General features: G+C 33.8%; 1 long non-coding RNA gene across 1 annotated transcript; it reads left to right on the plus strand.

The window, feature by feature from the left end:
* The first annotated feature begins 35,991 nt into the window (after positions 1-35,991).
* LOC149570282 (uncharacterized) lies at positions 35,992-39,237 on the plus strand. Its single transcript, XR_016362910.1, has 2 exons — positions 35,992-36,412; positions 38,771-39,237. It is a non-coding gene; the product is annotated as an uncharacterized LOC149570282 (long non-coding RNA).
* The last annotated feature ends 32,852 nt before the right edge of the window (positions 39,238-72,089 follow it).

The following is a 72,089-nucleotide window of genomic DNA, read 5'->3' on the forward strand; positions in this document are numbered from 1 at the left end:
CTCATAAGATGGGAATGGTTCCTTGAAAGCCTTGTGATCCAAGTTGTTATTATGTCCATCCACAAAAACTTCACCATTGCCAATCAAGTCTTGAACTTTGTGATGCAGATTGCTGCAATTGCTAGTTTTTTAACCTTTGTTTTGATGGTATTCGCAAAATGCAATTTCATTCCACCATGAAGGTTGTGGTTGTGGATCATGATGAAAAAAGTTATCCAATGGAGAAATGAGATTTTTTTGTAGCAAGATCTTATAGACCACATCTAGAGGTTCACCAAGAGGTGTATATTCTCATTTTTGTCATGTAACCCAAGATGAGTTCTTCATTTTGTTTCCAAATGTCTTGTTGTTAGGAGGAGGTTTGTCAATGTTCTTAGATGATTTAAGATTGTTTGTAAGATTGAAAGCTTCTTTAGCCGATTTAGGAGTAATGTTATCACCGACTCCATCATGTACTACCTCTTGGTTCTTGTTCACATAATTGGACTTATCCTTACTATAGGTTGATCCTTGTTTAGTGTCCTTTTGAAGGGTTATTTCAACCTTTTTGACCATTAATTCCTCTATTTGGATAGTTTGTGTGACCATTTCTTCAAAGGTGTGTGGACCTTGAAGTTGAACTTTATACCCAAAGTTTGGTAAAAGATTATCCATGAAGATGTCAAGTTTTTTTTTTCCAGGAATCTTTCATGAATATTTGGTGTAAAGTTATTGCCACCTTTGGAGGAATGTGAGGAAAGGTTCCCCAACTTTCTATTTAAGTTTACACAAGTCACGTATGTTAATTAGATGTTGTATGTTGTGAGTACTATTGAACAAATAGGTTAGCAATCTCATCACACATTTTGATACTAGCAGGCAACTGTGAAAACCATTCCATGGCCTGAACACCTACACTCCATGGAAAAAGATGCATGAGATATGTCTAATTATGCATAAATTCTAAAGAAAAAGCATCAAATTCCCACAAATGATCTTCAGGATCGGAAGTTTCAAAGTATTTATTGTACATAGGAAACTCAACTCCTCTTGGAAAAGGAGGCATGTCTATACTCTTATCAAAATGAAATGAACAAAGAGTGTCTAAAGTGTATTTTTTGTAGGTTTTTATTTATCACGCATCATTTGGGCTAACTATTCTTGCATGATCTTTAGTTATTTTTGTAACTTAGACATTTTAGTTTCCTCTTCAGGTGTGATGATTGTTTCAAAATTAAAGTGATGAGGTAGCTTGGCTCCCTCTTGAGTGAGTTTGAGAAAGTATTTCTCTTTCTCTTTGTTAAGAAGTATCTCCATGACTTTATGGAAGTGTTTATCCTTATGACATTTTTTGATGTCTTCAAGAAGTATCTCTTCATTTCCCTCATTCTCATTCTTTCATTCCTTTGGTGATCTTGTTCTCTACTATGTTCTCTATTAAGTTTCAACGTATGTTGGTTGAAAAGGTCTCCTGAATGAGAATTCAACTATATTGTTTGGAGACCTATGTGCTTTTCTAATTTTAGGATCCTCTTGATACAAGGGATTCCTAGTTTGCTATAAGTTTATGGAAAACATTCTTTATACGTGGTGGTCTAACATGTGAGAAAGATAGTAAAGATTCCTCAATAGATGTAGACTATATCTAAACTAAAAAGCAATCTCTACCATGATTACAACCCCTAACTCTACCTCATCTAAGTCTATGGGGATGAAACATGTTTTCACTCCTTGTTGCAATAGTCATAGACAATGACAAAAAAAAAAGCCTAGACAATAACCACACTAGAATTTAGCCCCAAAAGTGAGATAAGAGTGTTGTATATGTAGGTACAATTCATCTAAGTAATGTCTAGAAAAACCAATAGTTATGACTATAAAGACACAAAGTATGACAAACACAAAAGGATAGAATAAGATAACTAAGTGAGGAGACTAGTTCATGTGTAGATTGCAAGTTGTCAACTAAGCAAGAAGTCAGAGTTGGAAAATGTTGTAGATATAGGAATGATCAAGTATTCCAGACATGGATCAAACTTGGATTAGATTTTAAAGAGGGAGCTTAAAATAGCTTGTTATTTTTGACATATTTTGACAGACTCGCTCGAGGAAATGACTCCAAGGTGAGGAAGTACAGACAACTAGGCAAGCAGATAACTCACAGAGTAGTTTTGATAGTTTCAAGATAAGATCCTACATGAAGATTCTTAGAGAACTGTGTAAGAATGTACAATGAACTAGGTGAAGTTTCAAAAATACAAATTTAGACTAGTTTTCTTATGCGAGGACTTGCCCAAAGTTGCACAAGGATTTCATAGTTTGACTTAAAGAGATAGAATTTTGGCATAAAAAGACAACATTAGGAAAGATCTCACATGGAGATTCACAAACAATCACACAAGGAACTACAAAGAACCCTATGATGAAGTGCAAATAAAGGGTTTTTCACATGTGAAATTTTACAAAACTGGATGTGAGAAAAGGGACAAACTAATAGTTTTTTACTAAATTCAAAGAGATTTTCAATGGTTTCAACAATTTGGAATAGAGGACTGACTATGTTTACAATTTTTAGGTAGTTGTTAGCATAGTTTTCAAGTTTTGGACATCACTTTGGTTTATTAGTAGATAGTTGTTTTCAGACATGGGAAGCAAGCAGTAGTCAAAAACAATCCAACTGCGGACAAAGCAACTCAAAGGGACTGTTAGAGTAAATAATTAATTATTAATTATTTATTCTATTGCTTAAGCTTACTTAGGTCATGCATTTATTTAATATTTTATATTTAATGCATGTTGTGGTTAGTTGGTGACAACACGGGAGTTTGTTCCCTTCTAGTTGTCACACTTATCTTCTACCACCTTCCAGCTTGTTCTACAAGCTTCCATGAGCTCTTTATATTCGGGCTCTCTCTCATTGTACATGAACAATAATAATCACATCATTTTTTATTGTAAATACATTTCTTCTTGTGTTTGTATTCATGGTGTCTCTCATGTCCATTTAGGGTTTTCCCGTGCTCCATGCTCCTCCCCTTCTATGGCTTCTCTTTGACAGGTTTCACATGCAGGTGATCTTGGCATCTTCGGAGTTGGCTTTCCTCAATACCAACATGGTATCAGAACCTTCCTGCTGCAGCTTCATTGAAGAAATTTTGAAGCCGTGATTTGGAGTCACAAACCCTAGTTTGTTTGTGCAATTTTTCTTCAAATTAGGGGATCAGCATTTTTTCAGAGCACTTTCAGCCCAAACGGACATCACCATTGGATCCGAAAGGCTGTTTGCAGTCAAGATTCATATAAAACTTGTCGTTTTTGGAGACAGGGCAATTTTGGCAATTTTTTGAGGCCTCCAGGGTCGCTGCCGTACGGATCGTACGGACGCACGGCTTGTGAAAAACAAAAAAAAAAATCTTTTTGGGGCGCACCACCGCGGGGCCGCCACCGCGCCACCTGCGCCCAGCCCGCAGCGGCCGCAGCAGGCAGCGCCGCCTGCGCTCCGCTGCGGCCCGGCCTCCTCCCAGCCGCCGCCCGTCCGCCGCCCTCCGCCGGCGGCTCCTCCGTGTTTCGCCGCCCTGCGGCCACCTCCTCCTGGTTCCACCACCCCTGCGGCCGCCTCCGCCCGCCAGCTGTGCAGACCACTCTGCAGCCGCGTCAGCACTTTTTCTGCCACTGCGGGGGTGACACGTGGCATGGGCGCCACATGGCACTTTACCACGTGGACTCGCCACGTCACCCCTGCCACGTCAGTTTTTCCATGTGGCGTGCCATGTGGCACTCTTTTTTGTAGCGACGGGTGATGGGCCATCAAATTTTTTCCCGTTAAATGCTGACGTCAGCATGCATCATCCATCCTTGCATGCACCTCTCCTGATTCACTTTTGGACCTACTTGTGGTTTTTTGGTCATAACTCTTGCATACGGAGGTATTTTTCCGATCCGAAAGAAGCGCCGAAAAGCTGGTTCTGAGACGGAGATTTTGGTGTAGGTATTTTTTGGTTTTGATGTTTTTTTATTGCTCATTTTTTTTGTGAAGTCTGAAGTCCTGTTTTTGACTCCAGCATGCATATCTTTTGCATCCCATGTTAGTTTTTTGAAAACTTTATATTTCTAGAAAGCTGGTTCTGTGTACTTTTCAGAAAAGTAGTCTTTTTTCTTTGTTTTTGGCCTCTGCTCTTTCTATCATAGTTTTGGCATTTTTTCTCTATGGTGGATATTTTGAGTGTTTTAGGCTCGAGGATCGTTTTCCTAGCATGGTTTGCTTTCTTTTCGGCTGTACTTTCTTTTAGTTCAGCTCTTTTTCAATTCTGATCATTGTAGCTATCTTTTTGAAGCACCTTTTATTCTCGCACTGAGATAAATTGTCACTTTTGCATTCCGGGAGTCATGAATGTTGTTTTGAGTCAGCTGTGCATGCACTATTTCATAAAGCACCATGGGGGGGATTATTTGTTTGCTGTTTTAGACATTCTCCCTTTGTCAAGTGAGTGTCCCTTCCATGACATTAGCCCCATGCAGAGTCAGTTAGACCGTGTCTTTATCTGTGTCTGTACTTCTCTTCCTCTCTCCTCGTTCTTGGTTCGTTTGCAAGAGATTTTGGCTCTCCTTCTCAGTTGCCTATCATCACACCCCGTCTGCATTAAGGGGGGGTTATGTTGTGTTCTAATGCATCCATGGTTCGATGGTTCGATAGTGTGAACTATGTATTCAGTGGTTGATCCTATGTACAAGGCGATTGCAGTGGCTGGCTACCTATGCATTTCGATGAGATGGATCATCTACCATATAGACATGCTCGGCTCGTGCCTTCTTCTTCCATGGAGGTTTCTTCAGATCAACAGTTTGGCAGATTTTTGGCTTCTTCATGCTTCAGTGATGCTGCTTCTTCATGATCATTCCTTGTTCCTGTTTTAGGGGACAATTTCCCTAGTTGGAGACTTCTTCAGCTCTTCACTGGGTTCTTACCTCTTTTTGGGGGAGGGTTTTTCCCATGTGGTTTTCTCTCTTTCCTCGCTTACAGAGGTTGCATTTTCTTGCATTGTACTTGGGTACCTAAAATGGCCTCGATGCCGGGACCCATTATGCATTCATCTTAGCTTTGTGAGCTTAAGGCATTTCCCTAAGTTGCACTTAAGGGGGGGTGTTAGAGTAAATAATTAATTATTAATTATTTATTCTATTGCTTAAGCTTACTTAGGTCATGCATTTATTTAATATTTTATATTTAATGCGTGTTGTGGTTAGTTGGTGACAACACGGGAGTTTGTTCCCTTCTAGTTGTCACACTTATCTTCTACCACCTTCCAGCTTGTTCTACAAGCTTCCATGAGCTCTTTATATTCGGGCTCTCTCTCATTGTACATGAACAATAATAATCACATCATTTCTTATTGTAAATACATTTCTTCTTGTGTTTGCATTCATGGTGTCTCTCATGTCCGTTTAGGGTTTTGCCCGTGCTCCATGCTCCTCCCCTTCTATGGCTTCTCTTTGACAGGTTTCGCATGCAGGTGATCTTGGCGTCTTCGGAGTTGGCTTTCCTCAACACCAACAGGGACAAAGGAGTCTTGACCTTTTTTTTTGTTTGATAGATTTGGACAAGTTTAAAGATTAAAAAAGACATGCTTTATCCCCATAACAAAAAATGGCAGAGGAAGCAAAACTTTTGTCTCACAACTTATGTGCATGTGTTCACCTCACATAGTGATGTCACCCCACTAGAGGGCACCCACATATTTGGTGTATTCCAAAGACTCAATAATATATACATTGAATGAGCACCCTTGTGGAAAGGGTAAAGTGCATATACCACCTTCCAAAATCCAAGTAAATGCCTATGGTGAGGATCTATAGGCGAGATTCTTCCCCCTCCTTGCATAAAGATTATGCCCCCTTTCAAGGGTGAACCATGTAGCAATTATCTAAAAAATTTTACTTGGCTTCCATTCAAATTAATCCCCAATGGATTTGTGAATGAAGTTAAGGCCAACAACCCACACTGGCATCTGAAAGTGCAGACACTTGACTAGTAATATTGGGGCCAAGATCAACCAGTGCAACAGACAGAGCCTCCTCTTGATATGCGATATCAAGAATCAAGCGAAATAAATTAATATTTCTTTGGATTTTTTCACTCTACAAATTTTCTTTATTATAGTGAGTTGGAATCACTGGCAAAAGGAATGTGCTCACTTGGGTCATTCTCAAAGGTTGGATCCCTCCGGCAAGCCCTCTAAAGGTTGACTCGAACTAGTGGTTCAAATCTATGGGTCTAATTTTCTGATTTCCTGCAAGGGGAAAGAGCATACTCCTCTATCTCATCACCTTATCCAAACATAGAGAACATGTTCATCACTGAGTTATCTTATCAATCCTAACTTGTACTTTTCCAAGACTTTTATCCCCTAAAAGGAAATCATCATCTCTTCATAAGAGGCTTTTCTTGGGAGAACCACTAACCTTCTTGCCTCCCTCAAGTACTATCTTCCAAAGGCATCTAATTTTTTGATTTACTCTTGGGCATCACTTCCAAGTAGCAGAGAGCATACTCTCCTATTCCTTTGTTTAGAGCCCTACAAAGTTCACAAGCCTTATTAAACTATGTGTGAGAAAGCAGTAAAAGAAGACACAATGTTTTAGTGGGTTTGAATTGATTCTTTGACATCTTATCTTTAACAAAACATCTTGCAATCAAACCATTAGTATTGTTTAAGGGTTTTTAATAAGTGTCTTCGACAAGTGTTTTGCAAACCACTATTAAGCTATTGAAAATTAGAAATCAAAAATTAAATACTTCAGAAACCACCATTAGTTAAATCATCATGATAAAAACAAAATCTTAAAACTGCATTTTGTATATATTAATGTCAAACTTTGTGCAAAATTCTTCATAGGCCCACATGAGAAACCACACAATTATACACTTTTTCATGTGAGGAAGTGTATAGCAGGGAGCAAAATCATAGATTCTTCACATGAGAATGAGATTTTTTGCACGAGAAACTAAGGGACTGTATGGATGAAAGCGACAGAACATTAAAAAAAATTGGATAATAAAGAACAAATGAGACCAAAAACTTGATTTCTCATCCCCATGGTGGGTGCTAGAAATGTGGGTGGGAAATGTGGGCCTTTGGGATTCACACACACTTTAACATGATCCTTATATGAAGAATCATCATAGAATGAACATGGGATTCTTCATCTGAAACAACTTGACAAGCCAATCTATTGCCTCCTAACTAGAATGATTATGCTATTTGCTCTTAGATCAAGAAGCTAGCAACCAAACATCTAGAATGAAGGATTTTTAAAGCTAAACGATGTGCAAGATTAAGCTATATGAGATGTAAGATTAATCTAAGAAAAGGAAAGAACAATTAATCTAAATGAATGCATATTAAACTAGATGAGGTTAACATGCAAGATTAACAAAGCTATGAATGTAAATGAAATGAGTAGTCAATTTAGCATATGTTCAATACCATTCAATTTGCAACCCTAAAATGAGGAATTGATGGATTCTTAAATAGAATCCAAGAACTTGACCAATGACTAAGATCAAATTGAATGAACAGTCAAGATCCAAAGAAGTTTCAATCAGAATAGAAAGTTTCCTTATGAAAAGGAAGTTAAATGATTGCTTTTGAGTTGAATAAGGAGTTAACCAATTTAATTCCTTTTCTGATTTTAATCAACTCAACGTTTCCAATTCTAAATTGAGCAGAGAATATTGGAGAAGATATTTGATTTAAGGAAATTAAATATGACCTCATACTTGAATATTCAAATTAATTGAATAATAAAATAAAATAATTAGAATAAGGATATTTAATTAAATCAAATATATTTAATTCTTTGTGTATATTAGCTAAAGGGGTGAACTTAAGTAAATTAAAGTACTAGGACTTATAATTAAATTAATTAAATTAATAGGTTAATTTATCCAATTTAATGAATATTTAGGAATTAATTGAAGTAAGTGATTAATACAGATTAATGATTTTCTACATTTGACTCTTAGGTCAAGTAGCAATTATCAAAATTAGGATTGCCTAGTAAAATAGGACTTAGAATTGATTAAATAGACCAGAATTGGTTTAGCATGACAATGTGCCAATTTTGGGGTATTACAATTGTCGTTGCCATTGAATGAACAAAAAAATACACTCTATTAATTATAAGAAATAGATCATCAAAATAAAACTGACATGTAGACATGCAATTGCTATGAGTTTCAAAACTTAAGAACCAAATCTCACTTATTCTAATTTTTCATTATTTCTTCAATACTAAAAGAAAAGACTACCACCAAAAATGATGTCAGCCATTGAGAAAAAAAAAAGTAAAAAAAAAAAAAAAAAAACTTAAATTCACTTTAATAGGAAATTTTAGAAGTTTAGGTTAAATGATTTGTGCACAATTTCCAATTTTTGATTTAATACATAAATGCAACTGAAAACTAAATTTCCATGCCATATGGCAAGGACTAATCAAGTATTATTGGTTAGATTAAAGACTCGTGATTAAGAAAAAGTGAAAAAGGTTATTAAGGACAATTATAGAATAAAGTACTATTGATTAGATTATAGATTTATTATCAAAAGAACAAGTAATACAAACTATTGAGGAAAGTTAGAGAATAAAGTATTGAACAAGTAATACAAACTATTGAGGAAAGTTAAAGAATAAAGTATTGTTGATTAGATTGGAAGATTACTCATTTGAGAACAAAAAATAATCTATTGACATCAAAGAACAAAATATTATTGATTGGATCAAAAAAAGTTAAGAACATGCAAGAAAAACTATTGATTAGATTAAAGATTCAACAGTAGAAACAAATAAGAGAAACTATTAAGAGTAGTAAAAAAATAAAGTGTTATTGATTGGATTATAGGCCAATAATTAAGAACAAGCAAGAGAGTTATTGTATTAATTCTAAAATTACATTAAAATACATATAATAATAAATTAAATTAAATCAAACAAATGATTTAAGAAGATAATATGGTAAAAAAGAATTTAATCATCAAAGCTTTGATTAGTAGTTATTCTTGCATTGAGATAAGATTTGCAATTTATAAGGAAAAGATGAAGTGACAACCTAGATGAATTACATTGCATTCAAGAATCATGTGTAGTTGCAAAAATTTTGTATCAAAACATTGAATAACTAACTTAAATTGTCAGAGAACTAGAAGGTATAACTATTTGAGGAAGTATTTTTTAACTTTAAATATTATTAGATATGTTAAAATAACTATATTAATAAACAAGTAGGAAATACTTAATAATATTCTACTTTATAACAATATTTTAAATATTTTGAAAAAAAAAATCCTAAATCATGTTCTAGATAATCTATCAACAAGGATGTTGATACGCTATTGTAAGCTTGTTGAATGTACATGATTCCTCATAATGATCTCTATAAACCTTGAAGAATTGTGGGGGTTTATGATTCTCAGCCAATACCAAGAAAAAAAGCCCAATGTAAAGGCTTTATCTATGTCTAGATATGATCATAACATATCTATAGGTAGGAATGGGGAGTCGTCTACAAATTTTACATAGAATCCATACAATTTAGGAGTAGATCCTTGAGTTCAAAATAATGATTGATCATTATAAAATAGGACACAAAATTTTGGAAAGTAAAAGTTTCATAAGCTTAGTATTTGCATCTTGTATCACTATATTTAGTTTTGTGTGTAGCCATCCTTCCAAATGATGGTGAGTTTTCTTCAAGACTTGATCTCGGCTCTGAAGAGAACTTGTTTAGGGTACCATGATATAAATCCTCTAGATATGTTATAATCTTTCACGACAATTCAATGGTCGAGAGAAACCACTCAAATAATATCATTAAATGGTACATATTGTAACTCTGAGAACACCTTAGTGAACTCTACCTATCATTCATGAACACATAAGTGAAATATTGGAACCTAATTGACACTAGCCTAAAGAAAAGGATAATGCAAAAGATAAACATTATTCTTGAATTAGTCAAATCAATCTCAAAAAAATAAAATTAAACTAAATCTCGTATCCTCTTAATATGAAACTTTTCACTTACAGTACATAGATAAACACTTATGATAATATGACTGATATTGTTCATAGAGTCTAGTATAGAGTTTCCACACATTATATAGATGAGTACTTATGATAAATATAAGCAATATCAAAATAGAGTACAATCTAAGTTACTTGCTCATGTTCAAGAAAATCACTCATGATAGAAATAAACAATATTAAGATAAAGTAAGATTTATGTAATCTTAACCTTTGACTAAGTCCATTGAATATAAAAATAAATGCAAGCATTATGAAAGTAAATAGACCTTAACAAATTCCAAAGAGCACAATTAAATGAAATAACTAAAATTATCATTTTCACAAGGTAATTAAAAAAGGGGCATACATAAAAGGTATTGTTCCACTGACCCTAAAACCAATTGTTAAACTTATGTAAAGCTAGACCAACCGAACCAAGCGAGTGAACCGACCAATTCACAGCACATGTAAATTGCATCACAATTTTTACCCCACAAAAAAAAAAAAACATGCGGCGAAAGCCGTCTCTATCTGTGGTATTCTCTATCACATTGAAATCTCCATTGATGACCAACGAGAATCTTAAAAATGCTCCACTAGTATTAAATAAACAATAGCGTTATAATCATATATTAACAATTCTAAGGAGTAACCATGCTCCAAAAGTATCAAATCAACCCAACTAATGCAGTTCAAATATGAATTGAAAATATTGGAAACGACATTCAGAGAAAACATCACCTACCGTTGTGAGCTCTGCGGCTTGATATATGATATGTTTACAATGGTTGTTGACCATTGCTATTCAAAAATAGTTAACAATCTAATTTCTTGATGATACAAGGCATTGATAGCTAGAAAACTATGATTGGCCTTGACAATATATTTTTTGTACAATATCAAGGAAACCTTGCACACAGTCTTATAATCGTATTGACGAAATAAACATAAATATCATCCCAAAGGAAGCTTGTATTCATTATGCTTTAAATACGTCTTTTGCATGCATTCCTCCGCCACTAGTGTCAAGGAATTTATATGAAAACAAATAACACTAACACTAAGTCATTCCTTACCTTTAGATATAAATAGCTATGGCGTAGATAAATACATTTCGAGAACGGATTTCGTAGAATTTGTTTTCCTAAGACATAGAATGCCATAAGAGCATGTTAACAAACTAACTGAAAGAGAAAGAACGGAAGACTCTTGTAGTGGATACACTTATTCAAACCCATTAATTTAGTAGAGAGCAAACAAGAATAGTAGGTTTCAGAAATCATGAACTTTTGCTGAAATGCGGCTTAATAATCAAGTTTTATCTCTCAATATTAAAAAAAACCTTATTTAACTAAGCCTTAAACTTCACTCCATGGAATGGTCATGTTATATGTACAAATTATTGGTCATACAAATAGATGGAAATCATTATTTAGAGCAGCCAGAACTTGACAACATGTAATGACAATATTAATTAGGCCCATAACTTGTAATATGTGTAAAAATGAAGTTCTCAACATCAGACACACAATGAGATATTGTAGAATGGATAGAAGAAACTTCAATAGGAATCCTAACTACAAAAAGGACATAGAAGGAATAATAATGGAAGTCATAACAGTCAAAAGGAAGCAGTCTTGGAACATGTTGATGAATTCAAATAAGCATTTGTTAAAGCTAAGGAACCAGAAAGCTCTCATACAGTTTTGGTGGAACAGTATTTTGATGCACTTGATGAGAAATTAAAGTCACAAATTGTTTGTGACTCATTCTACCTGAGTTAAGTAGTTTGAGAAGAGGCAGAGCATTGGTTGGTACTGATGTTAAAGAGTGAGTTGGAAGTTGCAAAGTTAACAAAATATAGTTGACATAGAGAGGAATCTATGGTCAAGTGCACAAGTTTAGATATGGTCTCAAGAAATTAGAAAACAAGTTTACTAGTGAATAGAGACTGTATTTGAATTTGTGGCAGATACACATTTATTGCACAGTGCACTTTGAAATGATTTAAGGATAATAAAAAGATTGTGTGTACCATTTGTTCATGCAAAGTGTCTTGAGATAATTGAAGAGCAATTTTTATGGTGAAGTAAAGTGTGAAAAGAATTTCTTGAAACACGAAGTTGCAGAAGGCCTAAAAATGTGAATTTAAGGTATTTTATAGAGCTAAAACTAAGTTTTTCAATGAATACAATTAAGTTTATGTGCCTAGCCAGATCTTTTATAATGTGAGTGACAGGCCACAATATGTATTCAAGAAACATTGATTTATCTCACTCATGGATGACCCATTGGGTACATTTTTGCAAATTTTGGAGAATGTGTTTCATGTCAAAGATGTCAGAAGCTATGTATATTGCAAGATTGAGAGCATAAGTGATGAAGATAAACACAAGGATTTGGGGACTATGTGTAATAATGATCTATCCTTACGTCTGAGTATGCACGCCTAGATGACTTGAATCTAGTGAAGTATATGTTTTATATAGAGTTTAACAACTGATTTAGGAGCATCCTAGGGGTGAAAGCAAAAACCTGTGTCACCTTTTATAAAGGAAAAGTGATACTAGAATTTGAACTCTTCAACTTTAACAACATAAAAATGGCATTTGTGTTTAGAATTTGAAGTTGATGTAAACTAATGAAATGTGTAAAATTGGATGAAGTTTATGTCTATAATTTTTTTTTTAAATGCTGAAAATATAGAATTTTTTTCCCATCAAACACATATATGCAAATGTTCATATTTTGGTTTGATTTTGGAATATGTTAGAGTTGACATGTATCTTTAGTGCACCAAAAAAGAAAATTTGAAATTTGGCTAATATTTTTCAAGTTATAACTAGTCAAAGTCAAAGTTATCAAAAATTGATTATTTTTTTTGCCGGTCAAACTTTTTCCATCAAATCTACATATTTTTTAAAACAAATTACATATTCTTGAAGAAGACTCTCTCCTCTAGTGTAGCATTAAAAAATAATAATTTTTGAACATGATTTATTATTTTTTTCTTATTTTTGAATGGACATCTTCCTGAATCTTAAAATACCTACTTGTAATATTTTTAAATTATAACATATTATTCATAATCAAAATAATAAAAAATTTATATGATCATAATTCTGACTCTGAGACCCACAAAAGTATATTTTTAGTTTTAAAAAAAACCTCAATTTAGTAGGTCAAATTGACCTTCAAAGTGAGATGTTTATAGAAGTTTTTATTCTTGCTTGTGTGGCTGCCACCTAGGATGCCACATAGGTGGCTACGGCGGAAACCATTTCGGCCGTAACCCTTTTGGCCAGACCAGTTCCGGCCAAAACTCCTGTCAGTCGATTAAACTGCTAGCGATTAATGTTGCCATCTGATGTAAAATAAAGTTTATTTTTCTTTTTTTTTAAAATAAATATGCAAAATAGCAAAAATTGGAAGAGGATTTTCGGAAGACAACTAATTTTGAAGCAATTTTCAACAACTATTCTGCAAATTTAATCAAGATTGCAAAGGATCAAATATTTTGAAAGTGTTTTTTTCCCGTCTACTTATTTTTATTTTTATGTATTCTATATTGAAGCATTAGCTGATATTTAGTGAAATCTAAATTTATTTATTTTTGTTTCTATAGATTAAAGTATTCAATGGGCAGTAAAAGGAAAAGATTAAGGAAATATGATAGAATAAGAGATGACAAAATGAAAGTTCATACAAAACATAATCAAAACCAACCTACTAAAATTCCTAAACAGGATGAGATTAATGAAGAAAATGAAAGTAATGAAGAGGAAGAAATTGGCAGTTCTATTGATAGAGACAAATTAGAAGGCATAAAAAATTTGATGGATTTGGATGAGGAACTACTTTTTAACCAAATTCCATCTAAATATTTGATAAATGATAACACTATCAAAAAGCATTGTCAGAAAATGTGGAATGAATATTTCAAGGATAAAAGTATATTTGGACAGGCAAAATTATTTGTCAAGTTATTTAGGAGAAAAAATATGAGACTTGTTTTGGAGTTGTTGGGTGTTAACAGGAAAAGCCATGTGCATTATATTAATTAAACAATAGTTGAAAACTTGCAAGATGCTTATAACAAAATTGACAACACAACTCAAGGAGGTGATTTGAGTAATGCACGCAGAGCATTGATGCCTACTATATCTAGTAGAAAATTGACACATAAAAAATAGGTATGTGTAATTTTTGATGTACTACATATATCTAGAAGAACTATCTAGAGATATATCAAGAGGAGAAATATGCTAGATGATAACATTGAGAATAACTAGGTGAATATTTGTAGAGTTCCTTGAAAAGACGAAATTTCTGAAGATGTAAAAAGACAAGTTATTGAATTTTGGACCACACATTCTCGTGTTTCTTCCAATAGGCATGATACTATACAAATTAAAGATCAAGAGACAAGGGCCAAAATTGAACATCCAAAACATTTCATAGATATAACTCAAAGTGAATTATTTTAAACATTCAAACAAGAATTTTCAAATGTCAAAATATGTCAGAAGATGTTTGAGAGTTTGTTTCCTTCCTGTTTACACATAAATAAGATGTGTGAAACTTGTTGTTGTCGAAATCATGTTGAATTTGATCCTAATTTGGTCATCCCTAGCAATACAACACAATTTGTGAGGTCCATATTATGTGATAAATTAGAAGATTCAGATGAATTCAAAGTGCAATGCATCAAAAATCAGTATGAAGATTGTGGAGATTTATGCAAATTTTCTAAAATTATGCAAGTTGAGAATATTAATGAATCCACACCAGTTTCATGGATGAGATATGAATATGAGACATACCAAAATAAGACAGGAGATGAATCTAGAAAAAATGTATTGAAGGAGAGTGAATTGCATTATGATGAGTTCATGACCAAGTTCTGTCCATTGATATATCCACATATCCAACATTGTCATGGTGCACAATGGTAAGCTAAATAGTTTCATGATTCCAAAAATTGTTTTTCACTTGGTTGTATAATTTTAGTTGTATATTTTTCTCAAAATTATACATTTGCACCTCAAACAGAGCTTCAAGGGAAATATTATCATTCTGAACAAGTTGCAATATTTGTGCAAGTGACCTATAGACATGCATAATTTGAGGTGGATCAGATAGAAAGGTTGGATGAAAATGAACACATCATCATCAAAGAGGTTCATTTCTATATTAGTGATGATAGAGTTCATGATAGGAGTTATGTGGCTCATTGTTTTGCAATGTTCTATGAAGATCTTAGAAATTGTGGAATAAATGTTTCAAAGCACTAGATTTGGTCTGATGGATGTGCAGGTTAGTATACATGACCTTACATAGTTATTTAACTTTATTTTAACTTATATCTATTTTGACATGTCTATTTCGATTTGATACATGTGCATAGATAATTGTAGATACTTATCATGTTTCATGTTCACAAGACAATTCAAATCTGCAAAAGCATTTAATTGGTTAGCAATGCAACATGCTAGAACCAATGTTAGGTTTTTATGGAATTTCTTTGAAACCAAACATGGAAAAGGGGAGCATGTATAAAACGTGCACTTTGACAACATGAACTTGCAGGCAAATATATGCATTTTTAATGTGCATGTTTAATACTAGAACAATATATTTTAAATTATATATATATATATATATATATATATATATATATATATATATATGCATATTATATGTACATATAGGAAATAGGATAGAGAGCGCAAATCAAATTGTTGAATGGTGCAAAGTTCATTTTTCTACTCAAGATACTAAATACAATAACTGTTACTTTTGGGAGGTGAAAGGTGAACTAAGTTATATTTATTTTTAATGTATTTTTCAAATCAAGTTGAGTTTTTAATTAAATATTTATTTTGAAATATGACAATTATTTTTTGTATTTGTAATAGATATAGATCGATCTAATCCTTACAATTGTCAAACGATTCTTGATATTAGAAGTTTACATCAAGTGATGACTATAGGAAACCATAAACCTCCAGTAATTAAAGTAAGAGAGAAAACATGTTTTTGTGGTTACTGCATTAAGGACAATCCAATAAGTGCATGTGAAAATATTATGAATGGATATGTTTCGCATTGGGATTTGAAGGAGATAGTTAGAAAGCCTTCTTTTGAAGATGTTGACATTGACATTGACATTCATGATCCTATATATTCAGCTGATTATGAGCACATTTTTTATTTAGTTATGGTAGGTTTGTGTGCATATATGTACATATATATAAATTAATATACATGTATATTCATTTTAAAATTAATTTATATTTATCTATATTTTTATATACATGCAGGAGATATTTTTGTAGTTCAAGCCTTACCAGATAATGTGAAAAATGTGGACTATTATCTTTTAAGATGCACAAAAGAAAAACACAAGTTGCTAGAAGGAACTATAGATGCTGATCAACACTCATATCCAATTGGATTAGCTATTATTGAAGGAACATATTATCAAAAAACAAGGGTAACTGATAGTGGTATCGAATTTATTGAATACAAGCCTGGAGGAAAGGTTTTACATTACAGTAACCATGTTATAGGAACCAAATTACAATTTGAAGCAATACAAAGAAGAGGATGTCATGGAAATCAAAAGTGGAAACTGCCTATTGAAGAACATGAAAAAATTCTAGAGATAATAAAAACTAGAGAGGATCCTAACAATACATTGTTTGTGGAGCTCTAGTTTACCTATGTACTTATTGTGGAGCTCTAGTTCAGCTATGTCTATATAGCTCTTATACTTTCATATTTAATGTTGATAGGATATTTTTTTTATAAATTTGTATACATTGGATCATTTATCTCAAGGATATGTGAAATTAGACATGTTTTGTTATTTTTATTTAAATTTGACATGGATATCTCATTTAAGACCACCTCTTCGGACCTCCCCTTAAGACAATCTCTTAGGACCTCCCCTTAAGACCGACCACCTATTAGCACATTCCCTTAGTACCACCTTTTACCTAACCTATCCTTAAGACAAACCCTTTAGTATTTGTATATATTTATATCTACATTGTTTATGTTTTATTAATGTTGTTATGTATTTATGTACATATAATCTTTATATGTTCTTATATGATACATTATTTATGTTTGTATATAATCATTATGTTCTTATATGTATTAAATTTTTATTAATTAAATGTTGTAACATGCATTCTTTAGGTCATACTCTTTATATGTTCTTACATGTATATGTTATATTCTATGTTACATATTACATGTTATACTTTATTAATTAAATGTTGTTAATTATAGTTAATTAAGACATGTCATTAGATATAGTTAATTATACTTAGATTAAGGAATTAGAAATAGTAACATATACATAAACATGAATATTGAAAACATATACATGTATTAACTTTTATTAATTAAATGTTGTAACATGCATTCTTTAGGTGATAGTCTTTATATGTTCTTATGTACATGTATATGTTATATTCTTACTTATGCATTAATCTAAAAATTCTTATAACATATTCATTTTAGGATCTTCCCTTAAGACATGTCGTTAAATATATAGTTAATTATATACTTAAATTTTAAGGAATTAAAAACAATAACATATACATTTAAACATGATTATTGAAAACATACATGTCTACATTTAACATGAACATATTTACATACATCTATGAAATAAAATATAAATTAATCTACATTCTTATGTATAATTTAGGATCTCCCCCTAAGACATGTCATTAAATATAGTTAATTACACTTAGATTAAGGCATTAATATGAATAACATATACAAAAACATCAATAACACATACATAAACATAAAAGATTAAGACATTAAAATATCAATAAGATATATGTGTACATTAAAAGATCAATAACATACATGTACATATATCTGGAGAATAATGTACCCATATCAAATGTATAAAAATATCATGTATCAAATGTCTAGAAATAACATATATCAAACATCAAAATAGATCCATATAAACATGTATCTGGAAATAACATATAAAACATCAAAGTGTCCATATAAACATGTATCTAAAAATAACATATAAAACATCAAAGTGTCCATATAAACATGTATATGAAAATAACATATAAAACATCAAAGTGTCCATATAAACATGCATCTAGATGGAAATAACATGTGTATAATAAAATAAAAGGCCATGATGATAATCAGCTACATCCCCCTCCTGATCTTGGTTGTCCCCAAAAGGGTCTATTAGCTACGTCTGAACCCTGTGTCAAAATGATAGTGGACCATTTAATTATGTACAGACAAATTATATCAAGATACATGTATATAAATCAAATATGTATATTTAAATTGTAACATACCTGAGACTCAAGATGTGTAGGATCTGTCGGTGTCTGTAGATCAACAAAATGTAACATACTATCACTCAGACCCTATAACACATAGAAAAACACACACATATATATAAATTTAAACATATAGACATATTATTTACCATAATTAAAATAAATTTAAACATATAGAGATATTTATCATAGCAATGTGTAATGCTCTGCCGATCTGGCTGATATCTAAATCCTACAATGAAAAAACACTATCAATGTCCAAGTCAATAGTGTGGCCCTAATCTGAGAACATGGAGGTAAATAGACTACGCTATCTAGTAGTGACATCCTGAATAGAGGGGGTGCTATAGGGTCCTGAGTAGGTGGGGCTAGTGTTGTAGCCTGGGCCTGTGTAGCAGTAGGAGTAGTAGAAGGTGCAGGAATGTCCTCTTGCCTCTATGAACCAGGCTCTGATCTTGCTATACATGACAAAATATGACTAATCTAAGAGGGGGTGTCATGAAGTGGAATCCCTATGATTGTAGATAATGCTCGATATGCATCTAAAAGATCAAAAGCTAAATATGATCCCAAATGTCGCAATGCATCCACCTCTGAGACTATAGAAATCGGGTGAAAGCACAAACTTGTGTCACCATTTGTGATATTTGGTGGGGTTACGGCCGAAATAGTTTCGGCCGTAACAGTTATGGCCGAAAAATTTTCGGCCGTAACAGTTATGGCTGAACAAGTTTTGGCCGTACATGTGTGGCAAGTTTTTTTGTCGACGTGGCATGCACAGTTACGGTCGAAACACTTCCAACCAAAACTATTTCGACTGTAACCTCCATGTTTCAAATGGCTCAAAATATCATAAAAATAGCCAAAAAGTGATTGACGATAATTTGATATGCTAGGGGGTTACGGCAGAAACCCTTTCGGCCGAAACGAAACTACCTATGTGGCATCCTAGGTGGCAGCCACACAAGCAAAAATAAGAACTTTTGCAAACTTCTCACTTTGAAGGCCAATTTGACTTACTAAATTGAAGTTTCTTTTAAAACTAAAAATATAGTTTTGTAGGTCTCGGAGTCAAGATTATGATTATATAATTTTTTTAAAATTTTGATTAAGGATAATATGTTATAATTTGAAAATAGTACAAGTAGGTATTTTAAGATTCAGGAAGATGTCTATTCAAAAATAAGAAAAAAATAGTAAATCATGTTCAAAAATTATTATTTTTTAATTTTGCACTAGAGGAGAGAGTCTTCTTCAAGAATATGTAATTTTTTTAAAAAAATATGTAGATTTGATGGAAAAGGTTTGACAGGAGAAAACAACTTTCAATTTCTGATAACTTTGACTTTGACCAATTATAACTTAAAAAATATTAGCTAAATTTCAATTTTTCTTTTTTGGTGAACTAGGTATACATGTTGACTCTAACATATTCCAAAATCAGACCAAAATATGAACATTTTCATATATTTCTTTGACGGGAAAAAAACTCTATATTTTCAGCATTTAAAAAAAATTTTAAAATAGACATTAAAAATTAAAAAATAGATAAAATTTTCACTCAATTTTTTTCAAAAAAATTACAAACATAAACTTCATCTAATTTTACACATTTCATTAGTTTACATCATCTTCAAATTCTAAGCATAAATGCCACTTTTATGTCATTAAAGTTGAAGACTTTAAATTCTGATATCACTTCTCCTTTATAAAAGGTGACACAGGTTTGTGCTTTTACCCAACCTCTAGTGGAGAAGGTATGTCTACTACTCCATGATAATCATCAATAGGTGCACTAGATGATGCAGCTATGGGAATGGTACCTCGAGATCGTAGCATATATCTACCACACCGATCAAAAGAAATCTCATGCAACTATGTGGCGATGATGGCGATGCTTGAATAAATCTATGTCCTAATTGTGTCATCAGGAACACTCTGCCCTGCAACAACCATCTGTGGACCTCTCGGCATAACCAAAAGGTTTGGACCCACCATTGCCCATTTTTTAATGGGTGTAGGAGTGTCCACAAGTCTAAATCTATCTGAAAGTCTCCCTAGACCCTGCCCAACATGCCCTGGATAATCTGCGTAGTCAACATCATAGTGTAAATGAAATTTTGCAAATAATTATTTGCAGAAATAGAGAGGGAACTTATCCTTCTATGGCCATCTATGATGAGTGGCCAACCAGTGAGGATACATGAATGGTGTGACAAGCTCATCAGTACACTTCATCATAGATTAGCCTCTAACTCTGTGATGATCTCTATAAAATGGAAACATGGTTTTCACCATGGTGGTGGAAACCTCAGTGTCAATCTGTGTGTACTTCACAATGCCAGTGACACTGTGAGATAGAGAAGCATAATATGTCTCAATGCTCGTATCATCAAAAGAGTTGTATGATTCAATGGTCTGAATCATACGAAACAACTTCTCTCACATCACTATGATCTTCTCCCTATTAGGGAGGTTGGTAGAAGAAGAAAGCGAGGTGTCCAAAACCTGTATAGCACAAAATAATCTCACAACTGTATCTCTAAATAACTTCTCTCTATCTTGAGTGGAGGAGGTTGATTTGTGTGTTGTACCAGACTCAGCACTCTGACCCCCTATGTCGACACTACCATCCCCTAAGGATGCAGGACCATGATCCCTAGAACCAGATGACATAATGTATATATGTATATAAATACGAGGATATGAATGTGAAGCTACAAGACTGATGAATATCTAGAGATCTGTACATGCACATATATACAAATATAAACATACAAGTGTATAAATTATTAAAAAAATAAAAGTTAGATTTAATTTGAAACACACATACATATAAATGCACAACATTAAATGTATGGAGTTATTCAATCATGTAACATGTATGTATTTTAAAAAAAATTATCTTAGAGACCATATCTAATGTATTGTAGCATGCTCATGCAAATGTGAAAAATAAATATTCTTACATGTACATACATATATGCAATAAAAAAATAAATCTTGATTAAATTATAACTAAGTGTACACATGTATATGCAATAAAAAAATAAAATTCTTGACTAAATTCTAGATTTTGATGTAAATTCTTTGATGATTATGGGGAGTGTAGATGAGAGTTCTAGGAAATAGGGATAGAAAAATTACTAAACTAAATTAATAGATATATTTATTTTCATATTTGTGAACTTAGTGCAATTGAATTTATAGTTCACTCTTATCAATATGAGTAAAAATATCTACAAATTTATAATAAGAGGTCCTTATGTGTCATATGGTAATGTAAGAATCAGTATTACCTAATAAGACCTATTATATCCTAATAATAAATATTAAGACTTACTAGAACCTATAAAAAATATTATGACATATTAGGACTCCTATGTCCCCTTAAGACACACATGTATGGATAACATACCTAAAAATGTATCATAAGTGATCTTAATGTGTTTTTTGGTAATGTAAGACTTATTATTAAAGGTAACAATACCTATTATGTGCTAGTAAACAAATCAATACCTATTAGAACCTATAACAAACATAATGACCTAGTAGGACTCCCTAGGTCCCCTTAACATATATATGGGTAAAAATACCTAAAAATGTATCATAAGAGGTCCTTATGTTTCATTTGGTGATGTAAGAATAATTATTACCTAATAAAACCTATTATATCCTAATAATACATATTACGACTTACTAGAACCTATAAAAAATATTATGACCTATTAGGACTCCTATGTCCCCTTAAGACACACTGGATCCATCAATCTGTAAGCCTTCACATTGTCTTCAGAGCCAATAAAGGTATAAGGCCTAGGTGTTGGTGCCTTGCAATTCCTGGAAGATAGGTTTGCCCATGCTAGACAACCAAAGACTCTAAGGTGACTCACAACTAGTTTTCTACCACGCCATGCTTCAAAAGGAGTCTTTCCATCTAAGGCTGGATGAGGAGACCTATTAAGTATGTGAGTAGCACTGCTAATGGCTTCAACTTCAAGTGTAGGATCAAAAGACTTGGCCTTAATCATGTAACTTTCCATGGTCTTGAGAGTCCTAGTCCTCATATCTGTCTTGTGTGGACTGAATGCTAGTGAGTTCTGAAGATCAATCCCCTCAATTCTGCAAAAGTTCTTAAGTCTTCTGTCATCGTATCTATTCTCATTGTCCACCCTTAGTAATTTGATGGCTTTCCTTGACTTGTTTTCAACATGAGTCTTGAATTCTTGAAGCTTATGAACCACTTCATTCTTATGATGAAGGAAGAAGACCCAAGTGAATCTCAAAAAGTCATCAACAAATGTGAGTATGTAGCGGCCTTGGTTGACTGAAGTCACTGCAAAGGGTCCTGCTAATACCATGTGAACTAGCTAAAGAACAACTGGAGCTCGAGAAGACTTCCCTTTATCATACTTCTCCTTGAGATTCATATCCACTATACAAGATGAAAACTCTCCCTTAGAAAAGCTGATGTTGGGTAGACCTTTAACCATGTGTTTTGAGCAAAGTTGCTTAAGAGAGCGGAAATCAAGGTGACCAAACCGCTCATGCCATAAGTTTATTTGAGTAGTAGAGTGAGTTAACAAGGCTTGGGAAGGACTCTTAGGCACAAAGTGGGAGAAGGAATAAAGCCTCTTGTCATCATTGCCTTTCCCCACTGCTACCAATGAATCATCTGTGAGACTTCGCACCATCACTGAATCAAGAAGGAACTCAACCTTATGACCATCTCCTAGGTGAGTGATTTGGTAAAATGATAGGAGATTAGAGCTTAGATTTGGAACATAGAGAACATCTTTGAATTCCCCATTGTCCATTTCCACATGTCCTTTCCCTTCAACTTCCATTTTAGCATCATCTCCCACGAAGATGTGTGGTACCTTTGACTACTTCAATGAAGAAAAGTCTTCCCTTGAAGAACCCATGTAGTAAGAGGCACCTGAGTCAAGTATCCATTCCGAAGAACTTTTGTTTTCCATAAGTGCTTGACCTTTACCTTTTGAAGAGGTAGGAGTAGAATCCTTGGAAGTACCTGGCACTTGAATCTTGTTCTTCTTGAGTAGATTTTATAACTCATCAATTCTTTTTGTCTTGCAATGATGCTCGTCATGATTTGGCATTTTGCAATATGCACAAAAGAGTTTGTCCTTCTTTTCATTACTTCCCTTCTTGTTTGAAGAAGAACCGCCTTGTTGAGAGGAGTCATGTTGTGTCTCAGACTGTGAGTTCTTCTTCCACTACTTCTTCTTGTTTTTGCTTTTTCCCCCTTGACCTGATTTGTGATCATCACTAGCCACCAAGGCTTTGGACTTGGATGACTTGAGAAGTCCAAAATCCACCAAGTGAGATTGTTCAACAATCAACATGTCTGCAAATCCATCAAAGGAAGGCTTCTGGTAAGCAAATCCCATTAACCTGTGAGTATTAAAACTTGAAACAAAGCTAGCATACTCAGAAGGTAGCTTCTTCAGGATGTGATGAATCAACTTGTCATCCTTTATGGGATTTCCACAATCTGTAAGAAGTGCCCTATACTCATTGACTTTAATGATGTAATCCTAAATTGTGTCATAATTCTTAGGATCCAAGAGAAGTAGATCATCTTCAATCTGAAATCCCTTTTCTTCATCCACTTTACCATACAACTATTCAAGTTTATCCCAAGCTTCTTTAGATTCTGAACAATTTTTAATGTGAAAGAGAAGATCCCCATGTACACAACTCCTAATTACACCTAAAGCTTGTTGGTCTTGAATTTTCCAATTAATGAGTTCTTTAGCATTAGTAGGTTTGGTAATTGTACCATCAACATAAAGACTATATCCTTTTTCCATTAATCTACTCCATGCAATATCTTTCCATGTAGAATAGTTGCATGAAGCTAAAGGAGGACATTTAAAACCTATGATACAAAAATGAAAAGAGCACAATAGAGAGACACAAGAAACACAGTACACCCCCCCCCCCCAATGGTTTTCACTCAATTAAAAGACCCACCCAAAAAAGATGCTTTTGGCACTTTATAAGTAGTGCGTTTACAATCGGCCACTTGTCAAAATGAACAAAGTGGACTTTCTAATTTTTCTTTTAAAACTACCTTATGAGGCTTAAATCTATCACTTAAGCACTGTAGCTTAGTTTTACAACAATTCTGAAAAGAATCAAAGCATTACAATGCCAAAGAAGGCCTAATTCTGAAAGTGAGAAATTGGTCCACACAACCCTAGAATCTGACTTCAAATCTAGAAAGTAGACAAAAAAGTACACACTTTCAAAAAAAATGAAACATGAAAAAGTGACCAGATGTGCCCATACGGAGCTTTTGAAGTTGCAAAACGTAAGATTATGTAGGTATAGTCACCAAGAAATGTAATTTCTGCAAAATCTATGCACCAAAACAAGAAAACAACCCCACCACTAGAAAACTCAATAAATTCTACCTGATTTCAAAAAAAATTGCACCTGAATCGGAGTTTGGATGTCTAAGTTAGGAGCTCGCAAAGTCTGGTTGCCAAACTGAAAATCAATTTGGAGAGGGGTCTGGAAGGAAAATTGTGAGTCTAAATTTGACGGTCAAATGGTTGTCAATGCAGTTGTAAAAAACCTAGTTTTGATGGTCAGATGGTCATCAAATTTAACCTAGCGTTCTGTTGACGTCAGCAAAAAATCAGTGCCCTGGGGTGACGTGGCAGCTGACAAGGTTGTCTGTACTATACAAAAATGACACTTGACAGTTCGTATAATTATGCAATAATTCGTTGGGTTCCATAGGTGACATGGCAGTCCCAGCTGATGTGGCTATGGAGTTTGACGTGTCAAATGACACGTGGCAGATTTGTCTGTCATGTCACTGTGTTCGATGTGTGTTGACTGGGCAGTGATTAAAAAATTTCATCGAATTATGGTAGATCATGTGGGCCGCCGTCAACTACAGAGTAGCCAAAGAATATACTGGGCACCGTCATCATCAGAGATCTGCAAAAAAATACAGGTTGAGCCGAAGTGTCTGTACTTTATGACACAGGAATCTATAGACTGTCGTAAATACTCACATTGCTGGAGACTAGACTGTGTTGGAGTTTTTAATCGATGCTGGATGTTTCAGAGATCATAGAGATGCCACGAGCTGGGGTTGAAGATTTAATAATCCCACATGTAGCAGGCGCAGAAGCTTTGCACTGTTTAAATCAAAAGGGTCGCAAGCGCTTAAGCAAACAGGCTGCCAGTGGAAGGGCTTAGGCTGTCGGTTACATGGATGTCGTCAAGATTGTGTGAAGAGGGAAATGGTTGTATTGGTAGGCCAAAATGATGACCTATGACCCCCTTCGACCCATTAAATGATGACATATCTCCCTAGGATTCCTAGGACCCCTAGAGACATATTAGAATCATTCTTATGGCTCAAAGGGGGTCATAAGTTGACCTATGACCCCCTCCGACATATTACATGGTGACATATGTCCCTAGGGGTCCTAGCATCTCTAGGAACATATTAGATTCCATCATATGGGTCAAAGGGGGTCATAAGTTGACCTATGACCTCCTTCGACCCATTAAATGATGACATATGTCTCTAGGGGTCCTAGGATCCCTACAGACATATTAGAATTGTTCATATAGGTCAAAGGGGGTCATAGGTTGACCTATGACCCCCTTTGACCCATTACATGATGACATATGTCCTTAGGACCCCTAGCAACATATGAGAGTCATTCTTATGGGTCAACTGGGGTCATAGGGTGACCTATGACCCCCTTCCACCCATTAAATCATGACATATGTCCCTATGGGTCCTAGGACACCTAGGAACATATAAGAATTGTTAATATGGGTCAAAGGGGGTCATAGATTGACCTATGACCCCCTTCGACCCATTACATGATGACATATGTCACTAGGGGTCCTAGGACCCCTAGGGACATATTAGAATCATTCATAACCCATTACATTACGACATATGTCCCTATTCTAGGACCCCTAAGGACATATTAGAATTGTTTATATGGGTCAAAGGGGGTCATAGGTTGACCTATGACCCCCTTCGACCCATTACATGATGATATATGTCCCTTGGGGTCCTAGGACCCCTAGGGACATATTAGAATCGTTCATTTGACCCATTACATGATGAGATATGTCCCTAGGGGTCCTAGGACTCCTAGGGACATATTATAATCATTCATATGGGTCAAAGGGGGTCATAGGTAGACCTATGACCCCCTTCGACCCATTAAATGATGACATATGTTAGTAGGGTTTCTAAGACCCCTAGGGACATAATAGAATCATTTGTATGGGTCAAAGGGAGTCATAGGTTGACCAATGACCACCTTCGACCCATTACATGACGACATATGTCCCTAAGGGTCCTAGGACCCCTAGGGACATATTAGAATGCTTCATATGGGTCAAATGGGGTCATGGGTCATAGGTTGACCTATGACCCCCTTTGACATATTAAATGACAACATATGTCCCTAAGGGTCCTAAGACCCCTAGGGACATATTAGAATCATTCTTATGGGTCAAATGGCGTCATAGGTCATCCCTTCAAACCATTATATGATGACATATGTCCCTATGGGTCCTAAGACCCCTACAGACATATTAGAATGCTTCATATGGGTCAACGGGGATCATAGGTTGACCTATGACCCTCTTCGATCGATTAAATGATGACATATGTCCCTAGGGGTGCTAGGAACCCTAGGGACATATGTCGTCATGTAATAAGTCGAAGGGGGTCATAGGGCAACCTATGACACTCTTTGACCCATTTGAAAGATTTTAATATGTCCCTAAGGGTCCTAGGACCCCTGGGGGCATATGTAATCTTTTAATGTGTTGAAGGGGGTCATAGGTCAACCTATGTCCCCCTTTGACCCATAAGAACGATTCTAATATGTCCCTAGGGGGTCATATAAAGGGTCAAAGGGGGTCGTAGGTTAACCTACGACCATCTTTGACATATAAGAATGATTCTAATATGTCCCTAGGGGTACTAGGACCCCTTTGGACATATGTCATCATGTAATGGGTTGAAGGGGGTCATAGGTCAATGTATGACCACCTTTGACCCATAAGAAGCATTTGAATATGTCCCTAAGGTTTCTAAGACTTTTAGATACATATGTCATCATGTAATGGGTCAAAGGGGGTCAAAGGTCAACCTATAACCCCCTTAGACCCATAAGAATATTCTAATATGTCCCTGGGGTTCTGAGGACCCTCAGGGACATATGTCATCATGTAATAGGTCAAAGCTGGTCATTGGTCAACCTATGAACATCTTTGACCCATAAGATTTATTCTAATTTTTTTTAGGGGTCTTAGGATCCATAGGGACATATGTTGTCATGTAATGCGTCGAAGGGGTCCATAGGTTAACCTATGACACCTTTTGACCCATAAGAACAATTCTCATATGTCCTTAGAGGTCCTAGGGATATATGTCATCATGTAATGGGTGAAAGGGGGTTATAGGTCAACCTATGACCCCCTTTGACCCATATGAACAATTCTAATATGTTTGTAGGTGTCCCAGGACCCCTAGGGACATATGTGGTCATTTAATGGGTCAAAGGAGATCATAGGTTAACCTATGACCCTTTTCAACCCATAAGAACGATTCTAATATGTCCCTAGGGGTCATAGGACCCCTAGGAACATATGTCGTCATGTAATGTGTCGAAGGGGGTCATAGGTCAACCTATGACCTCATTTGACCCATAAGAATGACTCTCATATGTCGCTAGGGGTCCTAAGTACATATGTCATCATGTAATGGGTCAAAGGGGGTCATAGGTCAACCTATGACCCCCTTTGACCCATATGAACAATTCTAATATGTCCCTAGGGGTCTTAGGACCCCTAGGGACATTTAACGGGTTGAAGGGGGTCATAGGTTAACCTATGACCCCCTTTGACCCATATGAACAATTCTAATATGTCCCTAGGTGTCCTATGACCCTTAGGGACATATGTCATCATGTAATGGGTCGAAGAGGGTCATAGGTTGACCTATGACTCCCTTTGACCCATAAGAATGATTCTAATATGTCCCTAGGGGTCCTAGGACCCTTAGGGACATATGTCGTCATGTAATGGATCAAAAGTTTTCATAGGTCACCCTATGACCCCTTTTGACCCATAAGAATGATTCTAATATGTGCCTAGGGGTCCTAGGACCCCTAGGGACATATGTCATCATGTAAAGGGTCAAAGGGGATCATAGGTGAACCTATGACCCCCTTGACCCATAAGAACAATTCTAATATGTCCTTAGGGGTCCTAGGACCCCTTTGGACATATGTCATCTTAGGACCCTTAGGGACATATGTCGTCATGTAATGGGTCAAAGGTTGTCATAGGTCACCCTATGACCACTTTTGACTCATAAGAACGATTCTAATACATATGTTGTCATGTAATGCGTCAAAGGGGGTCATAGGTCAAGCAATGACCCCCTTTGACCCATAAGAACGATTCTCATATCTCTCTAGGGGTCCTAGGGACATATGTCGTTATGTAATGGGTCAAAGGGGGTCATACGTCAACCTATTACCCCCTTTGACCCATATGAACAATTCTAATATATGTTATCTTTTAATGGATCGAAGGGGATCATAGGTCAACTATGACCCCCTTCGACCCTTGAGAACAATTCTAATATGTCCCTAGGGGTCCTAGGAGCCCTAGGGACATATGTCATTATGTAATGTGCCGAAGGGGGTCATAGGGGGTCATAGGTCAACCTACGACCCCCTTTGACCCATAAGAATGATTCTCATATGTCCCTAGGGGTCCTAGGGACATATGTCTTCATGTAATGGGTCAAAGGGGGTCATAGGTCAACCAATGACCCCTTTTGACCCATATGAACAATTCTAATATGTTGTCATTTAATGGGTTGAAGGGGGTCATAGGTCAACCTATGACCCCTTTTGACCCATATGAACTATTCTAATATGTCCCTAGGTGTCCTAGGACCCCTAGGGACATATGTCATCATTTAATGGGTCAAAGGGGGTCATAGGTCAACCTATGACCCCCTTTGACCCATATGAACAATTCTAATATGTCCCTATGGGTCCTAGGACCCCTAGGGACATATGTCATCATTTAACGGATCGAAGGGGGTCATAGTTCACCCTATGACCCCCTTTGACCCATATGAACGATTCTAATATGTCCATAGGGGTCCTAGGATCCCTAGGGACATATGTCTTCATGTAATAGGTGGAATGGGGTCATAGGTCAACCTATGACCCCCTTTGACCCACATGAACGATTCTAATATGTCCCTATGGGTTCCAGGACCCCTAGGGACATATGTCATCATGTAATGTGTCGAAGGGGGTCATAGGTCAACCTATGACCCCCTTCGACCCATAAGAATGATTCTAATATGTCCTTAGGGGTCCTAGGACCCCTAGGGACATATGTCGTTATGTAATGGGTCGAAGGTGATCATAAGTCAACCTATGACCCCCTTCAACCCATATGAATGATTCTAATATGTCCCTAGTGGTGCTAAGACCCCTAGGGACATATGTCATCATGTAATGGGTTGAAGGGGGTCATAGGTCAACCTATGACGCCCTTTGACCCATATGAACGATTCTAATATGTCCCTAGGCGTCCTAAGACCCCTAGAGAGATATGTCATCATTTAATGGGTCGAAGGGGGTTATAGGTCAACCTATGACCCCCTTTGACCCATAAGAACAATTCTAATATGTCCCTAGGGGTCTTGGAGACCCCTAGGGACATATGTTGTCATTTAATTGGTTGAAGGGGGTCATAGGTTGACCTATGACCCCCTTTGACCCATAAGAATGATTCTAATATGTCCCTAGGGGTCCTAGGACCCCTAGGGACATATGTCATCATGTAATGTGTCAAAGGGGGTCATAGGTCAACCTATGACCCACTTCGACCCATAAAAATGATTCTAATATGTCATTAGGGGTCCTAGGACCCCTAGGGACATATGTCGTTGTGTAATTGGTCGAAGGGGGTCATAGGTCAACCTATGACCCCCTTTGAGTCATATATATTAATAATATACATATATATTAATAACATACATATTAATATAATAATATATATTAATAACATATATATATATATATATAACATTATTATATTTAATAAATATTATGTTATTATATATATATATATATATATATTAATAACATATATATAACGTTATTATATTTAATAAAAATATTACATTATTATATATATTAATAACATATATATTATGTTATTATTTTAATAAAAATATTATGTTATAATATATATTACATTATTATATTTAGTAAAAATAATAATAATATAAATTATATTAATAGATTATAATAAGAATAACATAATATATTATTATATATTAATATATTATATGTTATATCTTTACATTACGTTATTATATATATATAATATTATAATACATATTTACATAGTAATATAACAAAAGTAATTTATAAATCATAAGCTATAACTCTTAAATTCAATTTTCCCTCCAAAATGGGTTAGGATTTCAAATTTCTCACCAAAATTCATCGAGCCATATCAGATATCCGATTTCAAATTGGATAGATATCCGATTAGGCCTTGTATTTACCAAGCCTACCTGGTCAATCGAAAAGATGTGTTTGAAGAGGGTTTTAGTGATACTCAAACTTCGGGTAGCCATCTGACAATGTTATTTTGATCGAAATTGAATGAAACGAAAAGGGTTTTTTAATATCACTCTCGAGATTCCATCGATATAATTTTTTTCAAATTCTGAATTCGATAATTATTTATTAGTTAATTATCAATGAAGATTATTATGAAGTGTTGATTGACATATTGATTGAAATATAGCTATAACTTTCAAACAGTATAACATTTTTTAAATCTAAAAGTTGCATCACATTCTATGCTTTGCCTAGTATAAGAAAAAAATTTTAAGAAAAAAATTTGGTAAAATTTTATATTAGTTAAGGTGGTCAGACACAGGACTTTTTTTTTCCAAAAATGTTTTGGTAGGAAATTCATATTTAATTATTTATTTGGAATAAAAATACCAAAAAATATGCGTCACATCCGAACATGAGTCTACTTTTCATATCTATAATTATATTAAAAAAATATTATCATTTGATTTTGATTAAGGTGGTCAGACATACACCTACTTTTTATTTTTTCCCTGAAATTTTCATAGTACTGCATTAAAATTCAAAATTTTGACAGATCAATTATTTTTTTCTCCTGATAAGGCCTAGTAGTTTAGAAACTAAATTCAATTTCCTATAGATTATTTTCTTACAACTTTTTGATATAAAGTCCATAACCACTTCAAAATTATGTGTCAAGTTGACATAACCCTGATTTGCTGATTTTTCACTGCCACTTAAGGCCATAGTTTGGTACACCATGATCTTGCACATGCCCGACTATTTGGATATTCATCCATAATTGATTTTATATTATGTGAAGCATGAAGACTAACTAAGTAATGAATTATGAATATGCAAGGTATAAGGAATGATGTTATCTTGTGAAGATAAGAGTGCAATATATGTGTGATCTATGCAATATTTATGATTGATGTGAAGTCGATGAGATGATATGTGAACTACATCTGATATATGATCTGAGAAAATGCGAGTTACAATAAACAGAAAGTATTGTATGTATGCCTACTCTTGTGAAGAACTGAATTATATAATTGCATGTTACGACAGTGGGCTCTTCTTGCATACTTTGTATTTGATCTACCAACTCCTTATTGGGTTGAGGCTTCTAACAAGGACTCAAGACAATAAATGTACTTCATAGACACATAACAAGGTCAATATCCTTAACAGGATCCTTTTGTTTAGTGAATAATCTTGTGGGTATTGGTCCCACTGGGGTTTTCTCTTGGCCAGGGTTTCCCTACAAATAATGGTGTTATGATTTTTCTTTGTGTATGGTTATATTTATTATTCAAAATTGTTGGTTTAATTTCATATGCAAGTTATAAAGTAAGTAACAATACTCAATGGTTTGTAGAATACTGATTCACCCCCTCTCTCAATATTCTCTATTTCTAACAAATATTTATCTCCAAAACAATGTTTTGGGACTCAATCTTAACCTTTTTTATTTTGTTTTTGGAGGTTAAGTTCCAAAGTTCATAATGTGCATTTGAGATACCTTTCTTACCTCTTTTTTTCCTAGATAGGGAGATTGGGGGGGTTTGTAACATGCATTTTGATCCTCATTTCCTAACCTCTTAAATTTTAAAGGTTCATGTTTTGATTACAAAATTGAAGTGTTGTGTGGATATGGGAACAAGATGGGTACCTTAAAATCATAATATTGTCGTAAATTTGATAAATGAATGATCATTTTAGGGCTCAAAGTTGCACATAATGAAAAATTGTAAAGTTTGAGTTGGGTTTGAGAACCAAGGCAACAAGACTCAACGCAAAGTTCCACACATGCTAGAGGAGACACAAAGATGGATTTTCTATCATAGTAAAATGTTTTTGGAATTAGCAGTAGTAAAAATGTTGGTTTTATGATGAAATGGACCACTCTAAAAACTATCTTAGAGGAACTATACTTTTGAATATCATAATTTTGATAGTATATAAGATCCTTTTATTTATGTAGGGTTTGATGATAGGGGTCAATGATAATGATGTCAACTATGTGAGATAAGTTTATAATAAAATCACTCTGCATACATTAAACATTCAATACAAGAGAAGGAGGGGCTTCCAAACATAACTCTAAATATAACCCAAGTTAGACTAGTAAAACACAAAGGGATGAATGGATGCCAATACTAAGCCAAAATTATATTAAGAAAGTATGTAAACAAGTTCCCTTTCATGTAATTTAAATTTATTTAAGATGTGTAATTATAAATGTGAAATTAAACAAATTGCTTTAATGACAAGAGTAAGATAGATCCAAGTGCTAAGTATATATAATCAACCCAAGTGAAATAGGAAAATAGGTCTATCCTAAAAGATGAAATAAAAATGATAAAGTACTTACCTTAAAATGTCCAATGGAACATGCCCTTTTTCTCTAAACACCACATATATGAATCCATGATTGAAAGTTTAACTGCAAATTTGTCATTACAATAGAAAAACCCTATTATTCTCATACCTCTAGGAATAGGTTGACTTGGAGATAAAGTATTTGGACACTTTATGGGAAGATGGACATGTTCCTAGAATACAATAGAAAAGTCAACCCAAGTTCTTTAGAAAGGCCTCAACAACTAATTTTTAGATCTATACCCACAATTTAGATATCTTGTTCTTACATATAATAAAATTTTGTTTTTGTTTTCATTTTATGAGGGATTTCCTTGGTCATGAAAAAATACTAGAGAAATATTGTTAAAAATTAAGACATTATAAAGTTATTTTCTTTTTCTTTTTAATGTAATAATATTAATATACTCTAATAATACTTGTACTTATAAAATACCTTCTCATATACTTACATGTGCTCATCATCACTTTAGATTCATTTATTCAATTTGGATCTTGTTAAAAAAATGAGACATACTTAACAAACATGTTTTGGTAGGATTTTTGTGCAACTACAAGTTATGCTTGAATGTAATGTTGCTGCTCTCAATCATCATTCCATCTTTTCCTTATTAGCCATTGATATTTTCTTGTAAGAATTAATCTATAGTCAAATTTTTGACACTTGCATTCATTAGAAATAAACGATTTTTGACTTGCCTACAATCTTATCATATTTTCTCAAAAAATTGTTTGATTTAAATTAATTTATTATTATATGCATTAAAAAAAAAACTCCTTGACAAACATCCCTCTTTAAGAATTTATTTCTCTAGTGCATGAACTTCAATAGTTTTCCTTGCTTGTTCTGAGTCATAGATATTTCATCTAATCAAAAATAGTTTATTCTTTAACTATTATCCTCAATAATTTCTCTTGTTTTTTCTTAATGGTAAATATTTAATTTAGACAATTTCTTACTTATTCTTAATGATGGATCTTTAATCTAATCAATAATACCTTGATCTCAAATTGTGAATAGTTTCTCTTAATTATTCTTAATGATAAATTTTACATTCTAATCAATTTTACTTTGTTCTTCAACTTTTCTCAATAGCTTCTATTGTTGATTCTTAAAAATGAACCTTTAATCAAAGCAATTATACTTTGTTCTATAACTATTTTCAGTAATTTTTCTTATTTTTTCTTAATGATAAATTTTTAATTCAATCGACAATAATTTTTCCTTTTAGTGTCACCAATAGTTTCCTTTTCTTGTTTCTAATGAAAAATCTTAAATCTAATCAACAATAATTTGATCTCTTTTAACGTCCCAATAGTTTCTCTTGCTTTTTCTTAATGATAAACCTTTAATCTAATCAAAAATAATTTATTTTTTTGCTGACCCGATGGTATCTCTTGTTCTTAATGTACAAATCTTTAATCTAATAACAAATATTTTCTTTTCTTTTGTTGTCATTAATAGTTTGTCATCCTTGTTCTCAATGATAAATTTTTAATCTAATCAGCAATAATTTATTCTCTTTTTGTGCCACCAATAGTTTCTCTTGTTTTTAATGATAAATCTCTACTCTAATTAACAATAATTTGATTTCTTTTAATGTCCCAATAGTTTCTTTTACTTGTTCTTAATGATAAGCCTTTAATCTAATCAACAATATTTTGTTCTGTTTTGCTGACCCCAATGGTTTTTCTTACTCATTCTTAATGGTAAATCTTTAATCAAATCAACAATAGTTCATTTTCTTTCTCTATCATCAATAGTTTGTCACCCAATGGTTTCTCTTACATGTTCTTAATAGAAAATCTTTAATCTAATTAACAATAGTTTATTTTGGTTTTTTATGATCAATACTTTGTCATGCTTGTTCTAAATGATAAATCTTTAATCTAATCAATAATAGCTTTTTTCTTTGTCTATCATGTCAATAGTTTGTCATTCTTGTTCTCAATGATAATCTTTAATCGAATCACAATAATTTATTCTCTTTTACTATCCCAATACTTTATCTGCCTTGTTCTTAATGATAAATCTTTAATCTAGTCAACAAAAAATTATTCTATATTATTGTCTCAATGGTTTCTCTTATATTCTTAATAATAAATATTTAATCTAATTAACAATAATTTGATTTCTACCAACAGGTTTTGATATTTAAAGTAGTCAAAAAGCAAAACAAAAGAAGGGGAACCACTATCACCAATAATTTCTTTTACTTATCATAACAAAAAATCTTTAATCTAATCAACAATAATTCATTTTATTTTGCTATCCCCTATAAATTTTCTTTCTTGTTCTTAATTCTTATTCATAAATCTTAAATCTAATCAATTGTCAATTTATTCTTTTATTGTCCCTACTATACTATCCTCTTTAACTTTTACCTTTTCCATCATTATCTCTATCTTATTCCTTTTTTTTGTTGAAAATAAATCTTGTCATTACTCAGAATAATGTATTTGACATATAATCAACGATCTTGAAAGAATAGGACGCATAATCCTATGCTTAGCCAGCCCGTAGCTATACAGCCACGAAAATGCACTTCCTTTACATTGCTTTTTCTAACTTTTAAAAAAATTAATACTTGGCTTCGGGCATTTAGTTGGATGGAGAAAAAGCATTCTACTTTTGAATGAGCGAAGCATTCCTGTTCACTTTCATCTCTGTTGAAGATGTATATTTTTCACATTAGCAGATAATAATGGAAAGCCTTCGGAAAATTTTTAAGTTGTTAAAAATCGTTAAAGGAAGCTGACGATAAATAAGTGCAAACAAACCATATCATTATCCTTCCCTGCTCCTTGTTACACATTTACATATGGATTATGAAACGCTGTCGTCTCCCCCCCAATTTTCTTTTGGAAATCTCTTTCATGGAGGACTTGCTATGGATTTCACTACAGCAAGGTATGGTGTGTTCAGTTTGTTGATAGGATTGGATGTATGGCGGGCATATGACAAAAGAGCGATGTGGGTGCCAGGTAAGGTCTTCGCTCTCACCGGTGTAACAGTGCAGATACTTGCTTCGTGGACCATTTCCACTAATCTAGCAATTAAAACCATTCATGACCTCCTCAGCAAAAGGGGTCTCTGTTATTTCCACTCTTTGGTTTCATCGTAATAGGATGGGTTGTCATATGTTGGGGCTTAAATACCTTAAATTCGCGTTTTTAGGGCTTCTGCAACTTCGTGTTTCAAGAAATTATTTTCGCACTTTACTTCACCATAAAATTGCTCTTCAATTATCTCAAGACACTTCGCATGAACAAATGGTACACACAATCTTTTTATTATCCTTAAATCATTTCAAAGTGCACTGCGCACTAAATCTGTATTTGCCACAAATTCAAATACAGTCTCTATTCACTGGTAAACTTGTTTTCTGATTTCCTGGAATCATATCTAAACTTGTGCACTTGACCATAGATTCCTCTCTAAGTCAACTATCTTTTGTTAACTTTGCAACTTCCAACTCACTCTCTAACATCAGTTCTGACAAACCGATGCTCTGCCTCTTCTCAAACTGCTTAACTCAGGTAGAATGAGTCACAAACAATTTGTGACTTTAATTTCTCATCAAGTGCATCAAAATACTGTTCCACCAAAACTGTATAAGAGCTTTCTGGTTCCTTAGCTTTAACAAATGCTTCTTTGAATTCATCAACATGTTACAAGAATGATTTCTTCTGATTGTTATGACTTCCATTATTATTCCTTCTATCATTTATGTTATTGTTCCTTTTGTAGGTAGGATTCCTATTGAAGTTTCTTCTGTCCATTCTACAATATCTCGTTGTGTGTCTGATGTTGAGAACTTCATTTTTACACATATTACAGGTTATGGGCCTAATTAATATTGTCATTACATGCTGTCAAGTTCTGGCTGCTCTAAATAATGATTTCCATCTATTTGTATGACCAATAATTTGTACATATAACATGACCATTCCATGGAGTGAAGTTTAAGGCTTTGTTAAATAAGGTTTTTTTAATATTGAGAGATAAAACTTGATTATTAAGCCGCATTTCAGCAAAAGTTCATGATTTCTGAAACCTACCATTCTTGTTTGCTCTCTACTAAATTAATGGGTTTGAATAAGTGTATCCACTACAAGAGTCTTCCGTTCTTTCTCTTTCAGTTAGTTTGTTAACATGCTCTTATGGCATTCTATGTCTTAGGAAAACAAATTCTACGAAATCCGTTCTCGAAATGTATTTATCTACGCCATAGCTATTTATATCTAAAGGTAAGGAATGACTTAGTGTTAGTGTTATTTGTTTTCATATAAATTCCTGGACACTAATGGCGGAGGAATGCATGCAAAAGCCGTATGTAAAGCATAATGAATAGAAGCTTCCTTTTGGATGAAATTTATGTTTATTTCGTCAATACGATTATAAGAATGTGTGCAAGGTTTCCTTGACATTGTGCAAAAAGTATATTGTCAAGGCCAATCATAGTTTTCTATCTATCAATGCCGTGTATCATCAAGAAATTAGATTGTTAACTATTTTTGAATAGCAATGGTCAACAACCATTGTAAACATATCATATATCAAGCCACAGAGCTCACAACGGTAGGTGATGTTTTCTCTGAATGTCGTTTCCAATATTTTCAATTCATATTTGAACTGCATTAGTTGGGTTGATTTGATACTTTTGGAGCATGGTTACGCCTTAGAATTGTTAATATATGATTATAACGCTATTGTTTAATAGTAGTGGAGCATTTTTAAGATTCTCGTTGGTCATCAATGGAGATTTCAATGTGATAGAGAATACCATAGATAGAGAAGGCTTTCGCCGCATGTTTTTTATTTTTTTGTGGGGTAAAAATTGTGATGCAATTTACACGTACTGTGAATTGGTCGGTTCACTAGCTTGGTTCAGTTGGTCTAGCTTTACATAAGTTTAACAATTGGTTTTAGGGTTAGTGGAACAATACCTTTTATGTATGCCCCTTTTTTAATTACCTTGTGAAAATCATAATTTTAGTTATTTCATTTAATTGTGCTCTTTGGAATTTGTTAAGGCTTAAATTTATTTTTATATTCAATGGACTTAGTCAAAGGTTAAGATTGCATAAATCTTACTTCATCTTAATATTGTTTATTTCTATCATGAGTGATTTAATTCAACCTTTAATATTGTTCAATTAATATTGACAATATTAATTAGGCCCATAACTTGTAATATGTGTAATATCAACCATGACATATTTGAGGTCGATCCTTGGAATCGTTGTCGATCTTAAGTCATACATGTGAATCAAATCAACAATGTTGCTTGTCCAAAAATGCTCCACTGAAAGACGTTTTCTCCAATTGCGTCTGTGCAGATCAGAATACAACTGGGCAGCCAACCATCTCCAACATATGACCACCCATCCTATTACGATGAAACCAAAGAGTGGAAAGAGTGGAAAGGTCATGGATGGTTTCCAAGAAAGTATCTCCAGTCCTATCAACAAGCTGAACACACTAGAGTGAAATACAGAGCAAATGCTCCATGAAAGAGATTTGCAAAAGAAGATGGAGGGGGAGGTGGCAGCGTATTACAATCCATATGTAGAATGCTTCGCTCATACAAAAGTAGAATGCTTTTTTCAGCATCCAGCTAAATACCAAAGTCAAGTAAGTGGACATTGCACAGTGGTACTAGTGGTCCCTTTCTTCGTTCATTATAGGGGAGTACCATTGTCTCTCGCTAAGCATAGGATTATGCGTCCTGTTCTTTCAAGATCGTTGATTATATGGCAAATATATTATTCTCAAGCAAATAAAAGATTTATTTTCAACGAAGAAAGGTATATGATAGAGATAATGATGGAAAATGTAAATGTTAAAAGAGGATAGTATAGTAGGGGCAATAAATAAATATATTGACAATTGATTAGATTAAAGAATGACCATTAAGAATAAGAAAGAAAATTTATAGGGGATAGCAAAACAAAATAAATTATGGTTCTTCTATTTTGTTATGTTTTTTTAAATACTTTAAATATCAAAAACTATTGGTAGAAAACAAATTATTGTTGATTAGATTAAATATTTATTATTAAGAATATAAGAGAATTCATTGAGACAACAATATAGAATAATTTTGTGTTGATTAGATTAAAGATTTATCATTAAGAACGAGCAAGATAAAGTATTTAGACACTAAAAGAGAACAAATTATTGTGATTGTATTAAAGATTATCATTGAGAACTAACAAACTATTGATGACAAAAAAAGAAAATAAATTATTATTGATTAGATTAAAGATTTATAATTTAGATCGAGCATGCAAACTATTGATGATAAAAAAATAAAATAAACTATTGTTCATTAGATTAAAGATTTTCCATTAAGAACAAGTAAGAGAAACCATTCGAGTAATAAACTATTGATGATAGAAAAAGAAAAAGAAAAAACTATTCTTGATTAGATTAAAGATTTATCATTAAGAATGAGTAAGAGAAACCATTGGGGTTAGCAAATCAGAATAAATTATGGTTGATTAGATTAAAGGTTTGTCATTAAGAACAAGTAAGAGAAACTATTGGGACATTAAAAGAAATCAAATTATTATTGATTAGATTAGAGATTTTCATTAAAGACAAGAGAAACTATTGGTAGCACTAAAAGACAATAAATTATTGTTGATTAGATTAAATATTTTATCATTCAAAATAAGGTTGACAAACTATTAATGACAACAAAAGAAAATATACTATTGTTTATTAGATGAAATATTTGTACATTAAGAACAATTAAGAGAAATCATTGGGATCAAAAAAAACCAAATTATTGTTGATTAGATTATAGGTTTATCATTAAGAAAAGGAAAGAGAAACTATTGGAACATTGAAAGAGATCAAATTATTGTTGATTAGATTTAAGATTTTTAATTAGGAACAAGAAAAGAAACTATTGATGACACTAGAAGAGAAAAAATTATTGTCGATTGGATTAAAAATTTATCATTAAGAAAAATAAGATAAATGACTGAAAATAGCTATAGAACAAAGTATTATCGCTTTGATTAAAGGTTCATTTTTAAGAATCAACAATAGAAGCTATTAAGAGAACTTGAAGAACAAAGTAAAATTGATTAGAATGAAAAATTTATCATTAAGAATAATTAAGAGAAACTATTCACAATTTGAGAACAAAGTATTATTGATTAGATTAAAGATCCATCATTAAGAATAAGTAAGAAATTGTTTAAATTAAAGATTTATCATTAAGAAAAAACAAGAGAAATTATTGAGGATAATTAAAGAACAAACTATTATTAATTAGATGAAAGATCTATCACTAAGCAAGGAAAACTATTGAAGTGTATGTACTAGAGAAATAAATTCTTAAAGAGGGACATTTGTAAAGGAGACTTTTATTTTTTAACATGCATATAATAATAAATTAATTTAAATCAAATATTTTTCTTTAGAAAATATGATAAGAATGTGGGTGAATCAAAAATAATTTATTTCTAATGAATGCAACTGTCCAAATTTTGACTATTTTTTAATTTTTTTTGGACAAAAGTGGGTGAACCACTAAACATATTAATTTTACTAAAACTAGTTCAAGAGCTCAAATGGGAAAGAACCAAAAAGAAAACCCAACATCGTTGCAATATGTACAAGTATTAAATATCGATATTTACATAATTTTATATCAATGAACATAATCATTGAAATTAGAAAGTGAAGGGATATTCCCATCAGAGTTCAAAATTTGTCAAGTTATTTCAATTTTAAAAATATTTCAATTTTGACTATTATTAATTCTTGCAAGAAAAGATCAATGGCTAATAAGGAAAATATGGAATGATGATTGAGAGCAACAACATTACATTCAAGGATCACTTATAGTTGAACAAAAATCCTACCAAAACGTGTTTGTAAAGTATGACTCATTTGTTTAACAAGATCTGAATTGAATAAATGAATCTAAAGTGATGAAAAGCACATGCAACTATATGAGATGGTATTTTATAGGTACAGGTATTATTAGAGTATATATTAATATAATTGTATTAAAAAATTTAAGAAAATAACTTTATAACATGTTTTAATTTATAACAATATTTCTATAGTCTTTTTTCATGACCAAGGAAATCCCTCATAAAACCAAAACAAAAATAAAATTTCACTATATGCAAGAACAAGGTATCTAAATTGTGGGTATAGATCTAAAAATTAGTCACTGAGGCCTTTCTGAAGAAGTTAGCTTGACATTTCTATTGTATTCAAGGAACATATCCATCTTCCCATAAAGTGCCCAAATACTCTATCTCCAAGTCAACCTATTCCTAGAGGTCTGAGAATAATAGAGTTTTTCTATTGTAATCACAAATTTGCAATTAAAAATTCAATCATAGATTCATATATGTAGTGTTTAGAGAAAAGAGGCATATTCCATTGCACATTTCAAGATAGGTATTTTATCATTTATTTCATCTTTTACGCCAGACCTATTTTCCTATTTCACTTGGATTGATTATATATACTTAGCACTTGGATCTATCTTACTCTTGTCATTAAAGCAATTTGTTTAATTTCACATTTATAATTCCACATCTTAAATAAATTTAAATTACATGAAAGGGAACTTTTTTGCATACTTTCTTAATATAATTTTGGCTTAGTATTGGCATCCATTCATCCCTTTGTGTTTTACTAGTCTAACTTGGGTTACATTTAGAGTTATGTTTGGAAGCCCCTCTTTCTCTTGTATTGAATGTTTAATGTACAGAGAGTGATTTTCTTATAAACTTATCTCACATAGTTGACATCAATATTATTGACCCCCATCATCACTTTTAACCAAAAAATAACCCTACATAAATAAAAGGATCTTATATACTATCAAAATTATGATATTCAAAAGTATAGTTCCTCTGGGACAGTTTTTAGAAATTGTATTTTTTGACCCATCCAACCTCAAAACTAATTTTTTGGAAGAAACAATATTTTTTTTAAACATCAAGAGTTTTCTTCTTTCAAATTCACATGGTTTTAGTGGTCCATTTCATCATAAAACCAACATTTTTACTACTATTAATTCCAGAAATGTTTTATTATCTTTGTGTATCCTCTAGCACATGTGAAACTTTGCATTGAGTCTTGTTGCCTTGGTTCTTGAGCCCAACTCAAACTTTAAAATTTTTCATTGCGTACAACTTTGAGCCCTAAAATGATCATTATTTTATAAATTTATGATGATATTGTGATTTCAAGGTCCCCATCTTGTTCCCATGTCTGCCCAACACTTCAATTTTGCAATCAAAACATTAACCTTAAAATTTAAGAGGTAAGGAAGAAAGGTTCAAAATGCATTATACAAAACCCATTAACCTCCCCATCCAAGAAAAAGGAGTTAATAAAAGTATCTCAAACATGCATTATGAACTTTGAACCTTAACCTCCAAAAACAAAATAAAAAGGGTTAAGCTTGAGTCCCAAAACATGTGTTTTGGAGATAACTATTAAGCTCTATTAAGAGGTTAATATTTGTAAATAAAAGTTAGTTATTTGGTCAAAGCCAAAATGCACAAATTTACAAAGGCCTATCAATGGAGAAGAATGAAAAGAAATAAATTATTAGTGCAGGTAATGTGGTGGATATGTGAACAAAATATTGTTTGTTTAAAAGAATGCCATTGAAGAGGTGAGGATGCTAGTGAAACAAAAACAACCACACAAATTGTTACTGGCTACATCTTTAAAAGGAAGTAAGAAATTATCAAATTGGTTATTTTTTCTCAAAAGACTCCACTAATTCTAAAAGAGGTTAAGGGTGAAAGTAAAGAATGGCATGATGTTGAAAATGAAGCATTGAAGGGTTAGATTCTTTCTCACACTTGCACTCCAAAATATATTGTTGCAAGGTTTCCTTTGAAATCTTTATTTACAATAGTACTTTTGTTACTAGTTCAAATTTCAATAATTGGAAGGCGATGGGCTATAGTAGTAGGATATTACACAAGATGGCATAAGGGTACTAGGTCTCTAGTTTGTAGAGTTGAAGATTACTAGAGAAATTATTTTTAGCCATTAGTGCCCTCTCACCAAAATTTGAGTTTTTGCTTGTCAAGCATGGCCAATGGTCATATTTTAAATTATTCAAAAGATCAACTGTTATAAGGGATATATATTTAATCTTAGGTCATATATATTATATCCTAATTCTTCAAGTGGATTCACATTATAAACACCTCATCAGGCCCACATCTTCTCAAACATTTGATGTTAAGAAATCAACGAGCATCACTTTGTCACTATGAAAAAAATATATGATGAATTTACATAGTGTCATAGCAATAATGTGACATGCATCTAGGTTGGGCATCTTCATTTGAATCCTGCATGATAATCATCAAAAACATCTCCACCATAGAACTCTGGATGGATCTATAGCTATCATTATATTGCTATAGGAAAATGTACGATCAAAAGTCATAGTGACATAACGATAGCGTACCACGTATCCTAGGTGGGCCTTTCTTCTTTACGGCTGGTGGAGTTGTTAGACAAGGTAAAAATTGTCAAAATTCTATTCACTACCTTTTGAAGTGAGCCAATTTCTTGATGTACCCTTGCCCACCACTGATTTGGAGATGATCAACAGTTGTTGCTTTGACGCTATAGGAAAATGGATGATGATTTTTCATAGAGAGATAGTGACAATGTAACACGTGGGTGTGTGATACCTTTTTCTTCTGTGGGCCACAAGTGAAGGGGTGTTAGAATGAGTTGGTGTAGGGCAAGGTACTAAAAAGGATCGATACATCTTTAGGACCATCATATTAAAGGTAGATGTGTGGCTATTGTTATGTTTCCAACTAAAGATGCAAGGTCATTAGCCATAGCGATAAAGTGATAGACTAACATGTGGACAAGTAGGGTCAGATTGAAGCTTAATCCATGTAGTAAGAAAGGACTCAAGGTGAATATGATGATGTGGTAGTACTTTATTAGTCAAAGGTACTTATGAGGATGGTAAACTATATTTCTCCCTTAGTCATCGATCAGATACAAATCTACGATTGTTGCCTTGTTGCTATGGAAAAATGTATGATCATTTTTCATAGCGACATAACAAAAATTTGACATGTGTCCTAGTGGGCATGGGTGGTGAAGCCATGAATGATTAGATAATCAATAGGTCAACATAAAGTAAGAAAGCCAAATAGGGTGGTGAAATATTCAAACAGCTTGGGCCACGTGGTAGGATTAGATAGTCAAATCTAGATGAGTTTCTAATTTATTTGATTTGGCACATTGATAGCATGGAGTAAGTAGCTCTTTAATGGAAAATATGATCTTCTTGATCATTTGCAACCAATTTTTGTGTTCTTCATGCATGGTAAATGTAAAGGGACACTCCATCACTACTTGGTTATCCATCTACCCAGTTAGAATGATAATGGTCATCGTTTCCATCTTCTCATGACTTTGTTTGGTGAATGATATGATTTTCCTACATCTAGATGTGTACAATGATCATATCTTTCCCAGATTTGTAGTGATTATTCTTTGCAACCTTAAGTGCAGTTGTTGAGTTTTTCCTTAGGGTAGAAGTTATCTAAGTTATGCTTGAACTTTAAAAGAAAATTTTTTAACTCTTCTTAGGTTCAGCCTTTTTTCTGATTCATTAGTATTGCATTTTATGCTCTAATACTATAATTTTCCTTTTGTCTATGCATGAATTTATTCTTTGTCTTACCTCATTCTCCCATTACTATAAGTGCAAAACTTCCTTTCCTTTGTTGATGTTTTGTCTTCTATCCTTCAATTTGAATAGTAGTATTTTTTTTCCTCGGATGTTATAGAGTGAATTTCCTTCCTTATAGCATTTCATTTGGTCTCTAATCTATTTGTGGCTATTAGATTGAAACAAAGGTTGAATCAGTGTATCTTGGGGAATATGTCAATGAATAGTGCATTGTTAGGAAAAAGTAAGGTTGAACAAACTATTTTCATGTATCACTATCGTTAATTAGATTAGGTAGTTTTATTTCATGTAGTCTTTCTCTATTTTCCTCTCAAAGAATAATTAGATGCACCCTAATAGTAAGGAAGTTGACCTTCTCTAGAGAATCAATCTCACAGTTCAAGTCCCATAGCTTAGAGATTGTTTCCATGTTTCACAAGGCTGAAACTTTAGGAAAGGGTGCAAGCTTTTATGACAATAGTTTTTGTCATTCTTGGTGGGACTAATATTTAAAGTATTCTAATTTCATTGGTGTCAAAGAAGAAAACTATAAATACATGTTGAGAAGACAGTGTTTCTCACAGTATTCCAAACCTTCAAGAGGCTCTTTTTTACCAAGTATTTGGCGACTCTATTCTACAAGACATATGGTTTCAGACCAAGTTATTGTGATTCATGCCCAAGGCCCATACAAGAACATCTTTTAGAGGTAATTTTCAATACACTAAGCTCTCATTTTCAAACCATAGGAAAAAAAGAAATAGATTACCTCTATCACCAGTTAGGAGTGCATAAGTAGCACATACACCTACAAGATCCCTTTCCACTCCTCCTGTTAATAGATCATAGTCAAGGTTTCCAAATTTTTATTTAAATATGTCATTATTCCATATGTCACAATCTAGACCACATTCATTTTTCACCTTTAATAGTGGGAGTCCTCTCCTATTGGCTCAAAGACATGATATCGCAGTGTCAACTCTCAAAAGTATACCTGATTTCACTGGTGAAACTTCCATCTCTCCTATGGAACATATTCAAGAAATTTCAAATGTTTGAAATATACATGGTATTGCAAAGGATTATGTTATTGTTAGGCTTCTAGCTTCATCCTTAAAGGGAAAAGCATTACAATGGTATAGAGGTTTGCCTTGTAACTCTGTTATTCATTAGGATGAGTTAGGAGCACACACTTTGAAGATAAAAGTGATCATTTATCACTTTTATAGTAGCTAAAAACTATCAAGAGAGTACCCCATGAATATGACAAATTTCAATTATAGAATTTTAGAAGACATGGGATAGAATACCTACTATAGTAAAGCCTTCCCCTGGTAATGCTTTCTTACATTACCTCAAAGCCTTTAATAGTGACATAGCTACCACAGTGCAAACTATGGGAGCCTGGATACTTTACCAAATTCCTATGAAATTTCTATAAGGGAAAAAAATATCTTGATTCAAGGAGGGAAGCTAGCTCCAAGGCCCCAATGCCTTTTTTTCCTGATATGCCTAATCATCAACCTACAATAGCCCCTATCCCTACCACATCTACAAGCCATCCCCTTTTCATTGTCCCTTTAGCCTCCACATCTTCAAATAGAATACATGAAATTAAAGATATGATGTAGTCTATAATGCAAAATATAGGCAAGAAGTTGTAGGGTAAGGAGAAGAAGATAGAGGATAGTTTCTCAATGATATAGAAGATGAGAAACAAGGTGATGACCCTAGAGAGGCAACAAGTTCAAAACAATAAGCCTCTCCAACTTTAGTATTAATGTCCCATGCATAATAGGCCACCAAACCAAAATCAAGGATATGTTTCATATAATCTGAATAGACCTATTGGGAATAACCCTAGTGCAAATATAAACCCAAATAGGGCCTTAGTCCCACAAAATAACCTTACTCAAGATCAATACTTCTACCCTTCTTGTAACTATTTCTATGGATACTGTATGTGTTAGAAGGAAAAGTCTTACTTAGCATTGACTATACAAGAGAAAGTAGCAGGACAACAATATAATGTTAGCCAACCTACTAATGCTTCTCCTCTAAAATTGTAGGGTGATTATTCTTTCATGAACCATCAACCAAAGGAGCATTGTCATGCTAGTCATGATGTTATAGCCCATTACACTAGAACTAAAAGGAGAGATGGTGAATATGTTGCATCTCCCTCACCTAATAGAGATTCAACTTTAGACGTTGCTCCTCATGTGCCAGTGATGAACGTACAATCTAATGTTTCTCCTCAATAGAGGCAAAACATGAATGACAAGAAGTCTACTGAACGTCAGACTTCTCAAATTCAACCACCTATCCATGTAGCTCCTAGGGCTTTAGTCAAAGTAGCCAATACTCCTTTCAATGTAATAGATAAAATGAAAAAGACTAATTTCAATATCTCTATATGGGATGATGTTTCTACTATACCATCACAAAAGAAGAGGCTATTGCAACAAGAGCTAGAGGGCATGGAAGTAAAAGATCAACCACCTAGAGAAGAAAATGCAACAAGCTTGATGCAACCAATCAAAGAGATAGAATTAAGTAAGAAGAGTAGACCTCCTCCTTTCTATGTTTGCTTGATCATTGGAGATAAACTATTCCATAATTGCATGATAGATTTAGGGGCTAGTAGTTCTATAATGCCTAAAAGTGTAGTCGATCTCCTTGACATAAAACATGAGCCCACAATTAGGGATGTCCTTTAGTTGGATGGAAGTTTTGTCAAGACTATAGGGATCCTAAGAAATGTGGAGATGGCATTGCAATGTTTACCTGGTTGTACTATAACCCAAGACATATCAATAGTTTCTAGGTCAAACCTTATTTTTCCATTTGTCTTTCTAGAGACTTCACTACACAAATAAGAGGTCACATTGCAGCAGATTGGTCCTATATGTTCTTTAGGAATAGGTATGGAACTAGATCTTTCATAAGAGCAGAGCCTCTAGTCCTCAATCATATAGAAACCTATACCATTAGCCCCATAAACATGAATTGCACTATTTTTGAAGAAGATGATGGAGATATAGCACATGAGCATGCTACTTCTTTGGAAGAGGTGCCTGACTATCTTTTGGATGAGTGCACCACTTCTCATCAATTTGATCCAAAACATGAGCCTCTAGAGATAGGCCTTGGCACATATTGCATATTAGAAAAAGGTGCCCCTATTCCTAATCTCATAAAGAAGGAAGAAGATATTGATGGATTATGCAATTTTTTCTTTGATGGCTCTAGAAATAAGAATGGTTCAGGACCTGGTGTCATGCTCATCTGTCTTGAATTTGAGAAGTACTATTTTTCTTATAGTCTCTAATTTAGCTACAGTAATAATGTAGCAGAGTATGAAACTCTGATCCAAGGTCTCCAACTTGCACAAAAAAGAGGAATCAAGGCTCTAAGGGTATTTGGGGACAATGATTTGGTTGTTAATCAAGTAAAAAGATAGAATATTACCAAGAACAACCTCCTCAAATCATACAAACACAGGGTTATGGATTTTCTTGAGGCTTTTCGAGCATTCAAAATCTAGAGTGTTCCTAGGAGAGAAAATAAACACACTGATAGATTAGTTTAAATAAGTGCTCATTATGTGTATCAAAGAATTTTGAAGATGAAAAAGAGTATAAAATCATAATGGTTGTAAGACCTATTTTCCTTGACAACTGTACAAATTCAAAAGTCTTTGATTCTGATGTACAAATTGTCAATTTTCTACAAAGTGAAGTAGATTCTCTAAGAGGAACAAATCTAGGCTACAAGGCCAGTATGGTGATCAAATCATGAATCTCAATTAAAAAAACTTACCCAAAGGCCTAATCACTTTGGAGAGTATCTTTCACCCTGATGATCAAGCAAGGAGCTGAGGGTCAAACTTGGCTACAAATAAAGATGATTACATACTAGTTGTTATTGTTCATGGGAGAACTCTCAATGTGGGAAAGGTATGTTCTAAATTTTTACAAGAAATTTTTTTTCATCTATGTCAAGAGTTTAATGATATATTTTCTTGGACATATGATGATTTAAAGGGTTTTGACCCAAGTTTGTTTTAGCATACCATAGATTTGAGTGATAATGCCAAATCTGCTAGACAAAAATAGAGGCCAAACAATCCTAGAATTGAACCATTAATGACAAAGGAGTTATCCAAGTTAGTAGAGGCCAATATAATTTTTTCCTATTAAGCATTCCTCTTGGGTAGCTAACCTTGTTCCTATTAGGAAGAAGAGTGAAGAGATTAGACTATGTGGAGAATTTTGTGATATTAATAGGACTTCTCTTAAAGATTACCATCCCATCCCTTCCATGGAACAAATTCTATCCAAGGTTAATGGTTTAGAGAGATTTTCTTTCTTGGATGGGTTTTCTGGTTATAACCAAGTATTGGCTCATGAATATGACTAATATAAGACTACTTTCACTACTAAATGGGGTACTTATGCCTATAGTAAGATGCCTTTTGGACTAACTAATGTAGGTGCTACAAGTTTCAAAATTTAATGGAAATGGCTTTCAAGAATATTCTTGAAAGATTTGTGTTGGGCTACCTTGAAGATATTGTCATCTACTCCAAGAATGTAGTAGATCATTTTGGTCATCTGAGGCAAGTATTCAACAAATGTAGAGAATATGGCATATCACTAAATCCAAGCAAGTGTATTTTTTCCACTAATCAAGGGAAATTTCTTGGACATATTGTGTCAAGAGATGGGCTAACTATAGATCTAGAGAGGGTAGAGGCAATCCTTTCTCTCCCACTTCCTACTCATAATAAAGGTTTGTGGATCTTCTTTTGTAGAATCAACTTTGTGAGAAGGTTTATCCCTAATATTGCTACCATGGTTAAGCCTCTTACAACCATACTTGAGAAGAACATGGTGTTCACCTGGACAAGGGAAGGGTGAGCTAGTTTTGAAGAGATTAAGGCAGCAATAGCATCAACTCCTACCCTTATCAATCCCAGTTTTGTTAAGGACTTTATTCTCTACACCCTATGGGGTGAGTCAAGCATCTCAGTTGTCTTGGCTCAGTTGAATGATGTTAATGAAGACCAACCTATAGCCTTTTTTAGTGAAGGGCTAAAGGATTATGAAGATAAATACAAGTATGTTGAAAAATAAGTCATGAAGAGATTAAGGCAGCAATAGCATCAACTCCTACCCTTATCAATCCCAATTTTGTTAAGGACTTTATTCTCTACACCCTATGGGGTGAGTCAAGCATCTCAGTTGTCTTGGCTCAGTTGAATGATGTTAATGAAGACCAACCTATAGCCTTTTTTAGTGAAGGGCTAAAGGATTATGAAGATAAATACAAGTATGTTGAAAAATAAGTCATCTTTTGTCTCACAATAATATCCAACTCTTGGTTCCTCATGCAAGTGTGGATGACTTTCTTTTAAACAAGGACATCAATGAAAAAAGAACTGGATGGATCACCAAGGTTATGGAGTATGATGTTGATATCAAGATCACTAGGCTTATAAGAGGTAAAGGACTATGAGAATAGATGACTTCATCCTAGGAGATGATTGAAGAGGTTGCTCTAGTTATAGAAAATATAAAATCAGTTAGGGATGAAAACTTGAACAATTGGATACATGGCATGACAACCTTCTTGTTAGTTGGAGGATATCCACAAGGATTGAATAGAGCTAAAAGAAGGAAATTCATATTATAGTCTATCCCTTTTGTCCTAGTGGATGGGATTCTTTTTAGGAATGATTTTAATGGAGCCCTATTGAGATGCATCAACACTAATCAAACTGATGGGATGATCAAGGAATTTCAGGATGATCCAAATGGTGGCCATTTCTCATCTAGAACAACAGCCATGAAGGTCATGAGAGATGGTTATTATTGGCCAACTATATTCCATGACTATTATAAGCATGTAAGAAAATGTGTGAACTGTTCTTTCTTCTCAGGAAAACAAAGGTTAGTAGCTCTTCCTCTCCATCCTATTCAGGTTGATCAACCATTTGACCAATGGGGTCTAGATTTTATTGGTCCAATCAATCCACCTTCCAACTCTGGTCACAAGTGGATCTTGGCTGCAATAGATTATTTTACAAGGTGGAAAGAGGTGGTAGCCTTTAAGGATGCCACAAAGACTTTAGTAATAGAATTCCTTGATTGGATTGCAAGCAGATTTGGCACCCTTTCAACAATAGTATCAAACAATGGTAAGTCCTTTGTTGGGGCTCACATTTTCTCTTGGGTAGTTGATCATGGAATATATTTGAGTACATCCTCTAATTACTATCCCCAAGGAAATGGCTTGCATCTAGATCAGAATCATGAAGAGGACCATTGAGGACAACCAAAGGTGTTGTCCATCAAAATTAAGGACTATCCTTTGGGATGACAAAATTACACCTAAGAGAGTAGTAGGGAATTCACCTTTCATATTAGTTTATGGGAGAGAGGAAAAGAATTCCATATCATAAAAGTTCCCCTCTCTTGAATTGGCTCATTAGTTGGAGCTAATTGAGGATGATGTCATGATAGTCAAGACAGTAGAATTGATGGAGTTACAAGAAAAGAGGCAAAAAGCTATGTAGACTCTTGAAATTTATTAACAACAGTTCAAAAAGACATTTGACAAGAGGGTCAAAGATAGGGTTTTTAGAGAGGGAGACCTTGTTCTCAAGTTAGATGTAGATAGAGCTAAACTAGGTAGGTACTCCAAATTTGATGCTATCTAGATTGGACCTTATATTATAACCATGGCCAATGCTTTCTAGCTATCCATGCCCAATGGCGATATTCTACCAATTCCAGTTAATGGAATTTACTTTAAACCCTACTTCTAAAGAGGGTTAGGGTTTTCTATATATATTAGAATGGTTTCCAATTTTCCAAGAAGTGTTGAGCACAGTTTATCTCTCTAGAAGATAGAAAATTTTGAAATATTTCGTAGTTACAGTGAAAATAGAGGTAAAGTTATGATTTCACTAAGAAAAGGTTTCATTTCATGACTCCATTTCCCAATTGATGCTTAAGGTAATTGGTCATATACTTAGCAAGCTAGAATCCCCTCCTAGTTGCCAAAATTGTTAGCCATTTGTGCCCTCCTACCAAAATTTGAGTTTTTGCCTATCAAGCATGACCAACAGTCATATTTTAAGATATTCAAATGATCAAATGTTATAAGGGATATATATTTAATCTTAAGTCATATACATTATATCCTAAGTATTCAAGTGGCTTCACATTATAAACATCTTGGTGGGCCCATGTATTCTCAACCATCCGATCTAAAGAAAAAAAAAATATTGCTTTTTCGCTATCACAAAATGTATGATGAATTTTCATAGTGACATAGCAAAAATGTGACACACGTTATGGTAGGGCCTCTTCATTTGAGTCACACAGAGTAATCAATGAAAACATCTCCACCATAGATCTCTCGATGGATCTATGGTTGTCATTATATCGCTATAGGAAAATGTACATTCAAAATTCATAGCAACATAATGACAACATGCCACATATCCCAAGTGGACTGTTCTTTATGACTGGTGGAGTTATCGGATGAGGTAATAGCTATCAAAATTCTATTCACTACCTTTTGAAGTGAGCCAGTTTCTTAACGTACCCTTTTCCACCATTGATTTGGAGATGATCAATGATTGTTGCTTTGTTGCTATAGGAAAATGTACAATGATTTTTCATAGAGAGATAGTGACGATGCAACATGTGGATCTATGGGACCTATTTCAACTATGGGCCACAAGTGAAGGGGTGTCAGAATGAGTTGGCATAGGAAAAGGTTTTGATTGGTCAAGGTACTAACAAGGATCGATGCATCTTCAAGACTGTCAAATTAAAGGTAGTTGTGTGGTTGTCATTATGTCGCTAACCAAAGATGTGAGGTCATTAGCCATAGTGATAAAGTGATAAGCTGACAAATGGACAAGTAGGGCCAGATTAAAGCTTAAGTTATGCAATAAGAAAGGACTCAAGGCAAATTTGATGATGTGATAGTACTTGATTAGTAAAAGGTACTAATGAGGATGGTAAAGTGTGTTTCTCCCTTAGTTATCAATCAACTACATATCTACGATTGTCATCTTGTCACTATGGAAAAATATATGATTATTTTTTATAGTGACATAACAACAGGTTGACATGTGTCCTAGCGAGCCTAGGTGGCAAAGTTGTGAATGATTAGACAGACAAAAAGTCAAAGTAAAGTTAGAAAGGCAGACAAGGTAGTAGAATATTCAAATAGTATTGGGCCATGCGGTAGGATTAGATAGTCAAATCCAATCGAGTTGTTGATTTATCTGATTTGGCACATAGATAGCATGGATTAAGTAGCTCTCTAATGGAAATTTTGATCTTATTGATCATTTACAACCACCATTTTGCATTCTCCATGCATGGTAAATATAAAGGGATACTCCATCATTGCTTGGTTATCCATCTACCTTCTCAGAATGATAATGACCACCATTTTTGTCTTCTCATGGCTCTATTTGGTGAATGATATGATTTTCCTGCATCTCAATGTGTACCATGATCAAAACTTTCCCAGATTCACAATGATTATTCTTTACAACCTTAAATGTAGTTTTTGGGTTTTGCCTTAGGGTAGAAGCTATCTAAGTTATGCTTGAACTATAAAAGAAGATTTTGTAACCCTTCTTAGGTTGACCTTTTTTATGATTCATTAGTATTGCATTTTATGCTCTACTACTATAAGTTTCCTTTTGTCTATGTATGAATGTATTCTCTATCTTACCTCATTCTCCCACTAATATAAGTGCAGAACTTCCTTTCCTTTGTTGATGTTTTGTCTTCTATCCTTTGATTTGCATAATTGTATCTATTTTTCCTCAAATGTTATAGAGTGAAGTCCCTTCCTTGTAGTATTTCATTTGGTCTTTTATATGTTTTTTGTTGTTGGATTGAAACAAAGGTTGAATCAATGTATTGATAGGCCAACACTGGGGTAAATAATAAAAAAGAATTAATGATTTATGATGATGTTTGGTTGGTCTATATGTGTCAATTTGATAGTGTAAGCTTGCAAAAGGCATCTGAGCAATATGCTATTAATGGATGATAGTTGTGAGGTGAGAGGTTATGAATGTAGCTACAACATGCAAAACTGAATCTATGAAAAACTAAAGAAAACTTAGTGATAGGAACTGTCACTTCCTAGCAATAGGAACATTAAAAACTATGATGACAACAAATGTAACAATTCACAAATTCAACTAATCTATAGAAACAATACCAACACTAGGCATCTAACTAATCTAATATAATAATTTACCAATATAAATCTGATATTGCTATAATTTACTAATCTAATATAATAATTTACTAGTCTAATATGATAGCAAATTTAGAATATGTTGGGTATTATTAATAATCTATATAATAATGTGAATGGGATAATTTGTCTTACCCAACTATAATATTAATCTATCTATAGAACTATTTGTGAAAACTAACTATTGAAATGAAGGAAAACCTTATTCTATTGAAGAACTCAAAAAAATCAAATGTAAGCTTCTAAAATCACAAACATTCTACAGAGTAGGCCCTTCCTCCCTAGTTTGTTGAGTGATGAAATTTAAAATTTATCTCCCTTAAGAAATTTTGATCATGCAAGGTTTTATATTTATTGATCAAAATTTTCCATATACAAATGCTCTTTTTTGAGCTAATATATAAAGCTTCAATATAATAACAAACTCCAACTAATGGGCCATATATAAATTAGCACAGTTGGGTTCTAAATGATGACTAATAAACCCATGTAATTATAGACCATACATCATAAGATAGATTTATTTTTTGTTATAATAGTATTTAAATATGAGGAAAATCTCAACCCATGGGTTTCTCCTTTGGTGGATAAAAATAAGTTTGTTATTGAGGAGATAGTAATTTACGCTCATGCCATAATATCCAATATTTTTTAGCAACAATATTATCTTCAACCAAAAGGATTTGCAACAATATGGATTTAAAATAGTTTGTAATATATTGATTAGTGAGTATCATTTCCACGTGAGACTTTCACTATTAGTAGCAATGTGGAGTAATATTCGATTAGGTTTTTTTTATGTTCACTCATACACTATCCTCCATGATGTCTTCTTGTTGTATATAATCTTTTAGCACAAATCTACGGTGGAGAGAAACATTGTTTTTTTTAGTTGATAAATATGCAATATAGGTTTCTTAACATCTTCACATAAATCTCCTTGTTGTCATATCCATCTATTCATGTATTGTGGATAATATTTGTAGCAAATGTGTCTATTTCAAAATTGATGGAGCTTTGTAGTGATGAAATACCTATAGGAAGATGCATAGCAGGTGATAGAAAGAACCATAACATATTATCAACATGTTAGATAAAGACATGTCAAATTATAATTCACATACATAACTAAATTAAATATTACTTACATATATTGGATCATATGCAACATAGAAAGAGAAAATGGAATATTAAAATAGATATTGAAATGAACATGAAGGCTAAAATATGACGTAATCTAGGACATAAATTGCCCTAATCATGTATCTTTGGAATATGTCGATGAATAGTGTATTGTTAGGTAGAAATAAAGTTGAACAAACTATTTTGGTGTATCACCCCCTTTAGATTAGATTAGGTAGTTTGATTTCATGCATTCTTTCTCCCTTTTCCTCTTAAAGAGTAATTAGATGCACCCTAATAGTGAGGAAGCTAGCCTTCTTTAGAGACTCAATCTCACAATTCAAGTCCCATGGCTTGAAGATTGTTTCCATGTTTCACAAGGTTGCCTTTAGGTGAAAACATTAGGCAAGGGTACAAGCTTTTGTGACAATAGGTACAACAAAGATTTGATTGATGGGGGATGTCATAATATTTTGGAAGCTCAAAGGCTCAAAAAACCAATGGGAAAACTTATTGCAAAGTCTCCCACACAATACCACATACATGTACATCATGATGGGGTTGCAATGGTGGATCATATTGTTTAGAAAAATATATTTGGTGGTCTTTTGGTTTGATAGAGAACCTCATGGATTCATAAAGATATTGTGGGTAGGAGTCCATGAAAATTTTGGAAACTAACGATAATTTCACCACGAGGACTACTATCATAAACAAATATGCATTCTAAAGTGGAGTTCTAATATTACATTTATTATCCAAGTAAAATGAATGGGAGAAATTTTATACATGGAAAAGATGGAAAATGATATGCTTGATAGAGTTCTTCTGAGACTTACATCCTCATTGAACGTATATGTAGGGTGTATGATTAAAGATCTCCATTATCACAATTCCAAATTGACCCATGTACTCAAAGGGTCTTGTTGATTTTGGAGGAAAATCATATCCCATACAATACAAAGTTTATAAACCTCAATGATAAGCTTGACTTGTTTTTATAAATCAGTTGAGAAAGAAAATTTACCCTTGTGAAGATTGATGACATGTGGATTTCAAATTCTAATGTTGTCACCCAAGATATTGAAGGAAAAATTATCCCAAGCCATTGTTGGCAAAACCACTTAGAGATGGAGACCATTAGTCACAAATAGAATATGGAGATAATCTGAAGCAATAACATGTTAAATTTAAGGAGCTCATATCATCTTATAAAAAGAAAACATGCATCCATTGGAGTGGTGTGAGATTACCAATGAAGTTGTTCTTGATGATTTCACCACACATGGAACCTAGTGGAAATTATTGGAATGCATGATTTTTGCATCGGGGAAAGACTCACCAAGTGCCTCACTATGATCAATTATGAACTTTGTAATTAAGGGCTTTTATAACTTTTGGGTTAATTTTATAGAAGTTAATTAAACAATTCTTTTGTAAAAATTTTGAGGCTAAACTCTCCCAAAACATATAATTGGTAGGTAGTTATTGTTAGTTTGTGGTGACTAATCAAAAAAGTATTGTACATACTTCATAAATTCTTTGGGGTTTGGGGTATTGCCTTGAAATTTTTTTTAGGGTTGTGGCTGATGTTGTGGTTGACATATGGCCACCATGTTGTAACCCTAAAGCAAAATAAAATTACTTCTATAAAAAGGGCTTAGGGTTAGGTATTTTCATTAAATTATGATGCGAAATTAGTTCTTGTGGTCGTATTGAGCTGTAAGGGATTACGAATTGTAATTAGATTGTAATCACAAGATTGTAATAATATCAAACTTGTTGTTTGGTGGATGTAGCCTAGGCATTGGGTGAACCACATTAAATCTTGGTGCCTTGTATTCTTTTCTATGTGATCTATTATTTTTGTTATTGGTTATACTTGCATGTAATTATTATTTCTGTCTATGGTTTAATCCTAAAAAGTGATATCAAAGCGAGGTTGTTTTTTAGTTATCCTCTATAGGAAAGTCTCATGGTTGAGTGGGAATCTCATGGTTGAGTTGGAGAAATGGCATATGAGGGTAAGCTAAGGGTTGATAGGTTTAATGGGCATAACTTTCAATTATGGAAGATGCCAATGGAAGACTATCTTTATCAGAAGGATTTATGAAAGTTGTTGGAATGAAAAATCAAGAATTAGGAATCTATGTCAAATGATGAATGGTATCTTTTAGATAGAAAGCACTTGGAAGCATTAAATTATGCCTAGCACCATCGATGGCATTCAATATTACAAAAGCAAAGACAATAGAAGACTTGATGAAAACCCTAGTGACACTATATGAAAAGCCCTCCGCTTCAAACAAGGTATTTCTCCTGAAGCATTTATTTAATATGGAAATAGCAGAAAGTGGATCTCTTGTAGACCATTTAAAGGAGTTTAATACTATTACTAGTTAGTTATCTTTTGTGGATATCAATTTTGATGAAGAAATTAGGGCTCTGTTAATTTTGTGTTCTTTGCCTGAAAACTAGAATGGCTTGGTAATGGCTATGAGTAATTATGTTCTTGGATCTAGTACCCTAAAATAAGATGATGTGATTAGTGTTATTTTGAGTGAGGAATCTCGAAGGAAAACCTTAGGTGGATCTACATCAAGAAGTGCATTGAATGCACAAAGTTGAGGCAGAACAACTGAGAGAGGAAATAATTTTGGAAATCATGGGAACTCAAGAGGAAAGTCAAAGGGGAGGAGATCTCAATCGAGAGGACCAAATGATTGTTGGTATTGTGAGAAACCAAGGCACAAAAAGAAATATTGTTGGAATCGAAAGAAAAATGAAGGAGATAAACTAGATGGAGACAAGGAGGCAAATGTGGTAATTAAAAAGTCTAAAGAGGATGTTTTTCTTCTATCTTTAGAAAGTGTTGATGATTCATGGGTTTTAGATTCTGGTGCTTCATTTCATGCTACACCTTATAGAGGTTATTTTATTAATTGTGTCCAAGGGGATTTTGAGCTTGTTTATTTGGGGGATAATGAACCCTGTTAGATTGTTGGAAAGGAAAAAATTAAGATTAAGTTGTAGAATGGGAATCATTGGGTAGTACATGAGGTAAGAGAGTAGGAATTTAATTTTAGCAAGGCAACTCAGTGATGAGGGTTGTATAGTTACTTCTAATGATAAAAATTGGAAGGTTTCAAAAGGTTCTCTTGTATTAGAAAAAGGTCTGAAAGTAGGCACCTTATATCTTTGTATAGATCATATTGTTCCTTCTACTTTAATTGTTTCAGAGAAAAATGAATGTTTAGGAACAGTTGTTGCAGTTGACTAGGGAGAAAAAATAGTTGTTGTAAATTCTAATACAGAACTATGGCACAACAGACTTTGGCACATGAGTGAGAAAGGTATGAAATTACTTCACTCAAAGAAAGTTTTACTAGGTCTAAAATGTGTTAATATGGATTTTTGTGAAATTTGTGTGTATGGAAAACATAAGAGAGTGAGTTTTGTAAAGATTGGGAAGGAAAACAAAAAGGATAAATTAGAGCTTGTGCATACCAATGTATGGGGACTGGCTCAGGCATCTTCCCTTGGTGGATCTCATTATTATGTTACATTCATTGATGACACAACTAGAAAAGTATGGGTTTATTTCCTTAGACATAAATCTAATGTATTTCAAACTTTGAAGAAATGGAAATGCTTGATTGAAAATGAGACTAGTAAGAAATTAAAATGTCTCAGATCTGATAATGGTGGTGATTATTGCAATTATGAATTTGAATATTATTGCTCCACTAATGGTATTTGTAGACAAAAAATTGTTCCAAGGACTCCACAAGAAAATAGAGTGGCTGAACACATGAACAGGACTATAATGGAACATGCAAGGAGCATGAGGTTGCATGTTGGGTTGCCCTTACACATGTGGGTAGAGGCTATCAATACTATTGTATATTTGATTAATAGAGGTCCCTCTACTCCTTTGGGCTATGGTATTCTAGAGGAAGCATGGACTGGTAAGAAGGTGAGTTATTCTTTTCTCAAAACCTTCAGTTGTGAAGCATTTGCTCACATAGATTCTGAAAATAGAACCAAGTTGGAAGCTAATTCAAAGAAATGTGTATTTGTTAGATATGGAATTAATGAATTTTGTTATAGGCTTTGGGATTTTTAAAATCAAAAAATTGTAAGAAGAACGGATGCCATATTCAATGAGAAAGTTTTGTACAAATATCTATTGCAGAAACATGAGAAGAAAGATGATTATGTAGTGTTGGATGATACTCCAAAAGATGATGTTCTAGCTATTCCTCATGGTGTGCAATAACTGCAACAACAAATACCACACACACCAGTGCATGTTAGATCATCAACAAGGCAAATTAGACCTCCAGAAAGATTTTCTCCCTCTTTGTATTCTATTTTATTAATAGATGTTGGTGAACCTAAATGTTATGATGAAGTTGTACATGTGGATACTAAGATTCAGTAGGAGTCTACAATGAAAGATGAAATGGACTCTTTCCTGAAGAATAAGACATGGGACTTAGGCAAGTTTCCTGTAGGTAGAAAGGCTTTACAGAATAAGTGGGTTTACAGATTGAAAGAAGAGGAAGGAGATAAGAAAAGATTTAAAGCCAGGTTAGTTGTGAAAGGATTTGCACAGAAAAAGGGCATTGATTTTGATGAGATATTTTCTCTTATTGTTAAGATGACCTCTATCCATACTATTTTAAGTCTTGTGGCTACTAACGATTTGCATTTAGAGTAGCTTGATGTCAAAACAACCTTCATTCGTGGTGATTTCGATGAAGAGATATATGTGGCTCAGCCATAGGGATTTGAGGTCAAAGGTAAGGAGAAATTAGTGTGCAAATTAAAGAAAAGTTTATATGGCTTGAAGCAAGCACCTCAACAATGGTATCTAAAATTTGACAATTTTACGCATGAGCATGGATACAATAGGTGTCATTCAAATCATTGTGTTTACTTTAAGAAGTTGGAAGATGATAGCTACATTATTTTATGTTTATATTTTGATGATATTCTTGTAGCTAGGTCTAACATGGATCATGTTAAGGGGCTGAAATGCCAGTTAGCACATGTATTTTCTATGAAAGATTTGGGGGCAGCAAAACAAATCCTTGGTATGAAGATTTTCAGAGATAGGAAGAACAAGAAATTAACACTATCTCAAGCTAATTATGTTGAGAAGGTATTGCAATATTTCTCTATGGAGAATGCTAAAGCTGTCAGTACACCTTTACCTAGTCATTTGAAGTCGACTAAGGATATGTTTCCAAAGACACAAGAAGAGGAGGATAACATGTCCAACTATGCTTCAGCTATAGGAAGCTTGATGTATACTATGGTATGTACTAGGCCAGCTATTACACATGTAGTGGGAGTCATTAGTAGGTATATGAGTCATTTGAGAATTGAGCATTGGAATGTAGTCAAATGGATTCTCAAATATTTGAGAGGAACATCCAATAAGTGTTTACACTTTGGGGGCTCTACTACTAATTTACAAAGCTATGTTGACTCAAATTTGGCTGGGGACATTGATACCAGGTGGAGTGCTATAGGTTATGTCTGTATTGTTGGTGGGGTAGTCGTGAGCTAGGTTTCTAGGTTACAGAAGGTTAATTCTTTATCCACTATAGAGGCAAAGTACGTTGCTACTACAGAGGCAACCAAAGAGATGATATGGCTTTAGTTCTTCTTGGAATAATTGGGACACCCTCAGAAGGATAATTATTTGTTTATAGATAGTTAGAGTGCTATTCATCTTGTGAATAATTCAACTCCACATTCAAAGGCCAAACACATACAGTTGTAGTACCATTTCATTCAATCAGTTTTGGAGGATGGACAGTTAAAGATGAACTAGATACATATAGATGACAATCCAATAGATATGTTTACAAAGGTAGTGACAAGGGTCCCTCTTCAACTTCAGTTGGTCTTCTAGACTGAACATGAATAAAAGAATAGTAGATTCCAGGGTGGTTTGATCTAGTGGGAGCCTCATGGCGTAGTGGCATAGCTACAAGACTAGTCTCCAAGTGGGAGATTGTTTTTTAGTGTGGAGCCTAATCAGTCCCCAAGTGGGAGATTGTTAGTTTGTGGTGATTGATCAGGAAAGTACTATACATACTTCATAAATTCTTTGGGTCATGGCTGACATTGTGGCTGACATATGGCCAACATGTTGTAACCCTAAAGTGGCATAAAATTACTTGTATAAAAGGGCTCAGGATTAGTTATTTTCCTTAAGTTGTGATGCAAAATTAGTTCTTGCCATGGTATTGAGTTGTAAGGGATTATGGATTATAATGAGGTTGAAATCACTGGATTGTAATAATATCAAACTTGTTGTTTGGTGGACATAGCCAAAGGATTGGGTGAACCAAGTTAAATCTTGGTGCCTTTTGTTATTTTCTATGTGATCTATTATTTTTGTTATTGATTATATTTTCATGTAATTTTTATTTATGTCTGTGATTTAATCCTACTAGTTATTGTTAGGATTAAACCATAGACATCTATAACAATTACAAGAAAATATAAACAATATCAAAAAAATATTCAATTGTACATAAGAGAACACAAGACACCAAGATTTAACATGGTTCACCCAATCTCTAGGTTACATCCACCAAACAACAAGTTTGGAATATTATTATGATCCAATGATTACAACTTGATTACAATTTGTAATCCTTTACAGCTCAATACCACTGCAAGAAGCAATTTTTGCATCACACATTATTAAGATACCTAACCCTAACCCCTTTTATACAAGTATTTTTTCCACTTTTAGGGCTACAGCATCTCAGCTATATTGTGGCCATATGTTGGCCACAATGTTGGTTACAATGCAAACAAAATTCAGGGTGATGTCTTGAGCCCCAAAGAATTATGAAGTATGTACAGTACTTCCCTGATCAATAACCGCAAACTAAGAGTTATTAACCACAGAGAAGTCATTCTTAACCTTAGGTCTATATAAGGTACCTTTTTTCTTTGTAAACGGGAACATTTTGGACTTTGGAATTACGAAACACTTATGTTAGAATTTTTGTGATAGGACAATTTTTGAAAAGTGTACATTTTTTCTTTGTAATAAAAATTTCCTATTATGTTCTTGGTGCAAGAAAATAAAGAAAAGTGCATTTTGAGTTCTATTTCTAATCATCTAAATTGTTGAAGCATCAATGTGTTGATTCTCTTTGTAGTGAGTGTTTTCATGGTATTATGTAAATATTCATTAATCTTGAATAAGTGTTGGGCTAATGATCATCTTCAAGTGTAGCTCTTGATTATTCTTATTAGAAATTTAGATTAATCTAAGAAATTTTGAAGTCATTTGGTGTATTCACTGTTATTATCTTTCTCTCTATCCTTCAAGTTTAAATACAACTTTATTGAAAAATAAAATAAAAATTACATCTTAAAATGGAATTGCCCCTCTAATTGTATAGTAAGGCTTCATATCAAGGGCCCGTCAAACTATTGGGAATAGTTTGCCACATTCACTCCATTGGGCCAAAACTACATTTTTCCAGTGATAAATTTCTTATAATCAAGAGTTTCTATTGCTCCAAAAGATCAACCTATCAATGCTTGATACAACCACTAGACTTACAGAAAATAGGAGGTGGTTAATCTCTTATCACAAATCCTAAGGGGAGTGTTGAACAAATTTCTAACTATGTCCCCTCAGCGTTACCCGAGGGTTTGAGGATTTGAACCTGTGACCAAACTCTGATACCACTTGTTATAATCTAGAGTTTTGATTGCACCAAAAGATCAAAATTTTAATGCTTGATACAACCACTAGACTTATAGAACACAAGAGGCAATTAAGCCCTTGTCACAAATCCCAAGGGGAGTGCTAAACAAATTTCTAACAAAATTTGTTTATGAACAAGTCTTAAAACCAAATTAAAATATATATGCAACCATACCCTCTATTCCACCATGTTTTTTCCTTTCTCAGTGTGGGATTAGGGTTTACTGACATTTTAAACACTATGTACCCTACCAAGGGTTTTGACATTCTTCACAAATATTTAAATTTCTCTACCAAAATTTTAAGAAATATAGCAAAACAAAAGACAAATGAAATAGTGTTCAACCCTTCATGATATCTAATGGATGATCAAACACACTATTTCAAAATCTTACAATGAAATGAGTTCCAATCAAACTCTATTTACTAAACAAAACAAGGAGATGTTGTACAAACTCTTAATACTATCCTTCATACATCAATAAAATTGACGTTTTTAATCAAGATATTTAAACTTTTGTCCATTTTTTTGAGTAACTAAAATCCCTTGCTTCCCATGGGAATCACCTTTGGCTATTCCTATGACTTAAAACATGATTATTGACATGTTGTCGACTTGGCAACTTTCTCAATTTTGATCTTCTTCTATCAAGGATATAATTACTATCCTTAGTACATATATATGGTCACTTAATACCTTGTGAGTTCCAAAACACAAAATAAACTTGCATCCTACTCTTAGATCCATACATGACCCAATTTGACAATATTGTTGAATATGGTATCACTTGAGCTTTTGATTCCAAAATCCTAAACATGAGCTAATATGGTTTCAATATCCTTCATTATGACACTAAATGGTCATATTTGACCTTAATAAACCAAATAAACTCAAAAGAGTTTATGAAACTGTCCATTAACCTCATGGTGGCCATCTTGCACTAGGTTCTCTTGTCCTATTTACCAATAAGATCCTATCCCTAATCAAATGATAAAGGTTTTATATTAATACCATCATCATTTATTTACTAGTCAAATTATGTGATTTTTAAAAAAAATAGTCTCATATATAGATATGAATACAATAGCACCTTGTTTACAATGCAAATAATAAAAAAAAAGTGGCCTAGGACCAATATTAGCTTATACATTCTACAAGAATTTGTTTAAATTTATCAATTGAATTAATGGAATGGTTAACCATTGAGTAGATCTAATCTCATATGATATATTTTATTATAACAATAAACTATTACGGTTGCAACTAATCCTAGAATATGAAGTCAGTGCAAAGTAATTTAAAAAATAATGCATGTGTTCTTTTAGTTCATCCTTTTTACTATTTTTCTTGGGTAGAAGTACCTCAAAGATTTTGATAATGGAATAAGAAGGTTATGCAAGGATGATAAAGTAAAATTAAGTTTTATAGAATAAGAAACTACACAAAAGAGGTGGATAGAAAGGTAAGTTGTTGCTAAAGGTTGTCTAAATTTTGCATAATTTGGTTAAAGACATGATCATTGATCTACAAAGTGGAATGAAATTAATTAATATAAATAAAATAATTAATGAAAAACAAGTCATACCTTGTAAAGTCAAAATTTATCTATTTCTAATGGTAGAGAAGTTCTATATTAATGTTTAATATGAATTTGAAATATTAATGTATGAGAAGGGGAAAATAAATAATTATATATCATATCAAGTTCATATTGGAATTCTTTAGAATAACTGAGAGTGGGGGTGAATTAGTTATCCAAGGTCTAGATGTATAAATAAAACTTTTCATCGCTTAGTGAACCCATAAAATATTTATCATCATACATGCATCCATAAGATTATGCAATCACTAAAACTTATATGTTATTGTCAAATCACTTTGCTGAAATGTAAACATTAAACATAACATATTCCACAACACACTCAACACAATGATTTACATAGAAACCCAATTTGGAAAAAACCACCAGTAATACGCTACTCTTTTTCACTCTTCTAAAGTGATGCCCTGTGAAAGGCCAACCCTATTAAAGGTTACAATACACACTGTTAAATGTGACCCTATTAAAGGATTTCAATCACCCTATTGAGAGTGAGCCTTGTTAGAGGACTTTAGACCATTTATTTAGACTGTCACCCAGCTAAAAGGATTTAAAAATGACTATTAGGTCAAACTTAATCCAGAGGATTTACCCTAGACTGATACAATTATTAGAGAGTAACAGTAATGCTTGATCTAATAATAACTTACAACTCCATTTGTAGATTCAAGATCTCTATTTCAATCCTCCATTTTGCTTGGCTTTCACACATTTCAGCTCTGATAGCTTATTCATCCTTTAAACATTCATCCCCTTAAGCCTTCTTGCTTTAAATGCCAATGAAAACTCTTCTCTTAGTTCATTGATGAAGCAAAACCCTTGACTCCTTTTCTTTCTTAGGTTCTCGCACATGACAACCCTTGCTTCTGACTAGCTATCCCTATGAATAGGAAATTAAGGTGTTTTATTGTTCATTCTCCATCATCCACTTTAGGTTTAGGAAAAAAATAGATATGATACAATGAATCTACCCCTAATTCCATATCATTGCTATAAATTTCTTGTTTAATCCTCTTTGAATTTTCCTCAAAATGGTTTACCATGAATTATGTACCACCAACTCATCAATCTTATCTTCAACTTGGTTTACATAATCCAAGGAAAAAAATTTGTTAGCTCAGATCCATCAAGTTCATGATCTTTCTAATAATGCAGTCACTTGGAATTAACTTACTTCTGATGCTCAACACATACTAAGTTGCTCGACATCCACTAAAAAATCACTCAGCATGAATTAAAGTTTACTGGTGCTTGGCATCAACTAAACTTTACTCAGAATCCATTTTTTTTCTCGGCATACACTAGAATAGTCTTTTACTTGACTCCAACTAATTTTCTACTTGGCTTGCATTAACTTTTCTCGACTCCTATTATCTATTGGAATTACAAGTGGGAAGGAGGTAAACTATTAAGAAGGGGGGTGAATTAGAAGTTTGAACTTGAACCCATAAAACTTTTATCTTTCATACATCACATGCATTACCATATTGAAATAGCATATAAAGCATATGCATCAAACATGTAAACATATAATCAAACACACACACTTTAACACCAAATATGATTATCAAGAAACCCTACAAAAGAGAAGGTAAAACTAGGGTGGGGATGACACCCATAAATCTTTACTCCTGCAACAATAAGGTGTAGCCAATGAAGGTTACAATAGTTTGATCATGAATCATGATCTGCCTTGTGAAAGGCCTACCCTATTAAAGGCTTACAAAGGCTATTAAGTCCCACCTTGTTAGAGGATTTCAACACCTTGTTATAATTTTTCTTGGTTAAAGGACTTTTGAACATCCACTTGGAATGTCACACTATTAGGACTACTCTACCTAGGAGATTTAATTAAAATCACTTCTTAGGATTTTTTAGCATACATCTTATGATTGGATCTGGTTGCTTGATTAAAGATCAAATCCATACAGTATCCTTCTTGATCCTCTTTGATCTTATATAACATATGTTGTATCCTTTATCCTTTGTTCTTCACAAATTGATTCTGCAATTTGCTCTCACTACTAAGTCACCTTGAATGCTCTACAAACTCTCTTGTTTGCTTCTTAGATTATTCACCCCTTCACTATTCTCTCTCTTCTCTCCTCTTCTAAAACTTAGGGCTTTGTCTTCCATATAAATACTTTGGTGGCTTAGGCTTAGGTATGAATCTACAGCTAAGATTCAACCTTTTTTCCACTTAATCCTTCTTATTTTCTGATTGGTTGCATTCAAATACATAGGGATTCTGCAAATAGATTTATCCTTATCTCCAAAAGATCAAGATCTATCTTTATGTTAGCATAAAAATGGTTTACCTAGTTGTTTGTGCAGTTACAAAAAAATATGTCAAATCTATATTACTCGGCACTTGAAGTTACTAGTGCTTGGCACATACTATAATTCTATTTTTGACTCAGCACCTAAACTACTTGGCATCTACTTTTTATTTGACACCTAAATCACTCAACATGGTCTATATGTTTGGCACTTGAGTGACTCAGAACATGAGTGGCTTAGCACTCATTGCAACTTGGCATGGTCTTGTATTTACACATTATACTCAAGATGCATTACTAGTTTGGCATGAACTAAGTAAATGACTTAAGTGTGTTGACACTCAATTGTCAAAACCAATCTAAGATCAACAATCTCCCTCTTTGGCATGAGTGTCAAAAACACTTAACTATACATAATCAATCTAATCTTCTTGAGTATAACATATTCACAACTCGACTTATATACAAGACTTCAAAATTTCAAAATTTTATAATAACCTATATACCTCAAAATTTATACCTCCCCTTGAGTTAATGTGCTTATTTTGTATCAAAAAATTGTTCTCCATTCTGAGTAGATTTGTCTCTTGCTGATACTCTTTGACTTTAATGTGCTTATACTCTTTCATTTGATATGCCATGTTTCTATTCTTTTTCTATTTGGAGATTTCTTTCTCCTTTGTTTATTTTGTTTGCTCCCCCTTTCATTATTTTTTCCTTAATTTATCTACTCTTACTCTCCTCTTTTCTTGTTGTCTTACTTTCCCCCTTTGGTATTTCTGAGTTGTTGTTATCTCCCCCTTACTCTTATCTCTGTTATCTCCCCCTATTCATATCTCTCCCTAATTTATCTCCCCCTTTTTGACACTTATGTCAAAGGGGCTATACACTTATAGTGTATTTGTCCACAAAGGATTTGTGGACTTCCATGATTATCTTCAAAGATGCATCCCAATTATCACATGCAACATTCAGTGACTTGAACTGGATTGCTAGCTTAGCTACCAGGTGAACTAGTCCATGTAGTGTTGAAAGATGAGGATCTTTCTTCAACAATGTTTTTGCATATCCTGGCTCTTTATGGAGTATCTCCATATGTGGGGTGAGGGAGGCTTGGATGTTTGTAAACTTGGCTCTTATATTATCCTCTTCTACTATTATTACATCTAGTTGACTCTATGATTGAAGCAATGCATGAAAATGCTTCTCACTCTATGCTAGGTTTTAAGGTAGTTGCATACCTGATATATTTAGATTTCTCTCTAGACTTAGAATTATGTGTCTTGTGTCTTGAGTGAAGAGTGTGGGGTCACACAATTTAGTGTAAAATGAGAAAATATTCTCAAGTACCTTCTTCACATCCTCAACCTTTGTAGTCAATGCAATTTAAGTGCTATTTCACCTTATATTTTCTGATTCATTTTACTCTGAAATTTCTTCTTTGACCACTCAAGAAGTCTTGCACTTGTGTCAGTATCTTCATTATTGACCTTTTCAACAATTTCTAACAATTGTTCCAATAGAGGCTTTGTTTCTTTAGGTGTAGGCAAGCTAAATGCATCTAGGAAGATTTCCTTGATGTCTTGCAATGCCTATTTTTGCCTAATTTCCTTTCTAAGCACTTCTTGGTGCTTCTTCTTTCCCAAAGCTTGTTGTAATATTCATATTTCCTCTATATTCATAGTGTCATAATCATACTTAGGAATAATGATCTCTTCATCTAAAGTTACATCATCATAGTGAGTTACCTTGTGAATCTTATAAGAGCATGAGACTAGTGCTGAAATTTGTAGTGTGATGCAGAAGCATCTTGCATGGGAAAATTATTGAAAGAAAAAAAAATTTGTGGAGGAGAGAGAAAGTGACAAAAATTAGAGGAGAAATAATTTTAAAAAAATAAAAATAAAAATAAAAAAGGGGAAAAAGGAGATAAGAAAGGGAAAGAGGATTTTTATTTTCGAGGTGCATAGGTGGCATAGTAGAAAAAATAAAAAATAAATGGTTGTCATTCCATTTATCGAGGTGTGTGGGAAGAATTCTAGAAAGTTATGAATATTGTAGAAAGTTTTGGAAGTTGTAGAAGGTTGTGGAGGAATTCTAGAAGGTTGTGGATAAGTCATGTATTGGGTGGTAAGTGCCTATTTAAGCAAGGCATATGAGCATTTCTAATCAAGCTCAAGGAGAAGCTCAAGGAGTAGCTTGAGAAGTGGAAGCTCAAGGAGTAGCTTGAGAAGTGGAAACTCAAGGAGTAGAAGCGTGAGAAGTGGAAGCTTGGAAAGCTTGGAAGGCTGGAAAGTATGAAAGAGAAAGAGGAAAGTGAAGAGTGAGTTTTCTTGAGTCTGTGGATAGAGCACAGAATGTGAGGTAGTTTACAGCAGGATTGTGGTGGACTTGTGAGTGTGTAGACAGAGCACCAAATGTGAGGCAGTTTACACTTGGATCTTGGATAAAGTTGAGAAGAGCTAGTGGTTGCAGTTTAGAAACAAGGAGGTTGCTTGGTGGCTTGTGAGCACAAGTTGAGATCTTGGAGGTTTCTACCAGAGTGTGGATATGGACTAGCTTAGGGTGGTGTGGCCCTTTTTCAGTGGTATCAGAGCGTACCTTCATCAAGTGGTATTAGAGCGGTCCTTCGTAAGTGGTATCAGAGTTGTACCTTCATCAAGTGGTATCAAAGCAAGAGTTCCTGAGTGTACAAGCAGATCACCGAAGTGTGAGGCAGTTTGTACCAGGACCTTGGTTGGGTGAAGTTTATTAGAGAAAAATTTCTTGAGTGTACAAGCAGATCACCAAAGTGTGAGGTTGTTTGTACTAGGACCTTGGTTAGGTAAAGTTTATCAGAGTGGGAGTTTTTGAGTGTGTAGATAGATCGTCGAAGCTGAGGTAGTTTGCACCAAGACCTTGGGAGGACATGCAGATTAATCGATGGATGCAGAGATGGAAGATTGAACTTGTTGAGGCATGATTTTGGAGAGCTGGTGGATTGCAAATTCATTGTCCTAGACTTGTGATGTGGTTCCTGATTTTTCATGCGAGGTGGCAGGTTGCGATCTGACTTGCAAACAATTTGGTTGTCACAAGGAGCATAGGAAGGATTTGTTGCAGAGGGTTTACAAAGATCTTGGGAGATGGCTCCAAGAGGATTGAACCCTAAGATGATTGAAAAAATCCATGATATAGTGGAGAGGAATTTTTCTAAGATGATTTCTCGGTTGGATGCTAGATTGGCTGATCAAGCTAAGAAGGTCAAGGTGGAAGAGGATGGTTTTGTTGATCAGACTGTGGAGTCTGATGCAAAACCTGTAGAGAAACTAGAGGTTGTTGCTGAAGATATTCCTAATGTTGTTGATGTTGGGATAGAGGTTGGTTTTCATGGTCAGTTGGTTGAGTCTGACATGGAGACTATAGAGCATTTGGTTGTGGATGATCTAGTTAATGTTGGTGGTGACTTGTTTGTTGCAGAGCACTTGATCGTGGATGATTCAGTTGTTGGAGGTGAGTTATGTATTGCACAGCATCTTGTTGTGAGTAGTGAGGTTTCTGGTGTTGAGAATTTGGCATGTATTGATGGTGATCTACAAGTTGGTGGTGATATGGATTTTGTTGTTGTTGATGTGGGGTTTGTTGCTATGGGTGTGAAATCACTAGTTGTCGATGTGGATGGGAGTTTTTTGTTGAAACATTATGTTCAATTTTTTCATGGGAATGAGCATGTTGATTGGATGGTTGAGATGCTGGTGTGGAGGATTTGCATGGTGGTTTTGTTGTCCCTATTGAGGTGGAAACATCTGGTGAAGATGAAGATGGTTGTAGACCTTTCTTTTTGGTGTCAAAGTGTGGGACACACTTTTCTATCTACTGGGGGAGTCTGATGCAGGAGCATCTTGCATGGGAAAATTATTGAAAAAAAAAAATTTGGAGGAGAGAGAAAGTGACAAAAATTAGAGGAGAAATAATTTTTAAAAAATAAAAATAAAAATAAAAAAGGGGAAAAAGGAGAAAAGAAAGGAAAAGAGGATTTTTATTTTCAAGGTGCATAGGTGGCATAATAGAAATAAATAAAAAATAAATGGTTTTCATTCCATTTATCGAGGTGTGTGGGAAGAATTCTAGAAAGTTATGAATATTGTAGAAAGTTTTGGAAGTTGTAGAAGGTTGTGGAGGAATTCTAGAAGGTTGTGGATAAGTCATGTATTGGGTGGTAAGTGCTTATTTAAGCAAGGCATATGAGCATTTCTAATCAAGCTCAAGGAGAAGCTCAAGGAGTAGCTTGAGAAGTGGAAGCTCAAGGAGTAGCTTGAGAAGTGGAAACTCGAGGAGTAGAAGTGGGCGAAGTGGAAGCTTGAGAAGGTGAAGCTTGGAAAGCTTGGAAGGCTGGAAAGTGTGAAAGAGAAAGAGGAAAGTGAAGAGTGAGTTTTCCTGAGTCTGTGGACAGAGCACCGAATGTGAGGCAGTTTATAGCAGGATTGTGGTGGACTTGTGATTGTGTAGACAGAGCACCAAATGTGAGGTAGTTTACACTTGGATCTTGGATAAAGTTGAGAAGAGCTAGTGGCTGCGGTTTAGAAACAAGGAGGTTGCTTGGTGGCTTGCGAGCACAAGTTGAGATCTTGGAGGTTTCTACCAAAGTGTGGATCTAGACTAGCTTAGGGTGGTGTGGCCCTTTGTCAGTGGTATCAGAGCATACCTTCATCAAGTGGTATCAGAGCGGTCCTTCGTAAGTGGTATCAGAGTTGTACCTTCATCATAGTGGTATAGCTTATGTGCTCATCTTTTAAAGGATTTGTGTAGGAGTTCCTGATGTTGGTAATGTTGCCAATTCTTGTATGGCTTCTTGCTCCTTTTCCTTTGGTGCATCCTTGCTCTCTTCAAATCTACTCTCATTATTCAAAATGATTG

The sequence above is a fragment of the Cupressus sempervirens genome, chromosome 3 (genome assembly GCF_028749045.1).
Source record: "Cupressus sempervirens isolate cs-2001-9-10 chromosome 3, ASM2874904v1, whole genome shotgun sequence".
NCBI classification, from domain to species: Eukaryota; Viridiplantae; Streptophyta; class Pinopsida; order Cupressales; family Cupressaceae; genus Cupressus; species Cupressus sempervirens.